The 72,089-nt window shown below is 41.7% G+C and overlaps 1 protein-coding gene across 1 annotated transcript; it reads right to left on the minus strand.

Moving 5' to 3' along the window:
- Positions 1 to 1,309: 1,309 nt before the first annotated feature.
- Positions 1,310 to 35,355, minus strand: DPT (dermatopontin). The gene is made up of 4 exons (XM_015125060.3): positions 34,833 to 35,355; positions 19,831 to 19,956; positions 6,870 to 6,977; positions 1,310 to 2,467 (listed from the first exon to the last, which is right to left on the minus strand). The coding sequence occupies exons 1-4, from the start codon at positions 35,135 to 35,137 to the stop codon at positions 2,401 to 2,403; spliced, it is 606 nt and encodes a 201-aa protein (XP_014980546.1). The 5' UTR covers positions 35,138 to 35,355; the 3' UTR covers positions 1,310 to 2,400.
- Positions 35,356 to 72,089: the final 36,734 nt, after the last annotated feature.

Genomic DNA, 72,089 nt, shown 5'->3' on the forward strand with positions numbered 1-72,089 from the left:
GAGTTCGGAGATTCTTAGAATTGCAAGAAAACACAATGGTTACCTAGGGAAATAGCCTCATTTTCAACAGTAGGCCTAGAAAGGAGAGGTGACTTATCCAAGACTGTGGAGCAAGTTCGTAGAAAGATTGGAGTAATGAAAAAACTGAGAACAAAACTTGCAGTTGCCAGATCTGGGATTTAGTATTCACTCTGACACTTAGTTCTTAATGAATGGCCTATAATATAAAGTGTAATTATTCAGATTCAAACCAAGTCGACAGTGTCTTTTCTGTCATTGCCCTTGGCCTATCTATATGCAAAGAATAGTTTTCTTCTTAGCAAAAACTCCTTTTATTCCACTTGGCACAGGCACTATTTATTGAATTGCTATTGCTTAAAATTTTTTTTTTCTTGGCTTATGTTCTCTTGCAGTCTCCTGGCTTCTTCCAGCTCTAGCCTCTCCTCCCCTAGCCATGCTCCCTTCACCCTCCCAGCTCCCCATCCTCTCACCAGCCTTTTGTTTTCTTTGTGGATGCCAAGTCAGCCAATCAGCATTGCTTGTCTCCTTTCCTGCTGTGCTCCACACACCCAACTAAGGCTATTTCCTGGTTGCCATCCTGAACCAGGCTGCAATTGCTAAAATATTAATGGCTTCCTTGGTGAAAAATAACACCGACGCTTCTTATAAATTAAAATTGCCAGAGAGGCAGAAACAATGACATGGAGGAAATAAAGCATAACTCTAATATGAAAAAGTGTTTTAGAGTTAAGGCAGGAGAAGATATCCTTAGCCCTGCCTTCCCCATCACAATGCTGGGATCTTGCAGTGGGAAACACCATCACCACTGGCCGAGAGTCACCATCTTGACCACCTAGATGGGGTGTATGGCAGGGTAGGCGATCCCTGGGGTTTTGCCTGGCTGGCTCTTCTTCTGGGTCCACTGGGAGAGAGGATGAGGGAAGAGCAGCATGGATCAGGAAAAAAAAAAGGCAACCTGCTATGGATAAAGAAAAGAGGGGCTTGCTGGGGTTAAAAATTCCAGTGACATCTTGGGATAAGGAAGGTTAAAGGATGCTGAGAAAAGATTAGGCTAAACTCAAAGGCCAAGAAATGTGATTCCTTCCTTTGTTTAATCTTAAGTAAAGCATTTAGCACTTCATATGTTAAATATCTAATTCCCCAACCACACTGTCATCATTGTCATAATTGTACTCCTGAGGCCTTGCATGGTGCTTGGCACAAACCACAATGCTAACCGGTATATTCAGAATGAATGGATAAATAACCAGCAAGGGAAAGAGTAGAGAGCAAAAACCGACCCTGAATATTTTCAGCATAGTGAACGTTAATATTTTTATTTCTTTTGTAATAAAGAGTACAAAGGGTTGGGAGCAGGACATCACAGGAGGAGGAAAGATAGCGCCATCTCTGCAGAAGAACTCCCGAATCACACACAGAAGGAAAGTGGATCCCCAGGGCAGCCTTTCCCACCAAAAAAAATCAGGCCCAATCCAGGAGAGTTTGCCAGTGGCTCCCCAGGGTTCCAGGGTGTCTGCCAGCCTTCCTAGGAATCCTGGGCATGCCTCTAGGTGCCAGTGACTCAAACTCCTTTTTCCACTTCCCAGTTCAACCTGGTCACTCTCATTCCCACAAGTTCCCAATCTGAGTCCCATTCTCTGACCTTTCTCTGCTTCCCTGTTTTCATCTCATTTGAGACTGATCCTCACGGGTTCCCCTGGCCCCTGCACTCATTTTCATTACTGGGTATGTTAATGTTCGTCTTCTAATTCAGGAAATCCTTCCAACCCTGTTTTCAGCTCTGCCCCCAAACCTTTCCACTTCCGCATTTCACCTCCCAGTCTCCTCACTCCTGGAGCAAAGAGCTCTGCACTTGGATTTCTAAGCATGTATGGCTCATGTGGAGTAGGGAAGTGGCAAGATGCCCCTCAGGGCAGAAAGCCTGCTTTTTGTGGGGACCCTACATATCATTCAAACAGGCATAGCTGTAGAGAACCTTCACTGAACCTCTCCTCCAGTTCTGCCTCTCCCCTCCACTATGCTGAACTTGCAGTTCATTCTGCAGTAAAAAGCAGTAGCCAGGCTGCAGCGGGTGCTCCAGAAGCCCGACTCTAAGCATGCACACTGTATATGTGGTGTGCAAGGAAGCCATCATCAGTCATATAAAGCAGTTGCTATGGAACGTGTGAATAGTGAGAAACATGGTTTAATTGTGGATTTTATTATAAGTGTGATACTAGTCAGAAAGGCCCAGGAAGCTGGCATTGCAGCTACCAGCTCAGAGAGAAGGAAAGAGAGCAGCAGAAACTGGTATAGGAGATCCTACTGATGTTAACATATGTGGACACCCTCCGGTCTCCTGGCCCCTTTCCTTTCACCCGGATTTGGTATGTGGCAAATCTAAACATTTGCAAATTCACAGTCGTAATCAGTCATCCGGCACATTATGAACTTCCACTGGCGATCCCTGTGGGAGGGAGAGTCAGAAAATGAATATCAGTGAGAAAGGACAGGGCAGGAAGAATCGCTGCTGGGGAAACAGCAACAGAGAACATTTGGAGGATCTGGGAACTGAAGGGACACTTAACCTCACTTTGCTCTTAGAAGACATCTTTATGCAGTTTCCCAAGAGCCGACAAATCTGTGAGTTCAGATCACCCTTGAAGGTGACTGACTAGATCACTGGCTGTGTGGACGCCTCCGCTCATCACTGGCGGTCAGCTCACCCCTGCTGCCTCCAGAAAGTACCTCAAGGACCTGTGGGTTAACAGCTTGGAATAAAAGCATTTATTTAACATAATCTCCATTTCATTGTAAAGAATCTTGTTTTAGGCTGGGCTTGGTGGCTCGCACCTGCAATCCCAGCACTTTGGGAGATTGAGGCAGGTGGATTGCTTGAGGCTAGGAGTTTGAGACCAGTCTGGCCAATATGTGGAAACCCTGACTCCACAAAAAAATACAAAAAAATAGCTGGGTGTGGTGGCTCACGCCCGTAGTCCCAGCTACTTGGGAGACTGAGGCGGGAGGATTGCTGGAGTCCTGGAGGTTGAGGCTGCAGTGAACCGAGATGGTGCCACTGCACTCCAGCCTGGGTGACAGAGTGAAACCCTGTCTCGAAAAAAAAAAAAAAAATCTTGTTTTAAAAAGTCCATCCATTTTCCCACTGACTCTTTCTGAGCACTTACCGTAGGCAGAGTGCTCACCAGGCACTGGGCTCTGTGCTATACATGTGTTTCCCTTCAGAAAACACTGCTACAGAGAAATGAAAAAATCCCTTAAAGTAAAAAAGAAAATGGCTGCCATTCTGGCGTCACTAGAATAGTTATGAATTGCCTATGTGTTTAAATTAATTGCCTATGTGTTTAAGTGGTTGGGGATGGGAAGAGTGTGTACATAGCATTACTAAGTTTTGAAAAATGTGGTATGGATACATTTCAAGGAATGTTCTTTGCTCAGGGCAAACTTATGTTCTTTATTCATCCATTTAAGAGAAATGTATCGAGTGCCTACATTGCACGACACTCCTGTGGTCTAATATTGTTGAACAGTGATAATGATAATTGTAGCCTCCAATATATCTGGCATTGTACCAGATGCTTTACCTGTTTTCTCTTTTAATCCTCACAACAATTCATTGTTTGAGTGAAGAACCAGGCTCAGAGAAATAATTAACTTGCTTTAAGGTAGTACAAGTAATAGGTGATAATTTCAGATTCGCAGTTTATTGGACTCAAATCTTGATCTTTCTCTTAAATCACACGGTCTCCCTAACTAGGTAATCTTAAGCCCAGAAGAACACACGTCTGCCATGCCCTTTACACAGTCCTGATAAAGGGCAACAATAAAGAGGTTTTCCATATTTAATTATGCAAATCATTCCAAAGCTTAGTGGGGTCCTTTACAAACTCAGAATTATCTATCTTCATTTTCAATCTGCAAGGTCTGTTTTCAAAAATTTATCCCAACCACTATGACTAACAAGGCCTCCACCCAGCTTCTAAACTGAAAAATGGGGCTGACTCTGCTTAAACAGCCTAAGGCAGGCTTTCTAATTCTGAGTCTGTTGCTCTGGTTCATTTGTTTAAAACAATTGCGTATAGAGTCCCTCAACGCAAATCTGGATAATCAACTTGAGGGTCTGGGTGATACCACAGCCTGGGTGATATTTTGATTCCTGCAATTGTCAAAAGATTGTTTTAGAAGGAAATTAGAAAATTGGTGGCATGTAGGTTTACCAAATGACTGTAATTACTGCAGCCAGGTCTTATTTATCTGTGTACTAACAAACATAGATAAACAAGATCTTAGGATCAGGCATTCAAACTACTCTTTTAAAAGGCTATTAATTGATGCTGAGTAAAACTTAGACTTGGTCCTATGAAGACCAAATGATTCCACCAGGTTCAGTCTCTGATATCACACCAGGACAGTGGGGGCAAATTTGCTCCCCAAGGGAATACTTGGCAATGTCTGCAGCTACTTTTGGTTGTCACAACTTGGGGTGGAGTGCTAGTAGCATCTAGTGGGTAGGCTAAACATCTAGAATGCAAAGGACAGACCCTGAAACAAAGAAATATCTGGACCCAGATGTCAATAGCATACAGATGGAAAAAACTGCATTCTAAGAGGAAACCACTATCACTTGTATGTGGAGGGAAAGCTCTTGCACAAGGAACCCTGCCCTGACAATAGTTCTCCAAGCTGGGGGCCTTGGCGTCTTTCAGCAGAGCCGAAGAAACCTAAGTTGTGGGTCATTAAGCTACTTGTTTTTGATGACAGTAGCAAAATTACATGAGTATATTTATTTTATTTTATTTGGGGGGAAGATATTCATTTTAAATTAATGCAATGACATAATATTTCAGTTTTTCATGATTCTGGGTAATCCACATAACCAAAAATTTACTGAAAACTGAATTTACTGAAAATTGAATTGAGCATTTTAACTATTCAAATATATTTATTTCATCCTAATCTTGGATGGCATTCTTCCTTTACTGTATTAATTCCTGCTTTCTTAAACAGGGAACATGGAACTAATTTTCTTGTTGAGCTGAAGTCATCATTTGCAGCATTGAGCACCCCTGTTATTTCGTTTTGCATTTTGGGGAGCATGGCCCTGCTAAATGACAACCCACGTTCTTTGAGTTCTTCAGCCTTTCATTTGTTTTATTGTTCTTACGCATGTTTGTTGTCATGTCATCCAGCTATTTATTCTCATTGGTGGAATGAGTTTCATTCTAAGTACTATATAGTGGGTTCCCTTTCTAATTTGCTGCTTCTAGAAAATTGGTAACTAGGCTAGTTTAAAGTATATCTAAAGTAAAAATAAGTAATGTGTGCAAACTGAGTGGTTTGTCTATGGGTAAACATAAAGGTTTTTGCTGATCAGCCTGCAATATATATTGTGCCTTTCCAGAGCTACTTAATGTCTTTAAAAAAAAAAAAAAAAAAGAAATTCTAGGTCATATTAAATAAGTTAACTTTATTTCAGATGTAATTCTGTTTGAAAACACAGACACACACCAAAGATGTGTCACACTCAAATTCATCATAGCATACTATCTTATGAGTTAATGTAAGTGTTATTTGGTTTGCAAAATATTTATTGGTAACTTTTCAGGAATTCATTTCTGTGTAAAAAGTGATTATCAGCTGACTAAAAGTAGACCAAACCAATCATTAACAGCTGAATTTACCTACACCTTTCTCTGTATTAGTAGGGAGTACAATTCTTGTTTTTTTCTGACTGTTTTGATGTATTTGAGATAGGACTAAGGAGTTGATTGTGAGAGAAAGGTGATGAAAAAAGGGTTAGTGCAGTTTTTATCGTCAGGCTATTTAAATTCTCTTCTTTCATTAATTTTTGTCAGCTTTACTGAGGGATTGTTAACTCCTTTCATTTCTAAATATGGTTGGTAGATGCTATGGTCTGAATGTTGGTGTCCCCTTAAAATTTATATGTTGGAACCTAATAATGTGATAGTATTAGGAGGAGGAGCCTTTAGGGGGGTGATTAAGCCATGAGGGCTCTGCTGTCATGAATGGGATTAGTGCCCATATAAAAGAAGTTGAAGGGAGCTGGCTTGCCCTTTCCACCATGTGTGAGAACACAGTAATAAAGCAACATCTCTGAAGCAGCAAGCAACCCCTTACCAGACACTGAACCTGCTGGTGCCTTGATCTTGGACTTTCCAGCCTCCAGAACTGTGAACAATAAATTTCTATTGTTCGTAAGTTACCCAGTCTAAGGTAATGTGGTAAAGGAGCCCAAACAGACCAGGATGGTAGGTTCTGTGTGTTTCTTATCTCCAATCCCTTTTCTTTCTCTTCTCTCTTCTTTCCTAAAACCCAAAGTGGGGATCATATAGAGGCATGGGTTTGAAGGGGGTCCATTTTGACAATGGGCACTCCTCTAACTGTATTTGCCTTCTCCTCTTGGTGTTTCATGAGGAAAAGTACTCTTTGAAATTGAGTGAGGGGAAAAATCTTAGACCATCAAGGGATACCAAGTTTAGGACTTTGCTCTTGAGCAGGCTGGAATCCACCCTCATCTCCAAGGTGAGCAGCTCCATGAGGTGAGCTCGTGAGAACAGCTCACTTCCCATGGCCTCCCATTTTCCAGCCAAACCTGAAGTTAATCCTTGACCAGGTAGGAAACTAAAATAAGGAAAACCTCAGGTCAAAGTTCCTGCAGAAATATATGTGCATGTAAGAAATCTGCACTTGTATTCTGCATATATGTGTGTGTGTGTGTGTGTGTGTGTGTGTGTGTATGTGTTCATAAATTCCTGCAGGTATAATCCTTGCAGGAGTTAGTCCCAGCTCCTTTAACCCTAGCCCAATGGGGAAGGGACTATCTTTCTCACCTTTCCACTGCAGAGAAAGTGGTTGTTGCTCCTCGGATATAGTAATCATAATTGTAGGAAATCATGTCCATGTCCTCACCATAGTGACCTGGATATTCTGTTGTTAGCCTATGCAGGAAGAACAAAAGTTTAGAGGAAAATAAAACACATTATTATTGCTGGGAACAAACAGAAGACACACTATGAAGAAGAGATGGAGTTTGAGCATCTTGGCAAATCCAGACTGAAGTTAAATGACATCCACCAAACCACTCCAGGCTGTGAAGAAACAAACAGCTCTCCTCTCGCTTCTCATCGTCCTTTTCTAGGCCATTAAACTGTACACTGAAAAAGATGTAGATACCTCCCCAGGCTTTGGAATTATCAAAATAACTTTGGAGTTCTTGATATTGATTAATATCAATATTATTCCTATTCTATTCAAGTCAACTAAGACAATGTTTTCAAATTTTAGATTATGATTCATTAGTTGACAACAAAGTCAATTTAATTGGGTTTAAAAAGATATAAAATAGAAAAGAAAATATCAAAGCATGCATCACATGCAATAAGGATAAGTCTATGTATGTAAACATTTTGTTTCAAATATATATGTGTGTGTGTTAATAAGATGTACATATTGTGCTAGTTTAACATATGTTTCTTATTGTGAGTTATAGTCAACAAAGTGTTCAAAAGTTATTTAATTAAAATGTAAGCTCCCCAAAGGTAGAGGTTTTGCCTTGTCCACCATTGTTCATCCAGCACCTAAAACAGATATATAATAAATATTAGCTGAATAAATATATAGCCTGGGGAAAGTCAATTAATCTCAGTTTTCTGACCTGTAGAAGAATAAAGTCTACCTTATAGGTTTGTCATTGGAACTAATAAAAGTGAGTGATAAGGGTGCTATACACATGGTAGGTGTTGAATCACCAAGAACTATTTTGTTTCTTCTTCCTCTTCCTCCTTTCCTTTCCTTCTCTTCCAATATTGAGTAAACCCTGGGACTTCATATGAGTAGGTCCACGGTAGTCCATCCTGGAGTAAGTCTAGAATCCGCCGGTTCTCATAAGGGCTTTGCCACTGGGACCTTCAGGACCAAAACAGTCCTTTTACCATGAAATAGTTCCTCCAAAGTCTTTATCCAAACCCCAGGGCAGCTTGGAAAACAACTAGTTTGTGAGTGTCAATAATTTCATTTGATTTGGGTTTAACAGATCACTGTTTATTAATGCTAGAAAGATTTTCCCCTCTGCAGACTGACGGTGATCTTTCTCTAAGATTGTCATTAAATCATGAAAAGTTTGATTTATAAACCTTAAGGGCTCCTAGGAGGATCTCAGTGCACAGATGGAGCAAGATCAATGGTTAGCCCATTCTCTTGGTTCATAATCATTCCTTTTACCCATTATTCACTAACCCTTGCTCCCTGATTTGACTTTTCCTAACACATAATTATGCTCTATCAGGATGGCAAGCCCAACCCAAAGTGAGGTACATGTGTTTTGGCTTAATGTGTTCATGAAGGGAAATAAGGCCCTACCAATCCAGAAACTTATTTTGTGCTTCCAAAGAGGTCCAGAAGCAGGACTTTATCTTTCAGGTAAATGTCTTTTTTTTTTTTTTTTTTTTTTTTTTTTTGAGACCGAGTCTCACTGTGTCACCCAGGCTGTTTTGCAATGGCACAATCTCAGCTCACTGCAACTTCCACCCTCCCGAGTTCAAGTGATTCTCCTGTCTCGGTGTCCCAAGTAGCTGGGATTACAGGTGTGTGCCATCATGCCCAGCTAATTTTTGCATTTTTAGTAGAGATGGGGTTTCGCCATGTTGGCCAGGCTTGTCTGGAACTCCTGACCTCAAGTGATCTGCCCACCTCAGTCTCCCAAAGTGCTGGGATTACATGCGTGAGCCACCGCGCCCAGCATGGTAAATGTCTTATAAGTAGAACTAATAGGGCCTTACTTGGATCCCACTGATTTATGATCCATGAGAATTCTAACAAGGACTGTATTAAAGTTTACCCAAGGAAAGAGAGGTTTGTTGAGAACATGAATAATGCAAATTAGAATAAGAGGTTGGGTGGGGGTGGGGGTGTGCGTGTTTTCCTTCCTTCAGGGAACAAAAAATACTTTCAAAAACTTTTGAAGCAGTCTTTGGATACAATGTGTAAAAATTAATTACCAAACTTTTTTTTTTCTTTTTTGCCAAGGCAGACTCTACATACAGCAACACTGCATTAGGCTAAATCCAATTGCTAAAAGTATTTGGAAATTATGAGGCTAGATTTTTATTTTTAAGTTTTTACTGACCACTCTGATCTGTCTTCAGATACTTGGATAAATACCATGGAATAAAGTGGGAAAGAAAAGCTTACCTTTAAAAAAAAATCAAGAAGTTTTACGCTTCAAACAAGGAAAATATTATTTAATACTTTATTTAATTAGGATTCTCTCTTGCTTCATTGTTGGTAGTGACCAGACATAAGACCCCTGTCTAACTGGACAGCTTGTCTGAGAAGCCTCTTCGTGAGGGACTGATGTCCATTGAATTTCTAGAATGTCCTAGAGAAGGTGAGGTACATGACCATCGGTACATTTTCTCCTTGGTCACAGACAGGTTTTGTTTTGTGTGACTTTTGGTTGTTGTTATTTTGTCTTGTTTTTGTTATAACACCATGGGATCAAGTTTAGACTGTCTTAGAAAAACCTGGGTTAAGGAGGATAGGGAAGGAGGTTGGATATCCATGGAAATCTCTCCTACTTTACGAGATTAAAAAATACCAAGGGAGAAATGACCCAAATGACTGGTAGAAAGTGAATCTCACAAACACCATCCATAGGAAGAACTGTTGTGTCAATGTGGCCCAGGATTCTGTATTCTGTGTTTGCAAACCAGATATATGTGGCTGCATTTAGTTCTTCATGATATTGCACATGCACGTGTGCACACACACACACAGTGTCCTAATAAGTGAAAGCCCCAGTAATAGCTCCTTAGAGAGAAAAAAGAATTTAAACGTTCAGAACTAGACACTGAGACAGGGCATAGGGACTTGTCAGGAAATTAAAAGAGGCTACAAGGAAGCAGAATGATCAGGGTTTCCTAAGCTGTGACATTGGGCTTTGCCAGTGTGGGTGGGGGAAGAGTTCAGTGTGGTTCCAGTTTCTTTGTGAATTACTGGGTCACTTTAAGTAGTCTTTTTGAAAAACACACTTCATACTGAGCATTGCCATACATTCCTAGATGAATTAAAACAATCAAGCAAACCTTCAGCTTGGCAAGATGAAGAAGAGTGCAGGTCAGGAAGATGCCTTTATTGAAATGAGTCTACTTTTCAAACATTTCTATGGGGAGCCTTATTTTCTCCTTTCCCCTAAAGTAAAGAGTTTGAATAGATTTATTCGATTTTAGATCTTATTTAATTTTTAATAAAAACTACCGGTGGGGTGTGTGTGTGTGTGTGTGTGTGTGTGTATGTGTGTGTTTATTCCTGTCACTTTCAGATGAATGATTCTTATGGTACAATTTCTCACTTCACAACATTTTTTCTGCTGTCAAGATGAGAGACAGAGAGTTGTTCCAAAGCTAAGTAAAAACTTGATAACATAAAGCCACTTGTACAACTCTTGTGTCCGCTGAGGCTGATGGGAAAAAACTTAAATATTATCTTAGTTATGAGCTGAGGGAAATCAGTTCAAACTGAAGAAAATTTTAAGATTGATATAGGATTTTTCCCATCTAAGATTCTTGAAGCACTAAAATTATCAACAGATCCAACTAGACTCAATGAATGTTTGCTGGTCAATACAGTATCATAGACTGAGCTGCTGCTGATAGATGTCTCGGCTCTTTTGCCACAAGAATAGACATATTGCAGAGCTGAGTCCAGATATATGTTCTCACATCCATTTTAGGAAGGGAAATGGAGATACAATCTAGTTCTATACAGTGGCCAATTTTATTCATTGTCAGAGGTTTGGTTGAGAACTGATTAGGTTTTTAACAGTTAAAGTAAAGATTTTCAATCTATTCCCTGACATAAAGTGACTCAGCATAAGGTTTTGTGAAAACCCACCTCTACGAGACCTTATTCAGAGCCAGACGCTTTTCTTCTATGAAAGTAAGACTTCATAGCACTGACATGTGTTTGTTACAGCCGTTTCACTTGGGGGAATTAGGACAACTGGATTACTCGGTGTCACCTGGAAGCTCCTCTTTCAGGACTTTCCCTCCTATTGATGTGCACATGAACAGATGCAGCTTCATCTCATGCTCAGGAACCATCAGATCCCCAACCTTGGTCCACTTTGTGGGACACCAGAAAAGCACACACCACAGACTCCCTACCATAAAAACTGGAAGAAAACCCCAGCATTTACATATGAACAGATCAGAACGGGTACCTAAGGAAGCCATACTTCAGCTTTTTTAAAAATAAGAATAAAATTAGAATGTCTTCCAAATAATCTTTTATAGCTCAGCTCATGCTCAAACGTTTTAGAGAAGCTTCTAGTGGTCGTTCAATGTTGAATTCTGTTTTTCTTCTATTTCTCCACCACTCAATTAGCACCTAACTTTAAATATCCTATTCTAATGTCCTGTGACATGTCAGCTGATATAGTTTGGCTGTGTCTTCACCCAAATCTCATTTTGAATTCTCAGATGTTGTGAGAGGGACCTGGTGGGAGGTAGTTGAATCTTGGGGCAGGTGTTTCCTGTGTTGTGTTCATACTAGTGAATCAGTTTCATGAGAGCTGATGGTTTTAAAAATGAGAGTTTCCCTGCACAAGCTCTCTTTTTGCCTGCTGCCATCCACATAAGATGTGACTTTCTCCTCTTTGCCTTCCGCCATGATTGTGAGGCTTCCTCAGCCACATGGAACTGTGAGTTCTCCACTAAACCTCTTTCTTCTGTAAATTGCCTAGTCTCAGGTATGTCTTTATCAGCAGCATGAAAATGGACAAATACATCAGCACTATATATTTAGCAAAATAATGGAATGTTGTATAATATCATGAGGGCCAACATAGTGAGCTCTTTGAGGGGTCATTGGTGCATGGAATCAAATATGCTTTTATGATCTGGTTCAGAAGTGGGTTTGGAGGAGAAACTCAACATTTGTGGATTTGATATGTTGAGGCTGGCTTATGTTTTGTACATTCAGCTAAAAAGATGTCCCTTTCTAACAGGCAAATCATTGAGAAGTTTGTTAAATAAAGCCAGTCTGTTCATGATCAATCCTCTTGCATAATGCTTTTCCAGGTAAGCTATAAGGAATGAACATATTTCAGATTGCTTAGTTTGTCTTTATTAGGAGCTGCATCAGACTCTCTTTGAATTAGTTTTGCAAAGACAGAAAAAATAAACCCCAAATGGAGTTACATGTAAAGGAAAACAGCCACAAAGAACAACCCCCCGGCTTCTTCCCACAAGAGCTGGGGATTGGCCAAGTGGTTCCTCTGTAGTCACCCAAGTGCCCTTCTCTACACAGAAAACCTGAACCCTGGGGCTCTGGGGTGTGAGAAATAAAAACAAATGTCCATGTCTGTCCTCTTATGGCATTTTGGGACTTCATATTTCAAACACTTCAGACATGTATCACAACACAAGGGAACAACAGTTCCAGGGATATCTGTGACTTAAATGAGTAGAGGAAAGTCCCTGAACACTTTCCAAATTGCTTTCTTGGAAGTGAGTTTCTAACTCACTGTCCAAGTCCAGGGCTAGTCAGCAAGCACATTTGCTTTGACTCGTGTTGATTTTCATTAGCCACATTATATGGTGGTCACCTTTGGTCTGCACATCAGTGGGGGCTACTCCACCTTCAACAGCTCCACTCCAATTAAAATAGCTTTATTCTCTGTTTTCTACCAGATGCCTAATGTGCTATTATGTAATGTTTCACCTATAGAAGTCTTATTCCTCATATAGAGACAGCTCAGTACAATGCAAAAAGCATGGGATTTGGAGGCAGATAGACTGTTTGAGTCAAGTTTGGAACTTTGAAGGAAGCCATAACTTCTATAGCTCAGTTCCCTCATCTGTATGATAGTATCATAATTTTTGTGTGTGAGGATTAAATGCAGTAACACATGAACACATGGTAGGTGTCAATAAATATTATTATTATCATCATTATCATTATTAGGGTCAACCAAAGCCTATGAATTGTTATTATTTCATATCCATTCACATTCATTGACTGCTTAAGTGAATTAATAAATAGAAGTAAGAATGATTGCTTCTAGAATCTATTATAGTAGAGGGAAGCAGACTAGATAGAATAAAACATCAGATTTGGTTTGTAACTGAGAGGTTTACTTTGTTCTAAGTAGCTGGCCTTGGGTTAACGAATACTTGCTAGACGCATCTATGATATTTCTGCTTTTGAAGTTTGAACATAGGGAGAAAGGTATCACCTATAATGCAGGCACCAAATACAGTCGATATGGTTTGGCTCTGAGTCCCCAACCAAATCTCACCTTGAATTGTGGTTTCCATAATCCCCACATGTCATGGAAGGGACCCAGTGGAAAGTAATTTAATCACAAGGGTGGTCACTCTCATGCTGTTCTCATGATCATGAATGAGTTCTCATGAGATCTGATGGTTTTATAAGGGACTTTTCCCCCTTTTGCTTGGCCCTTTTTCCTGCCATCATGTGAAGGACGTGTTTGCTTCCCCTTCTGCCATGATTGTAAGTTTCCTGAGGCCTCCCCAGCCCTGCAAACTGTGAGTAAATTAAACTTCTTTCTTTTATAAATTACCCAGTCTCGGGTATGTCTTTATTAGCAGTGTGAGAACGGACTAATAAAACAGTCATCAGTGGCATCTGCAGGGCATTGATTCCAGGACTCCCATGAATACCAAAATCTGCAGAAACTCAAGCCCTTGATCTAAAATGGTGTAGTATTTGCATATAACCTATGAATATCCTCCCGTTTACTTTAAATCACCTCTAAATTACTTATAATATCTAAGATAATGTAAATGCTACATGAATAGTTATTATACTATATGGTTTTGTATTTGTATCATTTTTTATTGTTGTATTGTTATTTTCATTTTTATTGTCTTTTTCTGTATATTTTTGATTCAAAGTTGGTTGAATTCTTGGATAGGGAACCCCCAGATATGGAGTGCCAATTGTACATGTCTACATTTTAAATATGGCACAGTAATTATGAAAACCACTCCAGCTGATGAAAGGGATGATTGATTTTGCTCAAGCTCAGAGAGGCGGCTGTCTGCACAATGAGTGCTATGTACATCATGCAATGCAAGGCAATGGTTTTAGTAGGGCACAGAGCATCTAATCCCAATATAATTTCCTTTAAATTGTGACATCTAGTCCAATTTCCTCAACACTTAAGTATGTCCATCTCTATAGTAATAGCTTCCAGCTTGCACAGACCCTCAGCATGCAAGCTGCTCTTCTTACCAGGCCTCTGGGAGCTGAATTGCAGGAGGCTGTCTGGGCACAGGTGACATATGATAGGCACAGCAATGCAGGGGCCTGTGAGATTGTTCCTGTCCCTGAAACAGCATTACAGGAGTGAACATGCAAACACTCCCTATCTTGTATTAACATCTGAACAAAGAGGTTAGGAATTAAAGATTAGCTTTGACTGGGTGCTTTGGGGTGGGAGAGATAAGAATGTTCTAATCAACTGATGTTGTTAACTAGATCTATACAGGAATTAAAAAAAAAAAGCATTCTCTGGCTTATGACTTGCACACAGAGAGTAGAGAAGGAGGCAGTGAAGAATGCAAAGTCTGAGAGACAGAATATCAGGGTTGAAGAGAAAAGTAAAGGTCATGTAAATGGATGCATTATTTTATGGTAAAAAGATATTATCCAATGAACCTAATGAAAGGCCATGGCTCTGGAGGAGAACCATTTAGAAAAGAAAATAATTTACAACCATCAGTTCCTGGGACACAGAGTCTCCGCCTGGATAGTAGACAGTCTGGTGTGCAGCCTGCAGCTACTGAGCTGTTTGGAGAAGAGAGGTTATGACAAACAATGTCTAAAGGGTTGTGGCAACTTCAGTGACACGTGTTTGTGGTTTGCAGACCACTAGACTAAGAATTAGAACTCTCATACCTAAATAAATATCTATAAAATTCACGTATTCATCCAATCCAGTGGAGACCATTTCATAACGGCATGTCCACATCTATCAGGAATTTGCTTTCTTGCCAGAGTCCTGTGAGGCTGTAATAGCCAACAAGAAACTGCACAAGCTGAAATGAGAGCAGCACCTTGGTTCCCACCAAACAAATAAATCCCACACTCATTTGGAAGTTGGTTGGATGACTTGTTTTTTCCAGCCTAGAGTGATGATATTTCTGAATCCCTAAGTGCTCATGAACACAGGCGCTAGATGCCCACTTAGCTAGTTCATACAGTGTCAGGCTGCGTGCTGCAGAACGCCTTTCAAAGAAGGAAGGGGGAAAATGTCGTTCCCACACACATGGGTCCAGTTCCCTGGGAGGTAATTCAAGCTAATTAAAGTCATGTAAAGGAAGGTTTCAGATAAGAGGGTTATCAGCATTTCACTGTGGGAAGGTGCAGGAAAAAGAGTTCTCACTTCACTCTGTCGGGCTGTTAAAAGGATCAAATAAAATAATGTACTTGAAAGAAGTCTTTGTCAACTATAAAACGTCATCACATCAATGTCGGGTTTCACCATTGTTACTGTTCCTAGGGACTTGCAACGTTCAGTTATTCATCTGACACATTTATTAAGAGTCTATTTTGTGCTAGGTAATATCCTGGAGATGTTGAAAAAATAAGACCTAATTTATGCCCTGGAGGCATTTAGAAAGACATATAATATAACATCATGACTCAGACAATTTAAAGATGCCACTGAAATGTCTAGACACACCAGCGGGATAGTGAGTCATATACTGTGTACCACGGTGCATACTTGAATCTCATTCTGCTGCTTCTCCAATGTTTTCTTTGAAAAAACACCATTTTATTTGGCGACCGTGATAGCTCTCAGCTCTAACACCATGCCATCAGAAATAGAACCAGCCAGGTGGAAACATACCTTAGTAGGACTTGTCATGTCTAAGTTGTCCAAAGTTAACTTGTCATGTCTTTTGGAGTAATTCTCTCTACTTTCCCCCACCTTTTGACTCTACAGACCAACAGTAACATGTCGGGATGGTAGGATGGGGTAAGGAAGGGTGAAGGGTGTGGGGGTTGGGGTGGGGTGAGGGGGTGGCAAAATCATTGCAGATCAAGGCTTTGGGTAAACTTTGTCAGTAGAGACATGAATATCTTTGGGAACTCAAAATTTCTCATCTTTATCTATCAATCTTTAATGTTGAGACTTTGTTCCTACATATATGTCAATATAATCATTACATTTTTAGCATCTTAGCTGATGAATTGCATCTAAGAGAGCCTGAGAAGTCATTTCTAAAGTATGTGAGAGGAATGATGCCTAGCATTTTTGAGGAAGCAGAAGTATCCTGGAACCAGTCTCCAGGTGACCACTGGAAATCTGGGGCATCATTAAAGCAACAGTGGAACTGGAAACACAAAGACCTGTCTTTTTCAGGTCTCAGCATTCAAATAAACAGACAGGATAAGCTTTAAGAAGCAATGCTCAGAGTGTTAACACAGATCACAGAGATCCATGGAATATGGGAATTCTGGGAAGATTTAGATGTTTACCTCTTTCTCTCACACTTACTTTCATCCACCCCCTACCTCTGTTTGACAACTTTTCCTTCTTTCTTTCTTTCTTTCTTTTTTTTTTCTTTTGAGATGGAGTCTCACTCTGTCGCCCAGGCTGGAGTGCAGTGGCATGATCTCGGCTCGCTGCAAGCTCTGCCTCTCGGGTTCACGCCATTCTCCTGCCTCAGCCTCTTGAGTAGCTGGGGACTACAGGCGCCCACCACCATGCCCACCTAATTTTTTTTTTTTTTTTTTTTTTGCGTTTTTAGTAGAGATGGGTTTCAGTGTGTTAGCCAGGATGGTCTCGATCTCTTGACCTTGTGATCTGCCTACCTCGGCCTTCCAAAGTGCTGGGATTACAGGCACAAGCCACCGTGCCCGGCCTTGGTAACTTTTCTAAAACCAGTGAGCCTTAGTTCCTCGCCTGCCGCCTGCCTGATCACCCAAAGCCTTGAGGCGCAAGCCCACTCCCTGTTGTTGTTCTGTTTGGGCAGGGGGCAGCCAGCCATGATGGCATGACCGGAGACACAGCAGGCTCTCCCACTCATCTCTGCAGAGACCTTGGGGCTTGCTGTGATGAGGAATGTTGCTGCCTCAGCTTACTCCTCTTTGCCTGGGGAAGGATGAGTTAGTACACCCAACAACAGACTGTCCAACTGATCACGCGTCTTATTCCTCTGCATAACCAACCCCGCTCTCAAGTTCTGCTTCCTGCAATGACCAGACACCTGTTGGGTTGTTCCTGGGCAGGGTTTGCCTTTGAATGTCCTGTTAGTTGGTGAGGAGGTTGGGTCTCTCCTGCATCTGGGAGCATGAAGGGGACTCTGCTTCAAGACAGGTCAGCTCTGTGTGATCATAGACAGTGGCAAGACCAGAAATGTATTATCTTATTTAATGTTCATAACAAAAAGTAGGCTGAAGTCATTCCTTCATCCAAGCAAATGCTATGTGCCTGGCATTATTTATAGGGCTTGGCATATGTCAGCACAAAGATCTCTGCTTGTGTAGAGCTTATATTCTAGGCAGAAGTGGAGCGGTGGGGGAGAGTACAAAAAGTTCTTTGTAAGGAAATTATATTTTCTGGGCCACTTCACATTATATACACCCTCCACAATTATTAATGTGGACTTTTGTTCAACAGTTGTTAAGAAGACACTATGTTCAAAGCACTATGCTGGGCATTGAAAATACGAAGAACAATGAGTGGCCCCATATCCTCCAGACACTGGAAGTCCAGGTGGAGAGCAGCAACTGTACGCAGGTGGCAAAGTGCAGAAAGTGCTGTGACAGAGGCATCTACGAAGGGCAGAGAGACAGGGCCTCCCACATCCAGGCCTCCAGCTGCCCCTAGGCTGTCCATGTTCCCCTTCCTCCTGACTGCAGCTCATGCAGGGCTGCCTCCTCGCCTCCCCACTCTTTTTCCTGCCCGTGAATCCACTCCTCTTGGCCACCCAGCATACCCCAGCCCTGATGTGTTCCTTTGGAGTCTGACTCAGGGAAAGTTATGCTAATGTAGTAAATAAATTCACTGACTGAGTATTAGGTTTTGCTTGCTCTTTCAGGTAATTTACATACATTTTAATTGGCTTTTAATGCCTTGCAACAAAGGGAGGCTGGTTTCCTTGTGGGAAGTGCCATTCTGTTAATAGTCCGGGAAGGAGAGACTTGTGGAGGCCAAGCTCCTACCTACGCTCCCCTTTCACTGGGGCTCACTCGCCTTTGGAACCTTCATCCTCTCAAAACAATTCTGGCATCTGGATCATCTTTTGCAGAAGTGCCTTCGGAGTTAAGATATTTTTGGGGTTCAAAACAACCTGAAAGATCTTCTAGTCCTTGGAATTTCAACTCATGATCCAGGAGCTCTTGGCAATGTGTCCATGAATGGCCTTCAGGGAGTCTGAGGATTCCTGAAATTCCCTGAAAACTTCTGTATGAACATGCTAAGTGTATTTTAACCCCTGAAGACAAGGTCTATAGTTTTCATCAGAGTCTTAAAGATCTTGGAGACCCCAAAAAAGTGGTCATCATTTTAGGTGATGTGCTTGAGCCTGCAGAGTTACGAGAGGGAGGGGAGAAGGGAAAAGGGGAAGGAGGGGAGGGAAGTGAGAAGAGGCCAGCACGGAGACTGAAACTCAAGTTTCTTTTTGCCCACGCTAGTGCTCCTTCTACCTCCTCCACTGCAAGAGATCTTTAGGTCTTTGGTTCAGGAACTATCCCAGTTGCATCATAAACCTTTGCCAGGCCTGTTCACCTACTGTAGTAGAGTAAAAACTGCTTTATGGAAGTGGTTTTGAAGAACTAAAGGAGGTTTCTGCTCCATCAAACAGTGACAGGTGACTTTGAGCTCTGAATTTACTACAGTCATTACTTTAAAAAGAAAAACGTTAAGCTTTGGGGGCTTTGTATCCCTAGAGATACTGTGTGCCACTGGGCATCTGTGGAGTAAGCAGTCTGATTGCAGAGAATGAGCATGATCTGTGAAGCTGTCCTTGCAAGAATTAAACTGTAGAGATATCAATTACTTGAGGGAGCCAACCTTCACATGTTGACACTTCTGGATCCTCTTGCCCAAGGCAGAAATGCCTGACTTGTTTTCAGATCAAAAAACCTGGGCCAGTTGTGTTGTTAACACCCAGTGTAAGTCATCAGGGCAAATGACAATACACACATTCTCCTAGTCCATTGGAAGGCTAGGTCAGTAAATATTCGGCATCAGCCCAGGGAGAGGGAAAGAAACAAAATATCAGAGGTTGGAATTCCAAATGGATGCAGAAAACAGCACTATCTTTTTTTGTTGTTGTTTTTTTCTGTGTACAACTATGTACTAGACTCTGACCCATGACAAGATTGGTTTCTTGCAGACAGGGACTGCAGGAAACCACGTTCCCAAATAGGCCCTGCAGCCTTAGATGTGATTAGAAGTTACCAGAAGTTGGGGAAAAGGAGAACAGCACTGGGATGGGAGTCAGTAGGCCTAAGCTTAAGACTTGGCATCCCCACAGAGTAGGTGGGTGACTTTGGGCCAGTCACTGCCAGCTCTATGGTTGTTTCCTTTTCTGCCAAAAGAAGGATGTGGGGGGTTGGATAACCCGAAAGATCCCTCTCGGCATGAACATCCTCCTAAGTCGTTCATTCATTCTCATCTATATGCCAGCGCTGCCTTCCAGGCTTGTGTGTGACCCTCAAGCTTACCTGAAGCTAGAAACATGGGCCAGAGCACTTCCTAGGTGCCTCTCCCACCCCAGGAATCACGAGGGTTTGGTTGGCAGCCAGACTCACCAGCAGGAATACGGGCACCTCTTGCTGTAGCGACAACAGTAAAACTGCCACTCCCGATCCAGCACTGACTCGAAGTAGCGGCTCTGGAACCCTGCCACCAGCCCATTGTTGGAGCACGTCTGGTACCTGAAGAGAAGACAACAACCCCAGGAACCTAAGGACAGTGACACATACACAGACCCCTTCCCAAGACCCCACTGCCACAGTTACACACTGTTTCTCTGACCTAGATTCCTAACAATGTATTCCATTTTTATGCAAATAATAGTCTTTATTATATTTGTAGAGATACTATAGCCTCTCCATTAAAATGTAAGTGACTCAGAATTTTCTAACTGAACAAAATTTAGGGAACACTGCTCCTGTCATACCTCTTTGAATATATAGTTAAATGGAAGCCTGCATAAAGGGGTGGATCTAGAAATTTACCTCTAGAATTTTACAAATTCAAGATTGTATTATTCATGTCATTTAAAACAAAAGATATTAAAATTCATTTTACTGGAATTTAAAATAAAAAGACAAAGAGAAGCACAATTGTCATTTAAAAGAAAAGATATTAAAATTCATTTTACTGGAATTTAAAATAAAAAGCAAAGAGAAGTACAATGAATTTCAAATAAACATTTCTTCTGCTTAAGAGTAGAGCCCTGGAAGGGGAACATCACACACCGGGTCCTATTGTGGGGAGGGGGGGAAGGGATAGCATTAGGAGATACACCTAATGTAAATGATGAGTTAATGGGTGCAGCACACCAACATGGCACATGTATACATATGTAACAAACCTGCACGTTGTGCACGTGTACCCTAGAACTTAAAGTATTAAAAAAAAAAAAAAAAGAGTAGAGCCCTGGAAATTGAGCACAAGGATGATCATTCGTTCTGCCCCATGCAGCATGCAAAGCCCAGATGAGTATGGTGAATGTGCCCAGGGCAGCCCAGTGGGAAAGCTGGGACCGCACCCCAGGTTCTTGCTACTTATCCAGGAATCTTTCTACCACCCACAAGACCATAAGCTCTACACAACCAGGGCATGTTTTGCTCAGAATTCTATTTCCAGGTGGCCAAGAAGAATCCCGGCTGTGGAGGCAGTCCCTACAGAGTTGCAACAGGCCAACTGAATGCTTCAAACTCCCTCTAAAGATCGCTTTCCTATCCTAGCTGCTTAGTCCTAAGTCTTCAAATATAGTAACCACTCCACTCCAGTCCACAGACCAGAAATAATTTTTGCTCTTTCATTCGACCTGTGCTGCTGCTGGTCTTCACAGCACGTTTCTAACTAAACATTGGCTTAGAATAGTACAATCATTTCTTCCTTTGTTCCATCTCTAGTATGATTTTCCCATGGCACCCAATTCCTATGGTGCCTTCAGACTTGCCGCTTTTTGCTGTGATGATGAAAATGCTATTTTCTACCTGGCCACAGTGGGTTTCCACTGTTCTCGCTACTTATCCTGGAATCTTTCTACCACCCACAAGATCATAAGCTCTACACAGTCAGGGCATTTCCACTGTCCTTGCAACTTATCCAGGATCTAGAATTTTACATCTAGAATTTTACAAATTCAAGATTGTATTGTTCATGTCATTTAAAATAAAAGGTATTATAATTCATTTTACTGGAATTTAAAATAAAAAGAAGACAAAGAGAAGCACAATGTATTGATGAATTTCAAATAAATATTTCTTCTGCTTAAGAGCAGAGCCCTGGAAATTGAGCACAAGGACGATCATTCGTTCTGCCCCTACACAGCATGCAAAGCCCAGATAGGTATGGTGATCCATGGCCCTTTAATGAAATCCAGTGGATTTGCACCTTACAGAATGAGCTCTTTCACAAACTCTTCCAAAATAGTTCTTCAGCTACCTCTCTTTCTTTGCATTTCCCACCATCCCAGCCGTTGGTCTATCTCCTGTTATGTGTGGGCAGAGCAGGCAGTTGTCTATTGCGGCATGACCAGACAGCTGCTGGAATGTAACCCTGTATTCCATGGGAAGATAAGTTTCCAGAAAATATAATGCATAAAATAAGTACCCTCTGCTGACTGGTGAGAGAGACCTTGTTGACACACAAATTGTAACATTATCAACAACTGGATTTCATTTATTCTTTTCCATTGCTGAGAATGAACTTGCGAATCTAACAAAATTAGATATTAAATACAATATATGTCTGTCAGAAATCATCTGTCCTTTTAATTATTTATAACTTGTTATTCATTTATTCACCTCATATAATTAAAATATGCATTTATTCATTCATTCATTCATTCATTCATTCATTCAACGTCTTATACTCTACTACTGTTCTGTATCAATCACTTTGCTATTGTGTTGTGAGAAGAATTGAGAGATGGGCTCGGTATTTGGTCAACCATGTAAATTAGCTTGAATTCCCTGTTCCCAGGACTTGTAAGAAGTTCTGGCAGACTAGAAAACTCAGCTATAGGGGCTCAATAATGCAGGTTAAGGTGTAAATTGAGACCTATGACTCTTTGATAATCTAGCCTTTTTTTTTTTTTTGGTATATGCGACTGTAGTTTATTATACATGTATCTAGGTTTTTAAATTTTATTTTGTTTTACTTTAAGTTCTGAGATACAAGTGCAGAAAATACAGGTTTATTATATAGGTATATGTGTGCCATTGTGGTTTGCTGCACCTATCAACCTGTCATCTAGGTTTTAAGCCCTGTATGCCTTAGCAATTTGTCCTAATGCTCTCCCTCTCCTCACACCCCACCCGCCGACTGGTCCCAGTGTGTGTTGTTCCCCTCCCTGTGTCCACGTGTTCTCATTGTTTAACTTCCACTTATGAATGAGAACATTCACTCTTTGGTTTTCTGTTCCTGTGTTAGTTTACTGAGGATGATGGCTTCTAGCTTCATCCATGTCCCTGCAAAGGACATGATCTCATTCGTTTTATGGCTGCATAGTATTTCATGGTGTATATGTACCACATTTGCTTTATCCAGTCTATCACAGATGGGCATTTGGGTTGGTTCCATGTCTTTGTTATTGCAAATAGTGCTGCAATAAACATACCTGTGCATGTGTCTTTATAGTAGAATAATTTATAGTCCTTTACGTATATACCCAGTAATGGGATTGCTGGGTCAAATGGTATTTCTGGTTCTAGATCCTTGAGGAATCACCACATTGTCTTCTACAATGGTTGAACTAATTTACATTCCCACCAACAGTGTAAAAGCATTCCTATTTCTCCACAGCCTCGCCAGCATCTATTAGTTCTTGACTTTTTATAAACACCATTTTGACTGGCATGAGATGGTACCTTATTGTGGTTTTGATTTGCATTTCTCTAATGATCAGAGAGGTTGAGCTTTTTTCATGTGTTTTTTGGCCACATAAATGTCTTCTTTTGAGAAGTGTCTGATCATATACTTTGTCCACTTTTTGATGGGGTTGTTTGTTCTTTTCTTGTAAGTTTGTTTAATGTTCTTATAGATTCTGGATGTTAGACCTTTGTCAGATGGGTAGTTTGCAAAAATATTCTCCTATTCAGTAGGTTCATTCTGAAGTCTTTGCCCATGCTTATGTCCTGAACGGTATTGTCTAGGTTTTCTTCTGGGGTTTTTATGGTTTTGGGTTTTACATTTAAGTCTTTAATCCATCTTGAGTTAATTTTTGTATAAAGTGTAAGGAAGGGCTCCAGTTTCAGTTTTCTGCATATGGCTGATGCAGCCTTCTTTATTGTACCATACCACTGCTTGCATCTCATCAGGACTATACTAATGCCTAGCATATTTCAGCAAGCTATATGAGTGTAATGGACTAGGCTCATGATATGGTGGAAAGTTGCTTTGGGGGCTGATCTACAAGGGTGGTCTATTCTATCCTAATTCCTAGTAATGTGGGTGAGAGGTGATTTCAATATGAAGCTCTAAGAATCATAAGCAAAACTCATATGTGTCCAAAAAGAGAAGGCTGCCACAAGCTAGTGCTCTCTGTGACCTGTTCTCCTACCATCACTAAAATGCTGCCTTCATCTAAAATGAAGCCCTTTCAGAACTGAGCTGGGCTGTGGTTTCCACAGAGCCGTTGTTCCATTGTTTTGGCTTGTCTTGTCCTCTACAGGGGACAGAGCTCCCATGGGGGTAAGTTCCCCTAAGTAAAAATAAATGTAGGAAGATAAGCTGAACTGTTTCATGGAGTACCCGTTCTGAAGGCAATCCAAGTTCCACGAATTCCCCGCCGGCTGTCGGCCAAGCTGCTGACCCCAGTGCCTGTATGGGAAGTGTGTGTCACTTTCTCACACACCACCTCAGATAACTCTGCCCTGTGAAGATTATTTGGACCCTACAGGCTCAGAGCCTAAGAACATATGGTGAAAGTGAGATAATCAAATATAACCCTCCTCCTCCAGCTTTGGTTTGATTGCCTTCACATTATGGTAGAGGGAGTCTGTGCAGGAGTTTGGTATGTGAAAGCATTCCTCCCAGAGCCGGATCTTTGTAGGGGTACCTTTTCACACTGTGGGGAGCAGATAGTAGAGTGGCTAAGAGCACTGGCTATGCTGTTGGGCGGCTTCACTGTTTCTTAGCTGTGTCGTCTGGGTGGGCTTCATGCCCTCTAATAGCCTCAGTTTCCTCATCTGTAAAATGGGCATAATAATAGCATATATATACTAAAGTTATTTTGAAGACCAAATAAGACAATGCATGTAAAATTCCTGGAATTAACACATTGCTTATTAGTGTTGTTATACTTACATTTAGTCTACACAGTAATTATGAATCTACTTTGTAAATGCTGTCCCTTGGCTCCCCTGTGTCTACTCAGTGAAACACCGGTGGATTCATAGGCCCTCTCTGAGCTGCTGTTTCCCTAAAACAAAGCTCAATGAGGTTGGATGTCTTAGCCACCCACTTTAGAGCACAAATACTTTAGTATGCCTTACTACCCCCCGGAAGTAGTATTCCGTGCAATGTCTGACATTGTTGTCCAGCAAATGTTTAATAGAAGAACAAGGGACCGAATGAGTGACCCAGTTATCTCCCATTATTGGAGGCAGAATTGATTTTTAAGAGCTCATCACTCAATCCCATTAAGGGCTCTGAAACTCCCTCCAAGTAGTTTCCATGGATCTTGGGTGGGCGATCCCTTTTCTTGCTTCCATCTTCTCCCTACAGCTCCATGATGAGGGGGCAAAATAAATATAGCTTTGGGCATTCCTCTCCTCCATTCCTCTCATTTTCACTTTTAACAAAGCTCCTTATTTAACAAGACTCACCTAAACACTGGTCATATCTACAAGATTACAAACACAGAGCTAGGTGAGAAGAGAGGCAACTTCTAAATGGAACAGGACACGGGGAGCTGGAAGGGACTGCATTGCTAAAGTTACTCAAACTCAGTTTAAAAAGAGATGGGTAGCAGTCAAATGACTAATGCTCTGACTCACTTCACAGCATCTGGTTGTTGCTTCTGAATGGCCTGGAGAACAGAGCAGTGGCTCAATGCGTTATTCTGCTTGGAGGGAAACTACTTGGAGGGAATTTCAGGCCCCTTCATGAATTTGAGTGAGGAGTTTCTAAAAGTCACCAAGACAATGGCAAATTTCCTGGTGAATTGTATGACATGACCCTAGCTCTAAGGAAATATTCTTATTTCCTTAGAGCAGGAGGGCACTGGTACCTTACTTACAAGACTCTCCTTCCTGTCTGAGAAGACATACTTCTTTCTTTTCTTACCATCTCTTTGAAGGCTGAGGCTCAATTTCAGTTTCAGAAACTAGAGCATTGTTAGCCCTGCTCCATCTGACACTGCTCAAACTTTCTAGAAGGAAAGTCACAAGGTGATTACTACTCCTCTGAAAACACATTTGTGAACCTATTCTGAGAAAGTGGACTTTCTGAAAATGATTGATCTCAGGGCCATCACCCTGGAAGCTAAAACGGAAGACCTTCTCCTGTATCTCCAATAGTAAAACATAAACGCAGTGGGGTGCAGGGGAAAGAGCCCTTGTTGAGGAATCAGCAGACATGAGTTCTGGTTGTAGCCTTGACTTTAACATGCTTTGCGGGGCCTCACGTAATGCACTGTGTGGAGTCAGTGCCTTGGCCAAGATACAAAACTCTTGGCCAAGATAGTAACTGGAAGAGTCAGGACCCAAACTTAGATTCATTTGAGGTCAAAGTTCATGTTCATGAGCTCTCAAGGAATACAAAAAATCTCTTCAAGATGGTCCCACAGCGCTGATTGGTGTGCTGGACAGGACTTCTTCTTCTTGTCTGCATTCTTTACCAAGTCCAAAGCTATTGAACAGGCAGAATTCCAGAGCATCTGTAAGGTGTGTGAGTGTCTGGTTTTGTTGGTGAACCCCTCTATACAATTTTAGAAGTTGGACTTGCTAAGAAGTTTGGACTTTAGGTGGTGTGAGGTTGAGTCAAGTGAGGAACAAGGTAAAAGGAAGCAGCACCATTTTGGTCAAGAGCTCTCAAAATTCCATTAAAGAGATAATAGATGGGCTGGTTGTGCTGGTCTTTTTCTTCCCAGCTTCACAGGCACATAGGTGTTTCAAGGGCTGTTAGCCAGTTTCCAACCCCATTGCAGAGATGGACTATGAGAAGTTTTGCCCATGATCTAGACCATTGGCTCACTCCATGTGGCAAAGCATCCTTAACACCCCTAAATTTCTTCCTTGCCCCAAAGGTGGATGAGGTCTTAAGTAATACCAAAAGAGTTTCTTTCTTTTAGAGTAAAGCTTTGATTTTTGTTAATTCTATTTTCACCAGAATAATTCTTTGAGTTGCTAGCAAGCATTTATAACAGGTCCCACAGAATTTTAGAATGTTCATTAAGTCTTTCGGCAATATTCATTAGAACTCACTCTATACCTGATGCTGCACTTGGTCTGGAACCTCTTCAGAAGACTGGTACTGATAAGTAGACACTATGACATTGGACAGGCAGAATTACCAGACACTGGTACTGATAAGTAGACACTATGATAATACAGATACCGGAAAGAAGTAGACTGGTCCCAAAGACAGAGGAGCAGAGAAATAGGAGAGTGGGTGGGGATGGTGGAACAGTGAAGTGGCAAGGGACTGAAATAAACTCAGCTGGGGGCAAGTTTGCCCAGTAAAAGAAGCCTTTAAAGTTCTGGATTTCTCTGCTAATACCAAACAGAATTGTTCCACGACCCATCTCTCCCCTTCTGCTGAGATTTATACCTATTTCTGTAAAACTAGGATGACAGTTCTTAACTTGACAGTATTACACAAAAAGTAAAGAGATGCTATATGTCAAGTGTGTAGCACAGAACCTGGCACAACATATATACTTGAAAGGCAGGGGAAATCATAGTTAGTACTCCTATGATAATAAAAACATCTGTAATTTAATAGAAAGGCTACATCCTAGTCTCCAATCACTTTCAGTAAATATTGGAGCCTATATTAGAAATTGTCAGGATTGAACTTCTCCAACTGGACACTGAGAGGACCCTCAGAAAGCACGTATCAGAGCACAAAAGACAATACCAAGCCTCTCCTCCTTCAAACAGTCTTCCTTTCTTGACAATTCCAAATCATACTAACTTTCCTTCCTGTGACATGTTGATATCACCATCACACATTTCACCTAACACATACTGTCACTGAGTAGCCTCAGTGCAGGGCTGAGGGCTATAAAGTTTTTGAAGGCAAACACTGCACCATTTACTGCTCATCCTCCTGCCACCATGGTGGGGATAGGAACAGTCTCTTTAAACAGTGTTAAGTTGCACACATTCTGCTCTCTTCCTGCCTGCATCTGGGTAAGAGTTCTGCTGTCTTCTCCATGTCCGGGTTTTCAGTCTGCTAGTCTCTCTACAAGGTTTTAACACAGTGAAGCAGAAATGACCTGCAGAACAGCATCTCTGGATAGAAAGACCTAGCACAGGACAGAGTGAGACCGCCTCCCAAAATACAAATTCCTCAGTCTTTTTTGGAAAAATACACGCAGGAGAGGCTACCCCTAAGGCCTCTGAGAAGATCTAGATTATCTTGTGAGATGCATTTATGTCCTGAGAGCAATTCCAGGTCATGCAGGGATTGCATGAGCTATGTTAGCATCACAATAAATTTGATGTGAGTTTATGAATATCAATTACAATATTTTTAACCAAGAGATCTAATGCTATCTCCGTGTCTATTAAAATGTAATAAATATTCAAGACACTCATAATGTACACATAATATTTATAGATTGTGATTAAATTATATGTTCCAAAAGCAAAATGATGTATTTCAGAGGCTCTGTAATCTAGCAATTTGGTTTTCAACTCCAGCTTCATAATTTACCAACTGTGTGATATTTGTCTCCATGAGTCTCAGTTTCCACAGAGTAGTCATGAAAAGTAATAATAAATAACTTTTATCAAGGGCTTGCGATGCGCCAGGCATTGTGCTTAGCACTAAGTGTGCATTAATTATCTTAATTATCAAAACAATCCTATAAAATGGGCTCAAATAATGAGCTTCTCACCATGATCACCATTTTATGTATAAGGAAACTCAGATTTACAGAAGATAAGTAATTCCCCTAAGGACACACGTTAATATACATATATTATCTTATTTAATTCTCACAACAGTTCTAGGGAGGTGTGTTTTAGATGTGAAAGCTGAGGATTTGAGAGCTGAGATGACTTGAGTAAAGGTAACAGTGGGGTTAGTGGGGTTGTATTTTGAGAATTGTTCTGTCTGACTCTAAACTTCATTAATTTTTCAATATTTCAAGATACCTCAAAGAAACACACACACACACACACACACACACACACACACACACACACACACACGATATCTTAACTCTGCAGAAATCTCTTATTGATTAGGAAGATTGTGTCCTGCAGTTTCCCAGACAGAAGCAAATCCCCTCCTGGGAGGAGGGAGCTTTTGCCATCCTTACAAGAACAGCCAACAGCCATTTGTGCAGAGCTCAAATTCCCCCAGACAATTGATTCCTAGCACTTAGGAGAGTGACCTAGATGGAAAGTTGGCAAGAATCCTAGATCTGTCATACCCCTATTCTCCCACACTCAGCCTTCTTGCCCTCAGAAGTCATCCTTATGTGGATTTGATATCTTTTTTAGATCAGCATTCACTATGGCTTTATCTAGGAACAAAAATAACATCAGCATTTCATATCACCCACAGCACTGTGGAATCAGGCCGGCTGGCTCAGGTCCTCCCTCTGCCATCTGCTAGCCATGCAAGGGCAACCTCCTCATATGAAAAACACCTGGCTTCCAATATTGTTGCAAAGATCAAACAATATTAGATTTTGAGTAACTCGTGGACATAGACTGTATGTTCTTCATCTCCATCTTCCTGGGGCCTGGCAAAGTTTGTGCTAATAAGCATTTGGTAGTGAATGAATAAACAAATGAATATATAAATGAGGAATAATCTATAAATCATAAATCACCATGTAGATCAGGGTTAGGGCCATAGAACCTATACTTATGTAAAGTTATGGATTTCTCTCCTAATTCCAAACAGAATTGCTCCATGACCCATCTCTCCCCTTCTGCTGATATTTATATCTACTTCTGTAAAATGAGGATGACAGTTCCTAACCTGACAGCAATGTTTTTATTCAGTTTTTAATCGCTTCAGTCTCACAGCCTTTACTCCTACTCTATGAGGCACGGAGGTTGCTCTAGATTGTGTGCAAGACCCCTCCAGTGCTGGGATTCCAGGATTCTGGTGTACTATGTTTGTACCGCATCCTTATATTTATTTATTTTTTTAAATTTTATTTTGAAGTAATTTTAGATTTACAGAATGCTTGTAAAGACAACACACAAAATCTATGTATACCCTTCACCCAGGTTCCTCTAATGTTAATTTTCATAACTCTGGAGTGTCTAGGAATGCTAAGAAATGCTAAGAAATTAACCCTGGTATAACACCAAACTCCAGAATTTGGATTTCATCAGTTGTTCCACAAATGTCAAACCAGGATAGATTGCTGTGCAGCGTTTAGTCCTTATGGCTTTTGAAATAAAGAGTTTACTATTCAGTTTTTGAAACTGATCGAGACCTTAAGATTACCGAGAGAATGAAAACCTGATAAAAACTTCATTCTGCGGTGGCAAAGTGTGTCAGCCACCCTCTGTGCACGCTTTAGCTATCCTTAAGAAATCTTGAAAGACCATCCTGCCTGTTGGTAAATGCAATAAATCAAGATGAGATGTGAACAATACAGTTGAAACCCCTACTATGGACTGGACACTGGAATATTGGGAATCAAAGACATAAGCAAAATGGTTCCCCTGTGGGAAAATCTGCAGGCCTCTTTGCTGAGGGCCGTCGGGACCCTGGCTGGGGTTTGGACTGCTGATTTAGTCTTTCACTGCGTATGTACTGAGGGCCTGTTTTGTACCAACACTCTTCTAGGCACTGGGGATACAGTGGTGAATAAGACAAAGACCCTGTGTTCATGAAGCTCGTATTTTGGTGAGGGAGACAAAACAAGAAACAAATGCCAATCAGGCAGTGACAAGGGCATTGTAGGAAACAAAGCAGGCTGAGGGAGTGGAGACAGCGAGATGTGTGGGGAGAGAGGTGGTCTTGGAAAGCATCCCTGAGGAAGTGGGCGCTGTGAGTACTCAATACTCAGAACCATGACTCAGGACGACTGCCCTGCACTACACTAAGGCTTGGTCTTGCTTAGATTAAGGAAACAGTCCAACCGTGGAAAACGGAGTTCCCAACCAACACCACCTTCAAATGCACCTCGATGCTGCCATAGCCCTGTTGCATAGATTCCTTTCTCCTCTTCTCCAGTCTGGGGCTTGTCATTGGTGAATTCATAAACTCAGCTCTAACACAAACTCCCACTCCAAAACATCTCCTTGGGATTCCTTGAAGCCCGGGGTAAAAAGTAGATGCCAATAAATGGAACACTTTTCCTCTGAACTCAGAGTCCGTGGAAAGCTGGCTTGCCCAACATAAGCCACATCAATTCCAGATTCACTAAATTTTACTACCTGTCCATGGTGTGCTAGGCATTTGTTTTAGACTTCAATTTGTTTTAGAGTTTTCTTATACTTTATCCTACAAGTATCACAGTAACACAAGTAACAGCTTGTGAGGTGGGAGTCACACCTTCCTTTTTCCTTCTTCCCTCCCTCCCTCCCTTTCTTCTTTTCTTCCTCCCTCCCTCCCTCCCTCCCTCCCTCCCTCCCTTCCTTCCTTCCTTCCTTCCTTCCTTCCTTCCTTCCTTCCTTCCTTCCTTCCTTCCTTCCTTCCTTCCTTCCTTCCTTCCTTCCCTCCTTCCTTCCTTCTTCCCTCCCTCTCTCCCTCCTCCCTCTCTCCCTCCCTCTCTCCCTCCCTCTCTCCCTCCCTCTCTCCCTCCCTCTCTCCCTTCCTCCATTCTTTCCTTCCTTCTCCCTTCCTTCCTTCCTTCCTTCCTTCCATCCTCCCTCCCTCCTTCTTTTTTCTTTTCTCTCTTTCCTTCTCTCTTTCTTTCTTTTCTGCCAGAATGAGGTACCGAATGCCACAGATACCAGCAGGAGCTGTGAATCCCGGTTTACTCCATCCAAGCCCAGGGCTCTTTCCACTACACAGTAGCTCAATATTACTAGAAAATTTCAGCTTCATTTTATTCCACACAGGACCCAGTGCCTTACAGCCTGTGCTGACCCAAGTTAAAGCAGATTCCCTGAGAACAACCTAGGCATGCCCTGGGATGGCGAGATACCACTCATGGGGACCCAGGTAAGGCCTCCTGGCAGTTGTTAGTGCCAGAGACCAGCATCCACACTTCAGAAGCCGACATCTGAAGAGGTGGTTTTCAACAGAGAAACTGTGATCAATGGTAGCACCACAGACCACTCAGCTATGATGGCAGCACCTTTTAAAGATGGCACTTTGATTAGAAAGGTTTTCTTTTTAGCAGATCCTGTGTGCTATTGTCAAGCCTATGTTTGAGACTCCTCCCCTCTTTTAAAATAAACCTGAAAGCTAATTTACACAAGGCAGCCAAATTGCACAAAAGCATCAACAACTGTTCCCTGAGAACAGACTAAGCTTCTAGCCAATGTGAAGATGTAATTGCTCCCCAGCCCATAAGCAATTTCTTTCCTTGCAGATTTTTCACTGAGACTGGAGCCTGAACTCAAAGGCATAATCATTTTTAAAAGTGCTTCCAGGGTAATTGGTGTCAGTCCTGGGGCAGCTGGATCTTATTGTAAAGAAGCTGTTTTGCATGTTTGTGAGTTTTCAACCCTGTGATTAGTAGAGGGGGAGAAGGAGGCAACAGAGGGTGGAAGGAGGAAAGGAAACCAAAATTACTAGACACTGCACGCCCAAAAATGCTGAGGAAGAGGAGGTAGAAGAGACATCCTGCCTGTCAGCTTTTCCCTCGACTCCCATGGGCCAAATAAAATCATGTTATTTCACCTTCTTCCTCTTTTGCTTTTCTTCAAATAGTTTGGGAGTTCACGACAAACCAGTCACAGTTGGCGAGTTTAAAACTAAACATCATTTGGCTTCTCTCTCTAGCAGAGATGAACACAGAGATCAACAGAATGCAAGAAAAAGCCAAGAGCATTTTCAGGGGTGAGCCACAGCTCTGTGGAGCCTTCAGAAATCATGCAGCCTGACTGCTTATTTTCCAAATGAGGCGGGAGCCTGGAGGGCTGAGCGTCTGGGCCAAGGTCACACCACAAGTCATTAGAACTAGGATCCAGACCCAGGCCTTCTGACTCAGAGCCCAGGGCTCTTCCTCTAGGGCTTGGGGAACCATTGCTGAGTGCTGCTTGACTGTGGCTCTAAACAGGGCTGTTAGAAAGGAGTCTCGCCCATGTGATGGTGCTCCTGAGAGGTGAGGACTGGAGGGACAGTTATAATTAGGTCATTGCCATGCTCCATATTAGGCAGTGGGCCTGGCTGTGAGGAGTATGGAGACTATAATCAAGGCAAGCCAGGTCTCTGAATCAGCATCTGTCAGAAGGGGTTTTGAATAACTAAATCTGCTCACCAGAGGCCATGGGGGTGGATGAGGATGGCCCATAAAGGCTGTCCAAGCAGCCTCCACAGCCCCCGGCACCCTCACCTGCTGCTGCCTGTGTGAGTTCTCTCTTCAACCCTTCTTCAGGCCGGCTGACCCCCTCCACAGTCCTGGTAACCAAGTAGAGCTCATCCCTCTGGGGCTGGGCTTCTGCTGGGGTCTTGCAGGTCCCCACCCTCTCCAGGAGGAAGAACTGCCCTGAGTCTGGTCCAGTGGCACTGGCTCTGCTGACAGAATCAGTTGTCAGGTGGGAGCCCATGCTGTGTGGAGGCAGCAGCCTCTCAGGAGCCCATCACTGTGGCAAAGCACAAACTCTTTGAAGCAAGACTCTCTGGATCCAAACCCCAGCTTTCTAGCCGAGGAAATACCTGAGCTCTAGACTGCAATTTGTCTACCTATAAATGGCATATACATTTGTTTTGAGCATTACATGAGATGATCCATGTAAAGCACTTAGTGTGGAGCCTGCTCAGAGTAAGCACTCAATAAATTGTAGCTATTGTTATTACTTAGAGGACTGAACTCTTGCCTGGCTCCTCCAGGCATCAGTGTTTCTTGCTCTTGGATTTCCCACATCACCTCTCTACTGGTTGTGTCCCCCAGGGTTCTATGCTTTTTCTTTTTTCTTTTTCTTTTTCTTTTTTTTTTTTTGAGACTGGGTCTTGCTCTGCCACCCAGTAGGGAATACAGTGGCGTGAGCATGGCTCACTGCAGCCTCAACTCTCTGGGCTCAAGTGATCCTGCTGCCTTAGCCTCCTGAGTAGCTGGGACCACAGGCTGCATATAACTACACTGGCCGTTTTTTTTTTTTTTTTCTATAGAGATGGGGTCTGGTTATGTTGCCTAGGCTGGTCTCGAACTCTGATCTCAAGTGATCCTCCCTCCCCAGCCTCCCAAAGTGCTTGGGATTACAGGCGTGAGCCACCATACCTGGCCAGGTTTTGTGCTTGCCCCCTCCCAGCTCCACTACACTAAGTACTTGTTGCCATGCATCTGGGTTTCTCTACAGATACAGATAGCACAGGCAGCAGCCCTCCAGGTGGGCTTCCTCCTCCCTGGACCGCTTCCTCCGTTCTCTCCTCCAAACCTCCTACAGTGCTGGCTCCATCTAGGCTGTTGTCAATAATCAGCCTAGCAGTTAATGGCTACTAGGATGAGCTCCTGACCAAGCACCTGGGCTGAGACCCAGCTGAGACAATCACACCCACAAAAAAGTACAAGCTCGAACAAGTTCCATGTCACTGTCTAGGGCAGAAAACAGTCAGGGGAAGACAGCACCTCTCTCTAAAACCCTTTAGTAAACTATTTTCCAGCAATAAAACCCACTTTAAATCAGGCAGAGAGAAGGACCTCAGTACTCATAATTGAGAGAGCACATGTAATCAAGGCAGTAGACAGCTATTTAATTTCACTTTCCTTTGCCTAAATTTCCTTGTCCCCTCTTTCCTATTCACTTGCTCTAAATCAATATTTCTCAAACCCTCTGTGCTGAGAGATCAGTTGTTTATTTTTCTTGTTCCCAGACTACTGTGGGCCAATACTTTTGTAAAATGGTAAAAATAAATTGCTAAAAAAGAAAAATGCCATTCCGATGGCATAGCAAGTTTAAATTGCTATAAAGTTTCTTACTTTCAGTTTCTGTACATATCTTTGGGTAGTCTGGTAAGCAAGCTTCTTGCAGACCTACACCAGTCCCTGGCCCAAACTGAGAGTAGGTAGAACAGCTTCTGGAAGGAACAGAGCCACAGGGGAGTCTATCTCCCACAGACACTCCTCATCCCCGGTTTTTGTCCTGTAATGTAGTCTGCTCAGCAGCAGCCCTGCTCCACCCAGAGCATGCAGTGGTGAGGTTTGGGCTGGGATTTGCCCAGGCTTTGGTTACTGATATTCCTTGAGAGTCTAGCAGCCCCCAGGAGGAGGGATATGCAGAGATGTTCCCAGACCCAGTGCAGTGCAGCCACTGGCCCTTACCATTCCATGCCAGCCCTGTTGATCTCCTCCCACCAGCACTCCGTGGGTTCCCCGAGGCTCTGTGGCGTGGGCATGCAGGCGTAGTTCCATTGTCTGTCAGAACCTTCCTTCTTGCTGAAGATGCTCCTCACGGCCACTATCACCTGCCCCTGGGGACACTGGTAGCTGAAGCCCTGCCGGTTCAGATTCACCCACCCATCATCGCTGTAGTCATGATACTGCTGGTATGGGTACCCATAATCGCCATACTGGCCCCAGGCCACGGTGACTAGGGGCAGAAGCACCCAGAGAAGACTGAGGTCCATGCTGCCTGGGATTTTGGCAAACGATGTCACTCTAAGATTGCTGGTCTGACTGTTTTATATAGCTGCCGCTGACATGTGGCTTCCAGATGTGGGTGAGAAGGATCCAACTGCAGTGTGTCATCGCTTAAGCAAAACTTTTCCGTGCTGAGATGTCAGCCATGAGGACACTCAGCTTGTTTTAAGGTGGAATTCTAGGAATACACCAGCAGCATGTAAGTCTAAGAAGCTCCCCGGAGAAAGAACAACTTTGTAGGTAGATTATAAAAGCCAACTGCCACCTCCCCCTATAGAAACATTCAGTTGAAAAACACTGATGAGCAGCATATTTGTTCCTCACCTTTTAGCACCTCACCCCTTTCTGTCCTACTCTACCCGCTACTAGCAAACCCCTGTATTTGTTCTCCAAACTAGCCTTCCGGGACCACACAAATACCCAGACAGTGATTTCAAAACACCGAAATCATAGACTGAAGGAACAGAGCCATCTAGATTTCTGTAAGCCTGAATGCCTGTTTTTTTTCTTTTTCTTTTCTTTTTTTTTTAAGTTGTCAGTCCAACACTTTTTAACCCTTGAGTATAAGCATGGATACACCAGTTTGCAGGGCTACTCTGAGAACTCATGAGTTGCGTAAGGAAGTACTATAGGCCCATGGGGAGATAAGTTGGATAAAACTTCTACACTTAAGCTTCTACCATGCTGCTGAAATTGGACCCAGTCAGGTCTAGAAACTGTGCTCTGCTCTCAAAAATGTAATAGGTTTAATCTAAATAAACCCACTTTTTATCCTTTGGTATTTTTGCCCTCACATTGAATTTTCTTTTCATTGAGTTATAATTCACATATAATTAATTCACCCTTTTAAAATACTTAGTGTACGGTAATATAGGTAGCACCCTAATCAAGACTTAGAACAGTTCCATCAATCCAAAACATCCCCTTATATACCTTTTGTAGTCAAATCTTCCCAAACACCCAGCTCTTTGTAACCACTGATTTACTTTCTGTCTCTAGTTTTGCCTTTTCCAGAATCTCAAATAAATGGAATCATACTACATGTAGTCATTCATGTCTACCTTTCACTTAACATAATGCTTTTAAGATTCATTCATTTTAAAATTCAACATCTTATTGTATGTGTTAGTATTTTGTTTCTTGTTATTGTTGAGTAACATTCCATAGCATGGATGTACCACAGATTCTTTATACATTTACCAGTTGAACGACATTTGGATTGTTTCCAGTTTTTGAAAATTCATTCTTTTTTATATAATGAATTGTATATTCATTATATTTTATATAATGAATTACGTAAAAGTAATCATAAATAAAGTTGATATGAACATCTATGTATAGGTTTTTGTGTGAATAAACTTTTATTTCATTTGGATCAATATCTAGGAGTGGGATTGCTGGATCAGAAGGTAATGTATGTTTAACTTTAAAATAAACTGTCTAGCTGATTTCCAAAGTGGTGATACCATTGTCCACCACTACCAGAAAATTACCATTAAAAAAAATTAGCTATTCAAATAGGTTTGTAGTGATATTTCAGTGTGGTTGTGATTTTTCATTTCTCTAATGACCCATGATTTTGAGCATCTTTTCATGTACTCATTACCCATTCCATGCATTCATTGATGATTTGGCTTTTCAATTTCTTTTGAAACCTTTGGGCATTTCTTAAGCACAAAGTACTTCCCATTTCTCATCAGTGTTGTTCTGAAAGTTTCTTAGAATTGTGATCATAGACCAATTCTATCTAAAGCCTCTGTGAAGTTTGTTAAAATGTATAGACTCTGGCTCTTCTGCAGACCTGCTAAATCATAACCTCACAGGGAGTGCTCAGGTATTTATATATTTTTAAAAAGTTTTCCAGGTGATTCTTATTCACACAATGTCTAAGAGTCACTTTCCTAAAGGAATGCGGAGCCAGAGAAAAATCACACTATTAATTTCACTGTCTGCCTAATCTATGGCACATTTGCCAGATGGTATTCAGTCTAGATCAAACACCAAGATAGCCTTAAAAGGGAAAGAAAGTCATACATGAGAATAAAGCAACAATTAACTCGTGTGTGTGTGTGTGTGCGCGCGTGCGCGCGTGTGTTGGGCATGCAGTTTTCTCTGATGATCATGGTTACTGAAGCGAGGCGGAGAGACTCTGGGCTGAACAGCTATATGAGGCTTAGTTTTGTTTTTAGCACCATCTTCTCCCATCACTTCCATCCCTAAGTAACTGCCCAGTGCTGGCATCGGAATTCTTCCTAGCTTAGAATGATCTCTCTGATTCATGATATGCTGAAGCAATCATTCTCAACCTTATCAGCATTTAAGGATTACCTGGAAAGCTTTTGGAAACTTCCAGCATCTGAGCAATTTCTGGACCAATCAGATCAGAAGCTTCTAAGCAGGGTCCCGACAATGACGTCCTTTGAAACCTCCCTATAGGCTTCTCGCCGGAAGCCAGGGTTGAGAACCTCTATACTAGAGGTTTTTTGTTTTGTTTTGTTTTGTTTGTTTAATTTTTTCAGCTTATCATCCTGATGCTCATGAGTTGTATCTTGCATTCTGGGTATGACATGAGCTATTTTAAACCTTAAAGTGCTCTAAGAGACAAAACAAATTATTGTAAACACTCATCTTTATTATACATTTGTTTTCCAACACTTTCCAGGGCCTCTGCCTGATCTCCATTCTCTGCAGATTTCTTTCAACACAGCTAGAACTACCTCAGTTGGATTCCCTGTAACGTTCAAAAATAAATATCTTCATGCTAGAGTCCAGTTTGAATATAGATTTCTGTTACTCGAAGCTGAAAGCAACCTAACTCATCCAGTGTCTCAGGAGATTCCAGAAACTGATGATGCCTTTGAGAGAGATTCCAGTGACTACACAGAGAATGGTTTCCATACACAGACATTGAAGACATAAGATTAATGCATTTACAGTTGACCATGTATTTCCAACTAGGTAACTATATTATCTTCCTCATAACTTTATATGTTAGTGAGGCATTATTGGAATTAGTTTCTCACAGATGAGGAAACTGTGGTGAAACAGCATTTTGGGCCAAATTTCTGGAACTGGAAGGATATGACCCCACGTCTTCTGATTCCCATTCCACGATTCCTTCCATCATTTCATCAAAACTGCAGTTACTAATTACAACATTTAGGAATAATTGTCAAATAATGCACTCATAAAATATTTATATTAACATACACATATAACTAATTTGCACTATGCATTTCTGCTGTTATTTGAAAAGTCTGCTCAATAGACCCTGGGGACTTTAAATAATTAAAAATTCAATCAGTAGTTTTCAGGGTGTTGCTCTAAAACCAGCGGCATCAGCATCACCTGGGAACTTATTAGAAATGCAAATCCTCTGGCCCCACTCAGACCTGCTGAATCAGACACTCTAGGAGTAGGGTCCGGCAATGCGCGTTTGAACAAGCCCTTTAGGTAACCTGATACTCACTAAAGTGAGAATTACTGTATAGAAGATAATACAGAACACTCTACCCAAATTCCAGGTGTCATTTCTCAAGAAGTTATGTAGTGATGTTGAAGCCTATATTACTCAGTTGACTAATTTTGATTCTGGCACCAACACGATTCACCGCTGGGCTATCTTACCTCCTAGTAGATAATGGACTTGAGATATTTTGGAGATTCTGACAAAGAGGATTCAAAAGTCTGCATGATTTTTCTCTTTCTTCTCTCTCTTATTCTTCTTTTCTTTCTCCTTATCCTCCTCCTTCTTCAGCTGTATTGAGATATAATTAACATACCATACAGTTCACCACATAAGGTATATAATTCAATATATCCCTTAAATTAGTATGTTCACAGAGTTTATGCAACCACCACCACAAGCAATTTTAGAATATTTTAACCATCCAACAAGAAACCCGAACACATCAGTAGTCACTCTCCATTTCCCTTCATCCTTTAGCCCTAGGCAACAATTAATCTACTTTCTGTCTCTATGGATTTGTCTATTCTGGACATTTCATATGAATAGAATCATTCAATATGTGGTCTTTCATGAATAGGTTCTTTCACTTAGCATAATGTTTTATGTTAGTGGCTCATAAGGTTCATCCATTTTGCAGCATGTGTCACTAGTTCATTTCTTTACAATGCCAGATAATATTCCACAGTGTAGGTCTACCATACATTATTTATGCATTTATAAGTTGATGGACATTTGGGTTGTTTCCACCTTCTGGCTATTATGAACAGTGTTGCTACAAACATGTATGTAGAAGTATATGTGTGGACACATATTTTCATTTCTCTTGGGTGTATACTCAGAAGTGGAATTGCTGGGTTATATGGTAATTTTGTGTTTAATCTTTTAATGACCTGCCAAACTGTTTTCCAAAGCAATCGTGCCATTTTACACTCTTACCAGCACTGTATGAGAGCTCCAATTTCTTCTCCATATCCTCACCAACGCTTATTAAGTCTGGGTTCTTCCAAAAGGTATAGGAACTCATAGCCACTCTGGTGACACTTTTTGGGACCTAGATCCACTCCTGTCTGGCAGCTTTCTTAAACATACAATCCCTTTTTGAAAGATTCTGAATATAATACTTTGCCCAATCTTATTTGGGAGCCCCTAGAATGGCCCTACAATCTACTAATTCCTGAGTTACTTTTACACTTTATGGATTGGGGTAGCTGCTATTGTCCATTGGGAGGGAATGATGTAGACTTACAGAGGTCACCCTGGAGCAGACCTGATCCACTGGAGCATTATGGATGTGACCTGTTGGCCCCGAGGAGGGCTGCTTAGACAAGAGAAGGCAAGGCTCATGCTAGTTCCTGGGGGAAGCGGGTAGCCCCAGATGAATGGATGCTTAACCCAAAATATTGACTGTCAGTTATTGGAGGATTCCATTTTGCCTGCTGTCTTTTTTCCCCTTTTAACTCCTGTGTATAATCAGGACTTGGCTGCAGCTCTAGGTGGCCAGAGTACTATTACAAACTTCCCGGCAAGTATATGCTGAGCCATCCATGGCTTTCCTCCAAAATGAGTCTGTGTCAGTTTCACGGTTTAGCTGAGGAAGGCATTCAATAGCCTCAGTACACCCAGGCTGTCCTCACCTTCAGCAAACTTGCCACCCTTGCATGACCCATTGCTTTTTAAGATCATTTGTGGAACCCACTGTCATATTATTTGGGGTTAGCCCTGAGGGCCACCAACGAGGTTAAAAATGCTTATATTGGAAGCAGTGGGAGAAAGAGTGACAATCCAAGTAGAGGAAACAGAGAAGATTGGGAGGAGTAGAATAAGGTGCGCCTACTGTGTGCTAAATACTCTACTATGTGCTTTACATATGATAGACCAATTGACCTGCCAGCAATTCTAGGAAAATTAGGTTCAGAGATCACTGGTAGCTCACCCCAAGTTTCACAGCTAGTACAGAAAGGGGACTTGAAAGGGGACTTGAATTTGTTAGTAACTATTCTACCCCAAGTGCCAAATGGTCCAAGCACGGCCTCAGAGCAGTGGCAGATGGTTCTGAGAAGAGCAGAGACTCCTGAAATCCAAATATCTAAGTTAAAGTTCTGGTTCTGCAAGTAATCAAAATGACCTTCTGATTTGGGTCAGATAGTTCTTTGTTGTAGAGGCTGGCTGCCCTGTGTATTATAGGATGTTGGACAGCATCCCTGGCCTCTATCCACTAGATGCCAGTAGCATCTTCTCTTCCACCACTGTGACAATCAAAAATGTTCCAGACATTGCTAAATGTCTCCTGGAGGGAAAAATCATCTCTTGTTGAGAACCACTGAGTTAGACAAAACCCATAACCTCTGTTTTATCATCTGTAACACGGAGGATAATCACAACAGCAGCCACTCACCACAAGATTATTGTGACAGTCATATCAAACCATGGTCTTGCAAAGACTTTGTCGATTGTAAAGCTTGAACAAATGTACGTTGTTATTCTGACCTCAGGGCAACACTAGAAGCTGGAGTTGAGGGGACAATCGTGCATGTTAGCGTAATGAACGACCCCAGGACTATGCAGGGCAGAAGAGTGTTCTTGTCCAGATGATGACTGGAGGGGTTTGGGAGTGAGTAAATCTGGGGGAATGTGGCTTCACCACTCTCTGGAGTTCCATTAATAAGTGGATGAATGGCAATGGCAGAGGTTCCTGAGAGTGAGTTTGCAGGGAGAGGTGTCAGGATAACAGGGCTGAGCACTAAAGGCAGAGAGTGAGGGTGGAGAATTCAGGAGGCTTGGGAACAGCAGGCAGATGGAGGAGCTATCATGGTGGAGAAGCAGCTTGGGAACTTGCAAGCTTGGGAACCAGGACTGTGTCTTGGGGTGAGAGCAGGGATGGGGATGAGGTGATGCTAAGCCAAGTTAGCTCTGAGACACTCACAGAAGGAAGGTTGAGGGCCCCAGTACCTAATTAGTGTTCCGGGGTCTGTGAGGACAAATGAAGTACAGAGATGCATGTGTAGGTGCTGGAATTATTGTTTAGTAAATATATTATGTGCTCATAAGTGGAGCAACAGAGATCAGGATACCTGTTACAACCTCTGAGCTCGTGACCTCCTAGAGACCATGGTTTAAAAAAAAAAAAAAAAGGCAAGGGGGTTCATTGGAGAGATTTGGATACAAACGGGGGAAAAGAAAGAAAACAATTTCATCAGGAAGTACTTCAGTGATTCATTTAAAGCCAAATTTTCTAATTTGAAATTGGCTTTTTGAGTAAACCTAAGGTTTAGAAAATAAATAATAGCCCCTTTCATTTGTGTAGCATTTTGCATAATGTATATAAACCACACAATCCAGCATTCAATAAATATTTATTTTTTTCCATTTCCAGGGTTTTCACAGATCTCAGTTCATCTTTGCATTGGTGAAGGTAGTAAAGCTGGCATTTCCATTTTATCAGTTTGGAAGTAGAGGCTTTGAGAGGTACAGTGATGTCCGAAGTTACAGAAATATTGGGTGACAGGGCTTGGGCATAAGCCAATGTTCCCCAGTTTGAGCCCTGCCAGTTCTCTCAGAGGACATGGCATTGAGGGATTTGGTGACACATCGTTTAGGAAAGCAAGGTGGCCAATTCTGGAGCACTTTGCCAGTTCATACAGTTTGTCTAAGCCCTTCCCTCCTACCATCCTGAAGGCAGGTGGTGGGGGCAGGGCTTTAACAGGAGGAGCAGCCTCCCTGAAAACAGCATTCTCCCATACAGGACATCTCCACTGGTGCCGTCCTCCAGTGTGGTCTCTGTGTGCTGCTTCCTCTGATCAAGCTTGGCTCTCTCTTTAACCGAGATTCACATTCTTGCTCCCATTCCTGAAGCTGCAGATTGGCACCTCTTTTCAGCATTGTACAATCACTGTGCATCAATTTCAGATAATGGACTTGGTCACCTAAGAAGCATACTGTCTCTCCCAGCTCTAAAAACACACACCTACCCCAAAGAATTGATACATGTGAGGTCCACAGACCACCTGCATCACAGCCATGGAGGCGTGTGCTAAAGGCAGATTCCTGAGTTTTTGACAACCTTGCATTAGTGGAATCCTGGAGGTGGAGCCCTGGAATCTGCCTTTTTTTTTTTTTTTTTGAGATGGAGTCTTGCTTTGTCACCAGGCTAGAGTGCAGTGGCACAATCTCGGCTCACTGAAACCTCTACTTCCCAGTTCAGGCAATTCTCCCGCCTCAGCCTCCTGAGTAGCTGGGACTACAGGCGCCCGCCACCACGCCTGGCTAATTTTTCCATTTTTAGTAGAGACGAGATTTCACCATGTTAGCCAGGATAGTCTTCAACTCTTGACCTCGTGATCTGCCCGCCTTGGGCTCCCAAAGTGCTGGGATTACAGGCATGAGCCACCGTGCCCAGCCGGAATCTGCCTTTTTAATGAGCTTTCCCACATGACTTTCATGCATCCCAAAGTGTAAAGCCACAGGCAAAGGTACATATTTATTTCCTGAGAATGTTTATGATTTTGTATGTGTCTCCAAGTATGAGGCAGAACCAGGCGGAGCTCCTCTGCCAACTACCCCACTGTTGGTTGTTGTAGAAATACTCCCCTGGCTCTGTGGCCTGTGGGCTCTGCTGAGGATTTTGCACCCTAATCCTGCTTTCAGGGAGCCCACCATTTGCCTCCTGCCACACACCACCCACACAGGCAGTGACAGAGCAGAACTGAGAACTGCAGCAAAAGCAGCAGCTCAGCCTTCTTCTCATGCCCGTCAACAGCCTGGAGCTGAGCACGCTGCACACTAATGAGTACTATTTTCTACCTCAGCTTTTTAAAATGCTGCAATATTAACAACTACCAAAATAATTCAACTCTCTACAGCAGTGGGCTGGCTTCACCGAAAAAGATACTAACAGGGGCTATGGCATCTTTGCTGTATTGCTAAAGCCCTACAGAATATATGCACATGCACTCAAATAGACATGCACATTCTTTAATTTATCATGAAAACGAAATGAGACAATACATGTACATGTACTGTGCTTGGAACAGGGCCTGGTACTGCTGGTACAAAAAACAATGAGATACCATTTTGCAAGGGTATGTGCTGAATATTCCCTATTTACTTTTCAGATCTTTCTCTTCCCTGCACTGGAGGTTTTATGTGCTGCCTTAAGGTGCTCTCCTGCCCTCTGGTTCCTGCTTGGGCTTGGCCAATGAAAGGCACCAGCAGAATATGGAAGGATCAGGAGAGGGGTCAAAATATGAATTCCCCCGGCTCCCTGCCACCAAGGCCTGGTTGGCAGTGGCCAGGTTTCTCTCCATGCAGCCTTAGCTTTTGCTGGCTGGCCCCCTTTCCAAGGTGAATGCTCCTGCTAGGTTCCATAACCTCACTCCCTCACTCTGCAACTTTAGGACTATAGGGGTGGTGTTACCGTGGTTTATAGCTGTAGCTAGCCCTGGGATGTTCACAATTAACCCTGCTCACATCTCTGTATATAGTTCTTTCATTAATTCTCTCCAGTCACTACTGTTGAATATGGACCTGTTTCTTGCAGGACCTGACTGATATAAGGAACAACTGTCTGGATTTGATCCAAGGAAGACCCTGAAACAATGTGACTGTCTCCAGCACTGGGCATCTGTCTCCAGTTTCTTGTGGTCCTTAGCTGCTCATGGGGAGAAGAAAGTCCTCCCCAGCTGTGTGATGTTGGGAAGCATCCATGTGCTTCCTTCTTCAATGCAAAGCCAGCACCACTTCCACCCACTACTTTTCTACCCTTAACTCTAATATCATTCCATCCAAACACCTTTGTAACCTTTTCCCTTCAGGAAGTCAAAGGTAAATCTTCTACTGAAAATCCACTGGGAATCCCTCTGATTTGTCCTTTTGTGTGTGTCAGGCTTCCCACTAGGCCATGTTGTCCCTGGGCCTGGAGATTTTCCTGAGCAAAGGAAAGTGAGATCTTGCCAACCTGCATGCTTACATCAGTAGGTCTAACTGTGCCACACACTTTTATATCCATTTTATTGAATGTCATCTCCATACTCTTTGAAAGACACTTCCTCCCAATTTTACAAGAGAGGGTGCTGGTGCTTAGAGAGAAACTTGCCCAGGGTTACCCAGCTGGTGGAGAAGATCTGTTTTGAAGCCTGTTATAAAATGAAGCTCGTGCTCTCAAAATGAAGGACCTCTCAGGGTTGCATCAGATCAGAAAATTCCCTACACTCTCACAGGGCTGCATAAACCCCCTCAGAGCCCTTATTCCAATCACAATTTTATATGTATTTGTATAATTATTTGATAACATCTGATTCCCCATACTAGACTATAAGTTCCAAGAGGGCCATCCTGTGCCTGATTTTACATACCGTTGTCTCTTCAGGGTATTAGTACTGTGTCTGCTGCATTGCGGACATTCAGTAAATATTTGTCAAATGTCTGTTCACTGAAATCAGGGGACTGGACCAAATGACCTGTAAGGTCACACACAGTCTTTTGACCTCATAAGGATATACCTTAAGGATCAAGAGGTGAATTCTGCTTATCTGATGCCTCCCAAGGTATGAAATTTAGATGAGGAAGTAGCTCAGAAAGTACAGTTTTGGGCCAGGCATGGTGGATTATGTTTGTAGTCCCAGCACTTTGGGAGTCTGAGGCAAGATTATCTCTTGAGGTCAGGAGTTCAAGAGGAGACTAGATAACACAGCAAGATCCTGTCTCTACAAAATTTTTATTAAAAATTAGCTAGGCATGGTACATGGCTTTTGTCCTAGCTACTTGGGGGGCTGAGGGAGGAGGATCTCTTGGGCCCAAGAGTGCAAGGCTGTAGTGAGATATGATCGCACCACTGCATTCCAATCTAGGTGATAGATGAAGACCCGGTCTCTAAAAACAAAAAAACAAAAAAGAAAGTACAGTTTTTCTGATTTTTCACTGATTGACAGATGACCCCAGTATATCTGAGCAGCTGCTGTTTGGGTCATCTGAAAGCAGGAAAGATGCCCTTGCATTCACCACTGTGTCCCAACTCAGGGACTGGTATATTGATTGGGGATATTGAATCAGTGTTTTCTTGCACGGATGAGTTGAAATAGACCCATATCAATGAAGTAAAGGCACTCTCCACTCCTCTTTTCTCAATTTGTACCCTTTACCCTAAAAAATGCTTTCAGGAGTCACTGAAGCAAGACTTGAAATAATGTGACCTTCTGGCCAGTACTATTACAGAGAAATAATAATGAAAAGCACATCGTGTGGCAATATCTAAAATGAGATGGCTTCAGAGAAAAACGTATAATTCAAAGAATGAAGAGGAAAAACTACAAAAAGTGTCATGTTTTGTATACAAAAATAACCCATAGCTTTAACTAAAAGAAAAGTCTCCAAATGCACAACATGTGAAGAACTTTTGGTCTTTTCAGCTATATGAACATAATGGTATCATAAGTAGTGTCATGTAAAACTTATTCTCTCTTTTTCTATTTACCTATTTGTGTGTGTGTGTATGTGTGTGTGTGTAGATGTGTCCATTCCTACTTAGATGGCTTCTGCATCAATGTAACTATTTTTTGTAACAGTATGGCTAGATCAGACAGCTCATCTCAGTTGACCATCCCAAAGAAAATATGTTATAACCCACAATCCTTAGTAGCTATCAAGTAACTTCATCAATGATCAATACTTTCTGAGATACTCTGATTTTAAAAATTTTGACCTGATGCCTTACAAAGGCACTAAATGGTCCTTGTTCTCTCTCAGGCAAGGACATACTGGCTCAGTTTATTTTACCACAGCCAACAGCACTTATGGCTTTCTAAGACCTGGTGTAGTGGGTTACATAGTGTCCCCCCAAAATGTCTGCCTATCCCAAAACTGAGAATGTGACTTCGTTTGGAGCAAAGATCTTTGCAGATGTAATCAGTTAAAAACTCAAGATGAAATCATCCTGCAGTTAGAGGGAGGCTATGGGCCAATGACTGGTGTCCTTATAGGATGGGAGGACATAGAGGGACACAGAGGAGGGGTTGATACAAAGATGGAGGCAGAGATTGGAGAGATGCATCTACAAGCCAAGGGGCTCCAAGGATTGCTGGGAGCCACTAGGAGCTAGGATGAGGCAAGGGAGGATTCTAGCTTAGAGTCTTTGGAGGGAACATGGTCTTGATGACATCTTGAGTTTTGACTTCTAGCCTCCAGAATGGTGAGAGTAAATTTCTCTTGTTTTAAACCATCAGGTTGGTGGTATTTGTGATGGTATGTCTAGGAAATTAAATCATCTGGGCTCAAGGGGGGTTCCATCACTGGGGTGATACAGTCATCCTTCTAGTTACACCTGAGTGAATACACAATCCCGGCAGGCCTTCTCAGCTTCTCTAAACCACCTTCCTCCTCTCTCTGACAGACGCCACTTGCACCAGGTTGTCCCTCCACATTTTAACTGGGATGGAACATTACAGTACCTGCTTCCTGAGCAGCTGCTATGCTGAGGGACTGCATGACAAACCCTGGCAGTGACAGGCAGGGAGCTCTTGGGGAGAAGAGGAGGGAACCTCAAGCAAAGGGGAATGAGAGATGGAGGGAAACGCATGGAGAAACATCTCTCCTTCCTTTCTTCCTTCCTCAGTCTGCTCTGAGGCACACTTTCTCCTTGCAAACATTCTAGAGAAGTCCAGCTTCCCAGGGGCCACGTCTGCTGAATACCACCTCACACATCCCCTCTTTCTTCCCCTCATCGTCACTGGGATTTGCAGATCCCCAATACAGCCTCATTCACATTTAGTCCTCGCCACAGCCTCCAACATTTAGTAGACCCCGGGAAGACAAGGTGGTATAACCTCAGCAAATTAATTGATGTTTCTGTGCCTCTGTTTTTCCCTCTGAAAAATGGAAAAATTAGCAGTTTCTACCTCATACAATTGTAAGAAATTAAATAAATCAACATATGTGAAACACTTGAAAGGTGTTAGACCTAATAAGTGGTAAATGATATACACTGTTATCTGGTGTATGGAGGTTTTGGTTTTGATACCAAATATTAATGAGAATTCTTCATCAAACTCTAATCCTCTAGAAACAATCTGATGATCACATAAATATCTTCTTTTAGTGAGATCAGAAGAAGAAAAGGAAATGGAAAAGCAACATGTTGGGGGAAGGATTATTAGGTGGAAAAGTGTCTGAGAGAGTAAATATTGTTTTTTCCAGGTCTCAGTTTATAAGTTAAAAAAAAATCCTGAGAAAACAGAGAAAAAAAAATTTCATTCCTTTTTACAAAGGCAAAGAAGTGCTAGGCTTAACTCAGTAAGCAAGTGCAGCAGCAGCAACCACTGTATGACATAACAGCCACCATCTGCCCGAGATATGCAGACACCATGCTAAGCTCTTTACGTTCATTATCACATTTAATCCCACAACAATCTTTTGAGATGAGATTATACACATTTACACATGAGAAAACTGTTTGATAAGAAAAGGTTAACTAATTGCCAAGGTCACACTGCCAAATAGTGGAGCACCTGGGATTTGAAGTCAAGAATTCTGACTTTAAGATTCACCAGCTCACCTTTCCCTAAAGGCAGTCTGAGCTAGCTCTAAAACTAGACCCTTATTACAATGCTGGAAGAGTCCTAAAGGAGTAGAGTATAAAATGCTAATTTTCCCATTGAAGCAATCATTGCATCTAACTCCTTGGACACCCTACAAGTGATATTGTATACTTCTGAATGGAGGTATCCCAGACTCTACAATTTTTGTCCCCTTACTGTATTGTCAATTAGGAGTTACACACACACACACACATGCACACACACACACACGCACACACAAAACCATCAGCAACTAAAATAGACTCATGAAACATCAAAAGGTGGCTTATAGGCAGCTCATGATTTCAAATCATGATACTTAAAGTACTCTGCAGCACACCGGAGACAGCAGCCTGATGGGTGAGGCTCCTGGAACACGCAGCCCTTCCATAGCACCAATCGGCCCAGAGTCAGAGCCTCCTGAAAAACTGCCATCTGAGCTATGTGCGAGGTCCCTGACAAAGTTCCTCCCATGTTTAGCTTTCAGCTTCCCCTCTGACATAGGCACCTCCCTCTGCTGGCCTGAGAATGATGATTTAGAAGGTGTGTAGTGCCTTAAATTGGAAAGGGCAGTAATTTTCCTGAACAACGAGAACTGACATTTTCCCATGGCTAATCAGAGAGGAACCAATACTGTAATGCTAGTCAATCCCTCAGAGCTCCCTGGATAAAAGACGTTATAGGAGCATTAATTATCATTGCAGTTGGAAGGAAGAAGAGCTAAGATAGGAAGTGTTTTCACGGGCTGGAATGGAAGGCTCTGAGTCGGGGATAATCGACAGTGCCTTTGCAGGCTTACTTTCATTGTGATGTCAAAGGCTTACTTTTAAGTTAGCTTGCTGGCCACCAGGAAGACTGATAAACAGTATTAAGGACAAGAATATTTCCTCAGAAAGTGTGTTCTTAAAATGTACTCATACTCATGAGAAGCGAGCTATAACCTATGAAAGTACCTTTTGTATTTGGGGAAATGGCTGATCTGTCTTCCACTCTACCTTTCTATTTAGAATGCACTGTGAAATAGACAGTTACCTTGAATGACTTGAAAACTTAAGTGTCACTGATTTCTGGAATGATTGGGTGAATTGTTCATAAATAATCTTTTTGCCACTGTAATTAGAGTTATGTGAACCCTATACCTGGATCTAAAAAAGCACTCTCTTTGACAACACATGTTCTTCCCATCCAGGAATGTAATATGCCTATGTGCTGATTAAAGCAAAAGCATTTATTAAAGCTTACTGGGGACCTTGGATAAGTCACCAAACCTCTCTGAGCTTCAGTCTCCACATTTGTTAAACAAAGGGATTGGATTAGATAAGAGGCCTTTTCCAACTCTAACATTCACAGATTCTATATTTAAAATATGTTCTTGAAAACATGAATACTTTTTTTTGGCATCGACAATACTTCTGTCTCTGAAACCTCAACGTCACCACTAAATTATTAGTTATGGGACAGAATTAGTTACTGAGAAAGAAGAGGAGCTGTCCTCTCACAGTCTGCCCCTGCTTCTTCCCAGGAACTGTACGATTCAGTCACATGAATTACATCTAGGTACCTGAAAATACTATGATCATTCTTACTTCCTGGCCTTTGTCTGGTCTTCACATGGCATGGAACGCTCTGTGTCTTCTTCTGCATTCAGCAGACTCACCCCAATTCACCCTGCAGACTTCAGCTTCGGTGCACCTCCCCTGGGAAGCCTCGCCGGACCCTCCCAGCTGCACAGTGCCCCTCCTGAGAATTTCTGTTTCGAGTGTTTCTATTATACCACTTCCCAAACTTTACTGTGCTTGCCTGTTTGCTTTCTAGAAGCTTCTTCTATTAGGTTGGTGAAAAAGTCATTGTGGTTTTTGCTGTTGAAAGTAATGACAAAAACCATAATTACTTTTGCACCAACGTAATAGATTGTAAGATCCCTGGTGGTGGAAACGTTATATTATTCACTCTTAAATCCCATTTCTAGCAGAGTATCTAGCCCATTGTAGATGCTCAATAAATATTCACTGTTGATATATACAGAATTTTAAACCCTGGGCAGCGTTAGGACATCCACATAGTTTAGTGACAGCATTTCACCTCTAAGCAACACTTTGACATGCATGACTGTCAGTTGGTTCTTCTGAATGCATCTGAGTGTTATGGAGAGCTTCTCCATCAATTACTAGCGCAACTAAGTGTCCAACAGATATTTGGGCATTTATCCTATGGCCAGCAGAGAAACACTCTATTTCACTTTTCTGAGCTGGAGAAGGAAGTACATCTCACAATTTCCCCAGGGTCCTGGAATCATGGGAATCTCCTCCACATCCTTGGTAGAGATAATGCAGATCTGCGAGTGGCCTCTGATGGGGTTGCTCCAAGGATATTTCATGAAAGAATGCTAAAGGAGTATTTGTTGTCATTTATGGCAAGCCCAACACAAAGCTCCAAAAACTTCATAAGGGACAGAAAACCCCAAACTGAAACTGTAGGGAATGAGACTCATCTACAAATTTTGACTGGAAGCCTAGAAAAATAGCTTTGGAAAATAGATTTTTGGGCAAATATATGAATATAGTGTGTCTTATATGTTGGTAAGCTCCATAAATATTATCCAATGATATATTAACCACTTCTGCCTCTAAATTGCTATTTGATTTTTAGCTAAGGTTATGCATTTTCTTTGTATGAGTTCCTTTGCTTGCAAAATGTGGAAATGTAGAAAGGACCGCTCATCTTGAAGGGTCATGGTGAGAAATATTTTACTCCTATTTCTTCCTTATTGCTGGTTTACCATCCAGCTGCTAATATTCCAGCTGACAATAGGAAGGCAATTTGATGGCAGGGATCTAGAACTCTTTTGTTGTCATTATTATTATTCATTTTGTTTTGGACAGTGAATAGATTTTTCTTTTATTTATTTTTTATTTTTATAGTTTTTGGAGAAGAGGTGGTGTTTGGATACACGGATATGTTCTTTAGTGGTGATTTCTGAGATTTTGGGGCACTCAACACCCATCACCCAATCAGTGTACACTGTACTCAATGTGTAGCCTTTTATCCCTCACCTCCCTCCCACCCTGCCCCCACTCCCCAAAGCCCTCAAGTTGGTTTGTTTTTTTTTTTTGAGATGGAGTATTTCTCTGTTGCCCAGGTTGGAGTGCAGTGGCACCATCTCGGTTTGGGCTGGTTCCATACTTTTTGCAATTCCAAATTGTGCTGCTATAAATATGTGTGTGCAAGTGTCTTTTTCACATAATGACTTATTTTCCGCTGGGTGGTACCAGTACCATGCTGTTTTGGTGACTATAGCCTTCTAGCGTAGTTTGAAGTTGGGTAATGTGATGCCTCCAGATTTGTTCTTTTTGGTTAGTCTTGCTTCAGCTACGAAGGTACTTTTTTCGGTTCTATATGAATTTTAGGATTGTTTTTTCTAGTTCTGTGAAGAATGATGTATTTTAACGGGAATTGCATTGAATTTTTAATTTGCTTTCTGGTCCTGGGCTGAAGAAAGAAAGGAAGTGAAGGTATAGTAATGGTTAAAGACAGGACATTCTTGATCAGGGTTGTGAAAACTCCTTTCCCTGTAGTGGATTAGAGAGGTCCTGAAGATCCTAGCCAGACCACAGATCAAATCCCTGCTCTTCAACATTCTTTGATGTCTCAAGCAAGTAGAATTAAACTCTCTGAGTCTTGACAATTGTAAAAATTGAGATAATAATATCCAATTCTCAAGATTATTATAAGAATTAAATGATAATCATGTCTGTGAAGTACTCAGGCACTGCCTGGCACATAGTAACTTCTTGGTAGTTGAGAATCATTCCAAGGCTATTTTTCTAGCCTGCCACAGTCCTGCCACCAGACTCCACATTCCCTCCTCATTCAGTAAACACAGAAGTGCAGCCTGGGTGGGCAGAGCAAGATGGTCGAATAGGAACAGCTCCAGTCTCCAACTCCCAGCGCGAGCGACACAGAAGACCGGTGATTTCTGCATTTTCAACTGAGGTACTGGGTTCATCTCACTGGGGAGTGCCGGACAATCGGTGCTGGTCAGCTGCTGCAGCCCGACCAGCGAGAGCTGAAGCAGGGTGAGGCATTGCCTCACCTGGGAAGCGCAAGGGGGAAGGGAATCCCTTTTCCTAGCCAGGGGAACTGAGACACACAACACCTAGAAAATCGGGTAACTCCCACCCCAATACTGCGCTTTAAGCAAACAGGCACACCAGGAGATCATATCCCACACCTGGCTGGGAGGGTCCCACACCCACGGAGCCTCCCTCATTGCTAGCACAGCAGTCTGTGATCTACCAGCAAGGCAGCAGCGAGGCTGGGGGAGGGGCAACCGCCATTGCTGAGGCTTAAGTAGGTAAACAAAGCTGCTGGGAAGCTCGAAGTGGGTGGAGCTCACAGCAGCTCAAGGAAACCTGCCTGTCTCTGTAGACTCCACCTCTGGGGACAGGGCAATAACAAACACAGCCGAAACCTCTGCAGACGCAAACGACTCTGTCTGACAGCTTTGAAGAGAGCAGTGGATCTCCCAACACGGAGGTTGAGATCTGAGAAGGGACAGACTCCCTGTTCAAGTGGGTCCCTGACCCCTGAGTAGCCTAACTGGGAGACATCCCCAACTAGGGGCAGTCTGACACCCCACACCTCACAGGGTGGAGTACACCCCTGAGAGGAAGCTTCCAAAGCAAGAATCAGACAGGTACACTCGCTGTTCAGAAATATTCTATCTTCTGCAGCCTCGGCTGCTGATACCCAGGCAAACAGGGTCTGGAGTGGACCTCAAGCAATCTCCAACAGACCTACAGCTGAGGGTCCTGACTGTTAGAAGGAAAACTATCAAACAGGAAGGACACCTACACCAAAACCCCATCAGTACATCACCATCATCAAAGACCAGAGGCAGATAAAACCACAAAGATGGGGAAAAGGCAGGGCAGAAAAGCTGGAAATTCAAAAAATAAGAGCGCATCTCCCCCGGCAAAGGAGCGCAGCTCATCGCCAGCAACGGATCAAAGCTGGACGGAGAATGACTTTGATGAGATGAGAGAAGAAGGCTTCAGTCCATCAAATTTCTCAGAGCTAAAGGAGGAATTACGTACCCAGCGTAAAGAAACTAAAAATCTTGAAAAAAAAGTGGAAGAATTGATGGCTAGAGTAATTAATGCAGAGAAGGTCATAAACGAAATGAAAGAGATGAAAACCATGACACGAGAAATACGTGACAAATGCACAAGTTTCAGTAACCGACTCGATCAACTGGAAGAAAGAGTATCAGCGATTGAGGATCAAATGAATGAAATGAAGCGAGAAGAGAAACCAAAAGAAAAAAGAAGAAAAAGAAATGAACAAAGCCTGCAAGAAGTATGGGATTATGTAAAAAGACCAAATCTACGTCTGATTGGGGTGCCTGAAAGTGAGGGGGAAAATGGAACCAAGTTGGAAAACACTCTTCAGGATATCATCCAGGAGAACTTCCCCAACCTAGTAGGGCAGGCCAACATTCAAATCCAGGAAATACAGAGAACGCCACAAAGATACTCCTCGAGAAGAGCAACTCCAAGACACATAATTGCCAGATTCACCAAAGTTGAAATGAAGGAAAAAATCTTAAGGGCAGCCAGAGAGAAAGGTCGGGTTTACCCACAAAGGGAAGCCCATCAGACTAACAGCAGATCTCTCGGCAGAAACTCTCCAAGCCAGAAGAGAGTGGGGGCCAATATTCAACATTCTTAAAGAAAAGAATTTTAAACCCAGAATTTCATATCCAGCCAAACTAAGTTTCATAAGTGAAGGAGAAATAAAATCCTTTACAGATAAGCAAATGCTTAGAGATTTTGTCACCACTAGGCCTGCCTTACAAGAGACCCTGAAGGAAGCACTAAACATGGAAAGGAACAACCGGTACCAGCCATTGCAAAAACATGCCAATATGTAAAGACCATCGAGGCTAGGAAGAAACTGCATCAACTAACGAGCAAAATAACCAGTTAATATCATAATGGCAGGATCAAGTTCACACATAACAATCTTAACCTTAAATGTAAATGGACTAAATGCTCCAATTAAAAGACACAGACTGACAAACTGGATAAAGAGTCAAGACCCATCAGTCTGCTGTATTCAGGAGACCCATCTCACATGCAGAGACACACATAGGCTCAAAATAAAGGGATGGAGGAAGATTTACCAAGCAAATGGAGAACAAAAAAAAGCGGGGGTTGCAATACTAGTCTCTGATAAAACAGACTTTAAACCATCAAAGATCAAAAGAGACAAAGAAGGCCATTACATAATGGTAAAGGGATCAATTCAACAGGAAGAGCTAACTATCCTAAATATATATGCACCCAATACAGGAGCACCCAGATTCATAAAGCAAGTCCTTAGAGACTTACAAAGAGACTTAGACTCCCATACAATAATAATGGGAGACTTCAACACTCCACTGTCAACATTAGACAGATCAACGAGACAGAAAATTAACAAGGATATCCAGGAATTGAACTCATCTCTGCAGCAAGCAGACCTAATAGACATCTATAGAACTCTCCACCCCAAATCAACAGAATATACATTCTTCTGAGCACCACATCGTACTTACTCCAAAATTGACCACGTAATTGGAAGTAAATCACTCCTCAGCAAATGTACAAGAACAGAAATTATAACAAACTGTCTCTTAGACCACAGTGCAATCAAACTAGAACTCAGGACTAAGAAACTCAATCAAAACCGCTCAACTACATGGAAACTGAACAACCTGCTCCTGAATGACTACTGGGTACATAACGAAATGAAGGCAGAAATAAAGATGTTCTTTGAAACCAATGAGAACAAAGATACAACATACCAGAATCTCTGGGACACATTTAAAGCAGTGTGTAGAGGGAAATTTATAGCACTAAATGCCCACAAGAGAAAGCAGGAAAGATCTAAAATTGACACTCTAACATCGCAATTAAAAGAACTAGAGAAGCAAGAGCAAACACATTCAAAAGCTAGCAGAAGGCAAGAAATAACTAAGATCAGAGCAGAACTGAAGGAGATAGAGACACAAAAAACCCTCCAAAAAATCAATGAATCCAGGAGTTGGTTTTTTGAAAAGATCAACAAAATTGACAGACCACTAGCAAGACTAATAAAGAAGAAAAGAGAGAAGAATCAAATCGACGCAATTAAAAATGATAAAGGGGATATCACCACCGACCCCACAGAAATACACACTACCATCAGAGAATACTATAAACACCTCTACGCAAATAAACTGGAAAATCTAGAAGAAATGGATAATTTCCTGGACACTTACACTCTCCCAAGACCAAATGAGGAAGAAGTTGAATCCCTGAATAGACCAATAGCAGGCTCTGAAATTGAGGCAATAATTAATAGCCTACCAACCAAAAAAAGTCCAGGACCAGATGGATTCACAGCTGAATTCTACCAGAGGTACAAGGAGGAGTTGGTACCATTCCTTCTGAAACTATTCCAATCAATAGAAAAAGAGGGAATCCTCCCTAACTCATTTTATGAGGCCAACATCATCCTGATACCAAAGCCTGGCAGAGACACAACAAAAAAAGAGAATTTTAGACCAATATCCCTGATGAACATCGATGCAAAAATCCTCAATAAAATACTGGCAAACCGGATTCAGCAACACATCAAAAAGCTTATCCACCATGATCAAGTGGGCTTCATCCCTGGGATGCAAGGCTGGTTCAACATTCGCAAATCAATAAACATAATCCAGCATATAAACAGAACCAAAGACAAGAACCACATGATTATCTCAATAGATGCAGAAAAGGCTTTTGACAAAATTCAACAGCCCTTCATGCTAAAAACGCTCAATAAATTCGGTATTGATGGAACGTACCTCAAAATAATAAGAGCTATTTATGACAAACCCACAGCCAATATCATACTGAATGGGCAAAAACTGGAAAAATTCCCTTTGAAAACTGGCACAAGACAGGGATGCCCTCTCTCACCACTCCTATTCAACGTAGTGTTGGAAGTTCTGGCTAGGGCAATTAGGCAAGAGAAAGAAATCAAGGGTATTCAGTTAGGAAAAGAAGAAGTCAAACTGTCCCTGTTTGCAGATGACATGATTGTATATTTAGAAAACCCCATTGTCTCAGCGCAAAATCTCCTTAAGCTGATAAGCAACTTCAGCAAAGTCTCAGGATACAAAATTAATGTGCAAAAATCACAAGCATTCTTATACACCAGTAACAGACAAACAGAGAGCCAAATCAGGAATGAACTTCCATTCACAATTGCTTCAAAGAGAATAAAATACCTAGGAATCCAACTTACAAGGGATGTAAAGGACCTCTTCAAGGAGAACTACAAACCACTGCTCAGTGAAATAAGAGGACACAAACAAATGGAAGAACATACCATGCTCATGGATAGGAAGAATCAATATCGTGAAAATGGCCATACTGCCCAAGGTAATTTATAGATTCAATGCCATCCCCATCAAGCTACCAATGAGTTTCTTCACAGAATTGGAAAAAACTGCTTTAAAGTTCATATGGAACCAAAAAAGAGCCCACATCTCCAAGACAATCCTAAGTCAAAAGAACAAAGCTGGAGGCATCACGCTACCTGACTTCAAACTATACTACAAGGCTACAGTAACCAAAACAGCATGGCACTGGTACCAAAACAGAGATATAGACCAATGGAACAGAACAGAGTCCCCAGAAATAATACCACACATCTACAGCCATCTGATCTTTGACAAACCTGAGAGAAACAAGAAATGGGGAAAGGATTCCCTATTTAATAAATGGTGCTGGGAAAATTGGCTAGCCATAAGTAGAAAGCTGAAACTGGATCCTTTCCTTACTCCTTATACGAAAATTAATTCAAGATGGATTAGAGACTTAAATGTTAGACCTAATACCATAAAAATCCTAGAGGAAAACCTAGGTAGTACCATTCAGGACATAGGCATGGGCAAAGACTTCATGTCTAAAACACCAAAAGCAACGGCAGCAAAAGCCAAAATTGACAAATGGGATCTCATTAAATTAAAGAGCTTCTGCACAGCAAAAGAAACTACCATCAGAGTGAACAGGCAACCTACAGAATGGGAGAAAATTTTTGCAATCTACTCATCTGACAAAGGGCTAATATCCAGAACCTACAAAGAACTCAAACAAATTTACAAGAAAAAAACAAACAACCCCATCAAAAAGTGGGCAAAGGATATGAACAGACATTTCTCAAAAGAAGACATTCATACAGCCAACAGACACATGAAAAAATGCTCATCATCACTGGCCATCAGAGAAATGCAAATCAAAACCACAATGAGATACCATCTCACACCAGTTAGAATGGCGATCATTAAAAAGTCAGGAAACAACAGGTGCTGGAGAGGATGTGGAGAAATAGGAACACTTTTACACTGTTGGTGGGATTGTAAACTAGTTCAACCATTATGGAAAACAGTATGGCGATTCCTCAAGGATCTAGAACTAGATGTACCATATGACCCAGCCATCCCATTACTGGGTATATACCCAAAGGATTATAAATCATGCTGCTATAAAGACACATGCACACGTATGTTTATTGCAGCACTATTCACAATAGCAAAGACTTGGAATCAACCCAAATGTCCATCAGTGACAGATTGGATTAAGAAAATGTGGCACATATATATACACCATGGAATACTATGCAGCCATCAAAAGGGATGAGTTTGCGTCCTTTGTAGGGACATGGATGCAGCTGGAAACCATCATTCTTAGCAAACTATCACAAGAACAGAAAACCAAACACCGCATGTTCTCACTCATAGGTGGGAACTGAACAATGAGATCACTTGGACTCAGGAAGGGGAACATCACACACAGGGGCCTATCATGGGGAGGGGGGAGGGGGGAGGGATTGCATTGGGAGTTATACCTGATGTAAATGATGAGTTGATGGGTGCAGCACACCAACATGGCACAAGTATACATATGTAACAAACCTGCACGTTATGCACATGTACCCTACAACTTAAAGTACAATAATAATAAATAAATTAAAAAAAAAAAAAGAAGTGCAGCCTGGAATGTGTTCCATCTTCTGTCTGTTTAAAAAATCTACTCAAATGAGTAGGTGTGTGCTGGAGTGGCGAGGGGAGAGACTGTGGAGTCATCAAGAACTCCTTTGGCAGTTGAAGTTATTTGAACTCAAAGCCTGTGTTCACCCAATTGTAAAGTAGGAATAATAACATCGTCTGCCTCATGGAATTCTTGTATGACATGAGAAAATGCATGTGAAAGACTGAGCACAATGCTTGGTAGCAAGCAGTCAATAAAGGATGCCTATTAACTCTGTTAGGCAATAAGAGCTCAACCCAGTAACATCCTCCTCTCTGAAGATTTTTCTGTAATTGCTCTGTGTGCTGCTGTAACACATTGTCTGTAGTGCATTTCTTTTCAACATGAAATTGCTGTATTGCCATGTGTAAAAATTAGTAGCATATGTAAAACCTCTGTAAAAGCTCATGTGCTCCTTGAGGACAAAGACTGTTTCAGCGATGAGGTCCTCACAATCAGTGAGGGTTCCATAGTAAAGGCTCAGAAGACGTTGTTGAACTGAACTGAAATGACAAATTAAAACAGAAAGCTTTTTCTACTAAGATGATAACTAGGGAGACAGTTATCATGTCCCCTAAACAACAAAAAAACCAGCAAGAAGCAAACCATGTTTAACAGTCACTCTAACGTAGATGGTCAGGAAATTGATTGCGAGTGAGAAAAAGAGATTGATATAATTGAGAAAAATATTTATGCATCAGAAAGAAAAGTGTGAATCAATTTCTAGAGTTATTAACATTAAGCAAGTTGCTTGAGAAGCATTGATGTACGGATGAATTGGGCAATTTTCCCCAAGTTTTACACAAAAAGGAATCAAGTTCACTCAGCTGCTGACAGATGATTTTTACCTTTCAGATTCAACATTATTTACTGTCACCCAGCTAAAGACAAAGGAGTTTACATGTTGTGCATGTAAATATTAACTGGCTGATTGCTCACAATTTTTATGGCCCCTCTATAATTCGTAGTTACACGTGCAGACAAGCATCCCACTGAGAGACTGGGAGAGAGATAAAGAAGAGGCGTGGGGAGAAGGGGATGGAAATTAAACCTCTGCAAGTTTCCATGCACACCACTTTCTCCTTATCTGTGAAACTTTGTCTTCTGTTATTGTCCAAGACAATTGTTTTGCAAACCCCTCACACCTGAAAGTCCTGAGAAGAGAACCGTGGTATGTATGAGGTTTCAGGAATCAGGGCTAGATATGGGAGTACTTTTCCATGAAACAAAAGCAGATAACACCCCCCGCCCCCAACTCCAGGGCTTCATCAAAGGAGACCAAACCCTTGCTATAGGCACCACGTTTGTGTGCAGGATGAAGTATGGGAGACAAGGAGGGAGGGAGTGTTTATTCAAACACATATGCAGCCCCTGTCCTAAATCAGTGCCAAACTGGGTGATGGCAAACCTAAGAAATACAGTGTCTCACTGATACAATCCAAGCTCCTCCTCAATGTTAAAGGGTAATTTATAAGTTAAAGTGAAAATAATTTTTTTTTTCCCCTGAGAGCATCACTCTGTCACCCAGGCTGGAGTGCAGTGGCGCTATCTCAGCTCACTGCAACCTCTGCCTCAACCTCCTGAGTAGCTGGGATTATAGGCGCCCACCACCATGCCTGGCTAATATTTATATTTTTAGTAGAGATGAGGTTTCACCATCTTGGCCAGGCTGGTCTTGAACTCCTGACCTCGTGATCCACCTGCCTTGGCCTCCCAAAGTGCTGGAATTACAAGCGTAAACCACCATGCCGAGCCAAGAATATTTTTAAAAACTAAATTTAATATTTATTGTTTGCCTGAAAGGTCCAGGGGATATTGGTGTTGGTGGGAATGGTTCTAATTCTCATGTTCCTGGAATCCACAGATTTCTGTTCATGCCCAGGATCTGCTACACTCATGGAGGATGTTAGGCAAGCTGCTTAGCCATGTAAGTTTGGGAGCAGGTGAACAGTTTCCCAATTGGTACAATGAGATGACTGGTTAGCTTATCTCCAAGACAATTGGGCTTAACATTTTGAAGATCATAGATAACTTGGAGAATATGATGAAAACTGTAAACCTTCTTTCCAGAAGAAAGTATATACATTTGACTTTCAACATTTCTTTTCAGAAATTTTATGGACACCTTGAATTTATCCACGGACTGCAGGTCCCTCTTCTGAAGGATTGCTGCATAGTGTTTTGGATAGTTTGAATACTAAGAACGAATACCAAGAGGATGCAAAACACAAGGACACTGCTTTTCCCTCAAATATACCAATTTAAAATTCAATATTCCAGAGACTATCAAGTTAAAAATGAAAGATCTGATATCTTCCGACTTTTAATCCATATGGTATTATAAAGTTTCAATCGAACAGCTAAATTACAAGCCTTGGGTTCCTTTTGTATATTTTTAAATAAAACCGAATTTTCCTAATGAATTAAACTTTATACTTGCACTATGATTTCAAAGGTATTTCCCCAGCAAAAAATATGTGGCTCCAACTGTGAATGTACACAAACAAAACTGTCACATTTTAGTAAGTACTAATATTTACCTGTGAAACCCCATTGGCCTTATTTGGCTTAATAAACACCCCCTCCACCACCTCCAAGTGACCACTGTTTCAGAATGTTAGAAAAACAAACTAAAAGGATTGATGACTTAACAGAAGCATTGTGTTGATACAGTCATAGATTTCCTTTTTAAAATCTACTTAATGAACTGGAGCATTTTAAAAATTGCTCCAATAGGCCAAACAGGAGACAAGTCAGGTGGGAAGTGAGAGGCGGCAAACATACGCAATTTCAACATAAGTGGATAATGGCAAGATCATGTCACAATCATAACATGGCTAAAATCTCTATTTGGAATGAAAAGTATTAGGTATCTTAGCACTCTGCAAATTGCCTACTTTTTTTTAACATAAAAATTTACTTAGACTACCTTATTTGTTTATGTAGTTCCCAAGTCCAGTTCAGTATCTGGCACACTGTTCTCACTGCATGATCTTTTACTTCTTCCCATTTTTTTTTGGAAAATGTCAGAGTAGGAGGAAGCAGAAAGATCTGTATGCCTCTCATCTTCCTGTTGTATAGACTGAAATCCTATTAGATTCAGTTCCTTGAGTCAAGGTGTTGAGTCCCCAGCTATCTCCCTTTCTAGTATAAATATTTCTGGAATGTGTAACACTTGAATGAGATGGTAACTCATTAATATAATATAAAATATGGTCTCTCAGTTCAATTTCACACAGATACCTGAATCTGGGGCATTGAGGAAACTAAAGACACGATGGGCAAGGACAGATAGGATTTGATTGCATCCAGAAGAGGGGAGAGCCTAAGAAACAACTAAGGACATGAGCTGAGATGGGATGTGGTGGGAGGTGGGAGGAGGCTGGAGGTACCTGGAGCAGGAGAATGCTAGAAGAGCAAGCAGAAAATACAAAGGCAAACTTGGCCTTCTTCAGTTGCACTCCGAATAATTCCAATCCAGTTGACAAGAAATTATATGTACCACACTACTCTGAATGTGTCAGTTATTTTATTTTGAAAACTTTTGCACATGGTAGGCAGTAAAAATATTTGTGGAATGAATGAAATTATCACCAACACCCCTATGCCATATGATAACTAAGTTAAGAATCCTTCTCATTAAAATGCAGTTCTAAAGCTGAGGCCCCCTTAGAGCAGACTGACTTTTATCAGAAACAGTATGGCCATCTGTCCTGAATAAATGCCTGTAAGGTCATTTTTCAAAATTCTTCATCCCATATTTCTTCTAAGTCATGGAATCTGTGCATTTCTTTCTACTCTATTTCCTTTGCTTTTCCTTGTGGCCAGGTTGATCATACAGCTCTTACTACCAAAGGATTGACTGCTTAACAGAAACACTGCGTTATATGAGTAACATTAATTGAACATCTAACAGGTGTAAGGCATTAGAATAGCACCTCACAGTGCCTTAGCTCATTTGCATCTGGTGTGTATTAACGTTATTCCCATCTTACCGATTGAAATTCTAGGAGTTAAAAGTCATACAATTAGTAAGCAGTGGAGCAGATTTCTATTCCTCATTGTGTGAACTGAAGTCAGAGCTCTCAAGCCCCGTGCTATGCAGCTTGTACTCTGCAGTGAGAGGGCACCTAGTCAAGGTTGCTGACAAGTGAAAAACAGTTCACCATATTAATTGAAAATTAAAGTAGAGCTAAAGGATCCCAAAGGATAATAAATGCCGAGGCCCTGGTGCCAGGTAGGCTCCATTTGTTCTGGAATATGAAGTTCCCACTCTTCTAAATCTCTGCCCACGAGAGCCTGCTGCTCATCAGGCAAAATACAAGGAGGTGATCTGGCAGAGGGTGGTGCTGCCTTCATGCTCTGCTCAAAGGTGTGGGTGACATACAGCCTGGAAGTGACCTTGAGAAGTAGGCTGTTTCTCTCCCACCCCTTCCCAGGACCTATGGGACTCTACAAAACCTTCTTGCTTGTTACAGCTTTCTGAGAGGCATAGGGCTCGCCCAGGGAAATGGCACTGGGGAGGTAATCTTGCTTCTAGCAGTTCCTGTACTCACTGCCTCATTCTTCTAAGCTATCCTGGTGGAAACTGCCTGTCCCCAGCCAGTGAACCAGAACCATGTCCCTGTTCCTTTCTGTAGAGCAATAAAGGCAAAGTCTGGTTTGTGTCAGCTGTGGCTGCCCTGGGTCACAACTAACCCCCAGGGAAGCAGACTGGTTTTCTGAACACTTTCTGAGTTCCAGCCTCTTTACAGCAAGAAGACTAAAAGTGGGAGCTCATACCTTGCTAAGAGGTAGAGCTACTAATTACCCAGTGCCTACTCTGCTATTGGCATTTTAACATACATCCTATTGAATTGTCACCATATTGCTGTGAAGATGATCAGAATATCCCTGATTTACGCACTGGGAAGCTGTGGCTCAGTGAGGTGAAGTAATGTATCCAAGGCAAACCCTAGAGAATGTAAAGTCTGAGCTTTATACCCAGTCTGACTGGCTGTGAAGTTTATGCTTTCCCCTATTCTTTTTTTTTTTTTTTTTTTTTGAGACGGAGTCTCGCTTTGTCGCCCAGGCTGGAGTGCAGTGGCCGGATCTCAGCTCACTGCAAGCTCCGCCTCCCGGGTTAACGCCATTCTCCTGCCTCAGCCTCCCGAGTAGCTGGGACTACAGGCGCCCACCACCTCGCCCGGCTAGTTTTTTGTATTTTTAGTAGAGACGGGGTTTCACCATATTAGCCAGGATGGTCTCGATCTCCTGACCTCGTGATCCGCCCGTCTCGGCCTCCCTATTCTTTACTACTTTATAGACCCTCCCTCATGATCTCCTCTGCAGGAGGCTCAAACACGAGATATCAGTGCCCACTCCCCATGAGAGGCTCTTCTTTCCAGCTGAGGGCTGGATCCTTGCACCATTCATTCTGCTGAGCCAGAGAAGGGCTCCTAAACTCTTCCCTCTCTTGTCCACTTCCTAGTGCAACTTCATTATATTTGGGAAGCTAGGACATCTGGTTTTGTAGCAGCCTTCCCCTGAGGTTAAATTCATCTTTGACCGTGTCCCATGGACTATTCTCTAAAGTCCAGAGAGTTTACTTGCAAATCATTTGAAAACCAATGCTGTTGCTGAAGGGGATACAGAATGCACAATAGAACATTGAGAAACACAAAAATCCACTTTACCTCCCCACTTCACCATGTGATCTTCCAGATCATGTATCGGAATACCTGGGCATGGGTAATGAAAGTGTAAGGAAGCACCAGATAGGCTCGTCCCAAACTCTGTCACTTAATGGCTGTGACCATAGGCAATTAAGGTTCTCTGGGCCTCAATTTGTTCATCTTTACCTTTAAGGTAGGTATTACCTGTAGGAGCCCACTCAAATTAAGGAGAGAAAATGAAGCCGAACCCTAAACAGCTATTTATCCTTCAAAAAAGAATAAACTATATTAAAAGAAAAACTAAAAAACACGTCCACAAAGAAAGCCAACAAGGAAAATCATCTGGTAATGTTTACAGTAGGCCTAAGAGTGAGAGGATTCTTGATAACCTGTAGCTATTTTTTACCATTTCCACCCTTGCATTAGAATATGGCTTAGGGAAGTCTCTGCCTATGCAGTGCCTGAGTTTTCCTCTGTGTAGAATGGAAATAATCTGAGTGTCCTGCCTGTCTTATACATTCTCACAGAAGCTTTACAAAAGATACCTGATAGCTGTGAAACACTGAGTTCCCTAGGGACAGTCTATAGGAGCAGATTTCAGTGACTCAATCACCCATAGCCAATATATAATTTTAAAACTTTTTTTTTTCACTGCGACTATCCACTAGACTGTAAGCTCCACGAAGCAGGAAACGGTGTTAGATTTTGCTCACTGATGTATCCCTGGGCTAGGAGAGGCTGCAGTGCATTACTCAGGTCCTGCCTTCAGGATGAAGGCATGCTTTCCCCCAGCAGCTGGGAGTATCAGCTGCCAATGGTTCACAGCTGATTGCCTTCCTAGGAATTGCCACTGGTGAAAGAAAGTTCTTTGCCCAATGTTTTATTCCTTCTAAAGTTGTAACCCAGTGATTAGTCAATACAGTGGTACAAAGGCCTGGGACACTTGCCTGAACTCAGGACAACTCTCAAAGGCTATCCCCAGCTCCAGAACTCTCTGAAGGGCCAGCTGAGGCCTTGGTCAAAACTGCAGCACAGTTTAACTTCTTCTACCAAGTCCAATTTCCCTCATTCGCAGATGTTGTACCTTCTCAATAAACCTGCAAGCAAGTTTATAATTTGCAATCTGTATCCCAGGGAGCCCAACCAATTGAACTCATTGTAGGGTTCAATAATATTTGTTGAAGGCTGAATGAGCATTGGAAGGGATAAAGTTGCCAACAAAATCAATTCAATTTGATATAAACATCTTTCAAGAGTTGAGAAGGAATATAAACCACGGATTCTTTCCATACTCCTATAGACAAAAATTCCATAAGATATCGGAGAGCTTTCAGTTAATGATGCTGCCATAATTTATTATTTCTTTGAAAGACTTTAAAATGATTGATACAGGGCACAATAAATGAAAAAGTCCAAAGTGACCATAGTCACATAACCATCATTCAACAAACTCTTAAAATCCTTTAAAAATAAAGATGGTTTGCCACATGTAAAATTCAATAGACCTAATTATTTTCAAATGAACACTAAGTTCTCATTAATTTTCATCTGGCCAAATTAACCAAAAGGAGAGAGGACAGTCTGTATATCAGTCAGTGTCTGTCAGGTCAAGTTGAAATTACATTAGTGTAAGTGGATCAGGAACATATGAATTAAATTTACCCTTTGGATGTTATGGAAGTAATCATTAAGGCTATCACCCTGGCAGATGGAGAATCTGCCCAAATACCATTGAGCTAATTCCTCATTACTCTTTAAGATTCTGTACAACAGCACTTAATAATAGAAGTCAACTCTCAGTTGACATCCTCCCCACCCAATTTATTTATTTATTCACCTGTACATTTGAGATATGTCATTTATGCCACTGGATCGTTTCTGATTGGGACACAAACAACGCAACAGAAGATGGGGAAACAGAGATCCCACTGACCAGCACCTTTACTCGTCTATAACAGCCCAGTTGCCTCCAAACCAGGTCTCTTCTCTGTTACTACCACTCTGGGTTGAGTGGGCAGAAGGCCTGTATGGAAAATGACCAATTTTGTTTTTAAAGATTTCAAGACATTTATGCCAAGAGAGTCTGCTAATAACTTGTAACAGCTGCCTCTGATTAAGTGCCAGGCAAGGTTTCTTCTTTGTTCTAAGCAATTTATATTCATTATCTTGAGTCTTCATGAGAACCAGATATGTGGATAAGTACTATTATTCATGTTTTACAAGTGACCAAACAAGTTCAGAAAAGCAAATAGATTGCCCAGGATTGCACAATAATTAAAATAGCAGACCTGGGATTCAAATCCAGGACAAGACTAATAGACACTACTAGGACACTTTGTTCCTTTATTTTTTATAAGTGATTTCAACTTGCGAAAACGAAGTGAAAGCAGGAATCCAAAACCACTGGCCATCCTGGAGAAATCAGTTAATTTCTGGTGGCCTTGGTGACTAACCCTGCTATAGGAGCCCACTCTAATTAGAGAGGGTAAACAAAGTCAGAAAGGATAGAGTCATTTATCCTTCGGAAAATCCTTTCATTAAAGCAAAAACAAAAACCTCCACCACAAAGAAGGTCAACAAGGAAAACTGTTAACTTAAACATAACCATAGAGAGAGAGAGAAAAAATCATATTCCCAGAGTTTTTTCACTTAAATTTAGCCTTTTGGGGATTTTCTGATTTTCGTAAAAATTCATTTTGCCTATTTAATTCAAAAAAGTACAAGTCGAAATTTTATTTTTAGGTGGTATTAGATTGGTGACCCCCTATCATCTGACTAAAACAAACACAAATTCTTTACAGAAGAATGCACCATCACCAGGGATCTATTCCACACAAAATTAAATCAAACAAGAGTTCACTGAAAAAGCATGAAAGAAACAAAGCATTGTGGTTGAGAGCAGAAACAAACAGGTTGGAGAATCAGACCCACAGGATTTCAGACACTGGATTTATCAGATGCAGTATACAAAGTGAGTATATTTAATATGTTAAAGGTATAGAAGGTGTCAAATGCATGAGCAAAGAGAAGAGAATATAAAATGACAGGGCAGATTTAAAGATTAAATAGAACTTCTATTTACTTCTTTAAAAAAAGGTATATTTGCAACTTAAAAACTCATTGAGTAGACTAAGCGGAAGATTAGAACCAGCTGAAAGGATATATACAATGGAAGACACATTGCAAGAAATTAGCCACAATGCAGCATAGAGAACAGAGGTTTAGAATTGAAATGAAGAAAAGGCCACAATATTTTTAAGAATTGAGAACTGACATGAACTGTCAGTTGCAGAAAGTCCAAATGAAACCCAGGCAGGATTTGGCTTGTATTGTTGCTGTGGCTATTTCTAGTGCAACACCAGCTTCAGATTCCTCTAACATTACCTTTGATGAGGGCTGGCTGCCTGAAAGTCTTCCTCAATGTCTGTATGCCACCCATGCCTCTTGCCTTCCCTGTACACCTGAACATCTGAGAGGCTCTCTCCTTGCCCCTTCCCTGTTTCTCTCATTAGATTGCGATTGTTTGTTACCTGGTGCCACTAGGCTGGTTTCAGGCATGCCCTGTGCATCCTGTTGTTAGAATGAGCCTTTCTCTTGGATCCTGCGCCACTCCCAATAGTGGAAGACATCTAATAATGTACTCCCTGGCGATTTCTTTCCCCTTCCTCTAGGGTTGGTTTTTGTTTGCTTGTTTGTTTTTGTTTTATTCCCAGCCCACCTGAGTCTTCATTTTTAACCTGGGGGTGACAGAGTTAGCTGCGCTTCCACAAGTGATTTTTTTTTTCCTTAGGGAAGAGGGTCTGGATGACCTTTCATGCCTTACCTGCAGCTGGCCTGCTTATCAAGGGATGTTCTTTCTGGTCCCTGGCCCTGCCTCCAGTTCTTCTCCCAAGCACCCAATTGATGTGCATGATGAAGAACCTCTGAGTGGGTGAAAATTCTCCTTGTGTCTGTGGCTCCCAGAGGTTCACTTGACCTTGAAATTGTTGTTTTAAAAAGAAAAAAAGCTGGGTGCAGTGACTCACGCCTGTAATCTCAACACTTTGGAAGGCCAACGTGGGTGGATGACCTGAGGTCAGGAGTTCGAGACCAGCCTGGCCAACATGGTGAAACCCCATCTCTAATAAAATACAAAAAGTAAGCAGGTGTGGTGGTGGGCACCTGTAATCCCAGCTACTCGGGAGGCTGAGGCAGGAGAATTGCTTAAACTCGGGAGTTAGAGGTTGCAGTGAGCTGAGATCACACCATTGCACTCCAGACTGGGCGACAATGACTGTCAGTCCTCAATAGAGCGAAACTCCATAACAACAACAACAACAACAACAACAACAACAACAACATAGCTGCCTTCTTACATACAAGTTAGGCAGCTCCTCTTCCTTCTGTGCTCTGCCACAGGTGACTCAGGGCTCTTGTCCCAACTGTCCTAGGAGGCCCCCACTTGAGAAATGAGCCAGCCTCTCCCTCAAAAGCCTTCCCAAAACCTCTTACCTTTGTTAAACAAGGCTGGTTTTGATCTCTCTGTGGAGAAAAATAGGGGGGCTTAAGAAAGAACTTACTCTAAAGAATAGGTAAAATGTTATTCTTTAAAACTCAAGTTCTGAGCATAAAGCAGCGAGATTTAGAAATTTGTGTGTGATTTAAATGAATAAATCAAGAGGAGACTGCTTTTGCTTATCTAAGCGTTTGGAAGACGGAATGTGTATTAGTCTGTTCTCATGCTGCTAATAAAGACATACCCAGGACTGGGTAATTTATAAAGGAAAGAGGTTTAATTGACTCACAATTCCACATCGCTGGGGAGGCCTCACAATCATGGTGGAAAACGAAGGAAGAGTAAAGGGTGGCAGGCAAGAGAGTGTGTGCAGGGAAACTCCCCTTTATAAAACCATCAGATCTCATGAGACTTATTCACTATCACGAGAACAGCACGGGAAACACCGCCCTCATGATTCAGCTACCTCCCACCAGGTTCCTCTCACAACATGTGAGAATTACGGGAGCTACAATTCAAGATGAGATCTGGGTGGGGACACAGCCAAACCATATCAGAATGGTTGAGAATTTCCATCTCTGCAGCTAAAAACAACAAGAGAAAACCAAAAACTTGGACTGGAATATCAGGTTGTTATTACCTGACTGCGTAACCTTGGACAAGTTGCTTAACTTCTCGAAGCCTCAGTTTCTTCTGTTGTGAGAGAGGCTATTTAGAGCAGCTACTTTGCAAAGTCAAAGATTAAAAGAGATATAGTGTTAAAGTGCTGAGCACAGTGACCAGCACGTGGTAAGCACTCAATCAATGTAGCTATTATGATTATTAACTCTCCTGATGTCAACGTCTTCTCATTGTATGTTGGTATTGGGTATATACCGTAGTTGTCCTTCATGGACTGGAGGACTGACAGTTATTGAGCAGAAAGTAGCACATCACTGGTCGGTGTGGACCTTGGGAACCTAAAACAAATTATACTACCTTAAAAATGCACTAGATTTGGTGCCCATTCATTTATTTGCTCTTTATTCCCTTATGGAATGTGGGTGGGTGATGTTGGTTGCAGAAGCTGGAAGGTTAATAATCAATCAATAATTGAGTATTCTCTAAGCCTGTGCCTATTTCATCACTGAGCATGGCTCCAGGGCTAAATTAGCTAAACTACTTACAGAAAAGAGATTCAGGGGAATGAATAAAAGGCAAGGTGTGTCAGGGAAAGAAAGAAGATATAGGGAAACAAGAGAAAGTAAAGAAAGATTTCTTGGACATGGTTGATCAGTCACTGTGTCCTGGTTTCCTGGAAAGACCCTAGAGAAAGTCAAATGATGAATTTGCTAACGCGGATGATCACAGATGTTTGGGATAAACCAGTTTCAAAACCACTTTATGTAAACCAATTTAATATTCTTTTGTGGCAGATTGATGGGCTGCTCTATAGATAAAATAAATAATAAATATTGCCTATCTTATCATCAATAGGACATATGACTATACTGCAGCAAACTTGCTAGCAAGCTAGGAAAATACAGTCCCAGAGGCCATTGTACTGTGAGGTGGATGCACCATGAATCATGCTCAGGAAGTAGTCCTGGCCACCCAGCTCACCAGCTCACAGGTATCTGCAGTCACAGTTTGAAACATGTTGCTGAAAGAGTGTCTCTCTCTGGTTAATCCTGCATTATAAGAAATGACTAACACCTTACAGAGTACAATTAGAATTCTGAATAATCTTGACAAGTTGGAGAGGTAATTTGTCATAAACTGATGAAGTCACAGTCAAGTAAGGTTCCAATAGTTTATTTAGTGAGAACACCTTCACAAATACATGAGTGGTGAATGAATGCCTGAAATAATACATTAAGAAAGAACTGTGTGCCCTTTTATGGGGAGCTATAGAAGGAATTTTCGTTATAAGCTGTTTAAATACCACAGTCTTGGGAAGCAGACGGACTCGAGTTGAATCATGGTTCTTCCACATCTGAGATGTGCCTTCTTGAACAGGTTCTTACTGCTGCTTCCCCTGGTTTTCTCATCTGTAAAAAAGGAGGTAATAATCTCTACCTTGTTGCAAGGATATACCTGAAGAAAAACATTTGTATTAGACACTATTTTTTACCCATCCAACATCCATTTCATCCTTTCTACTGGTTAAGAAAAACTTAAAATTTTTATAGGTGGCTGGATACTCTCCCGGATGGTAACGCTAGCCCAGCTCAGGAGTAAATCCTAATCAGCCATAGTGTACTATCACGGGAGTCTTCTCTCCATACACTTCTTGATAGATGAAACAATAGAAGTTCTTATGATTAAAATCAGAATTTTTCTTGTAGTTATTGCCCCCAAATTCCTCATTGAAAGAGTTGTGAAGTGCTTGATACCTAACTGCTACTCAAAAAAGGGATTGTCCATAACTCTCCATTATTGTTTACTTTTCTGTAGCTTTAGGATCTCCTGATCACCTCTTTTTTATGAAAGTTTCTCCCCTTTTCCATTAGATACCATTGCCTTCTGCTTTTCTTCTCAAATCTTAGGTTGCTGTTTCTCTGTCTTGGAGGACAGCTTCCCTTTCTCTGCCTGCCCCTTGAATACAATTATCTGTTAGGGGTCCATCCTTCGATTTCTTCTCTCTTGTTGAACTCAGCTACTCCCTGGGCTTTGTGACTCTTAAATAATTATCTCCAGCTCACACCTATCATTTCAGCTTCTAGCCATCATTCCAGTGGCCTATTGGACATGCCCACATAGGAGTCCTGTCCAACTCAACTCATATTTGTATCATTTCCTCACTCATTCCCACTGCTCTTCCTGCATTCCATTTATTGGGAAATATTATCACATCTCCCCATTGTGTCAAACCAGAAACCTCCAGTCACCAGTTGTTCCTCCATCTCCCTTACACCCTGCATGCAATCAACTTGTTGCCTTAATATTCTCAAATAATATTCATCTGTCCTGACCCCTGAATCTTCACTGATACTGCTTTAATTTACCATTGCTAATCTTTATCTCTCATCTGGATTATTGCAATAACCTCTTTGCCTGAATCTTGCTTTGTAGTTTCTGCTTTTATATTCCATCTTCTAGACTGTATGAGTAGAATGATATTTCTAAAATACAAATTTCATCAAATCACTTCTCTACTTTAAGCCTCCTTGATTTTTTGTAAATGTAAACATTTTAGCACAGTCTACAAGGCCCTTTTATAATTGACTCCAACAGTTGTCACTCTGACAACACCTTGGAGTCACCTAGAGTGATTAAAAATATGCCAATGCCCAGGCCTGACCGCCAGAGATTTTCATTTCATTAATTTGATTTAAGGTATAGGTATTTTTAGAAGCTCTCCAGGTGATGCAATGTGATGGAGGCTGATAACTGCACACAGCTCAATTTTCCAGCCCGAACAGCAGCTGCTTACCCTGCTTATCTCTTGGCTGTTGTACTAAATAATTTGCACTTTGTCAAATGGGTGATGTTTTCTCAAAATTAGTCTTTCATAGGTGCTGGAGAGGCCTTTTCCACTTCTCCTCACCCAATCCTACCAGTCCGTAAGTCTGTCAACACTTGTCTCAGATGTCAGCTCCTCCATCCAGGAGGCTTCTTGAGACTGGGGAGTGTGTCTCACCGTGAACTTCCCACAATGCCACCTGCTTTT

This window comes from Macaca mulatta, chromosome 1 (assembly GCF_049350105.2).
Source record: "Macaca mulatta isolate MMU2019108-1 chromosome 1, T2T-MMU8v2.0, whole genome shotgun sequence".
In the NCBI taxonomy this organism is placed as follows: domain Eukaryota; kingdom Metazoa; phylum Chordata; class Mammalia; order Primates; family Cercopithecidae; genus Macaca; species Macaca mulatta.

Excerpts from the sequence above, each read along its gene's own strand:
- DPT (XM_015125060.3), bottom strand. The coding sequence starts at position 35,137 with ATGGACCTCAGTCTTCTCTGGGTGCTTCTGCCCCTAGTCACCGTGGCC. Across the intron at positions 19,957-34,832 it reads AACAGGGCTGGCATGGAATG|GTACCAGACGTGCTCCAACA; the intron begins GTAAGGGCCAGT and ends TCTTCTCTTCAG. Across the intron at positions 2,468-6,869 it reads ACTTTCTCTGCAGTGGAAAG|GGATCGCCAGTGGAAGTTCA; the intron begins GTGAGAAAGATA and ends TCCCTCCCACAG.